This window comes from Crocuta crocuta, unplaced genomic scaffold (assembly GCF_008692635.1).
Source record: "Crocuta crocuta isolate KB4526 unplaced genomic scaffold, BGI_CrCroc_1.0 scaffold28, whole genome shotgun sequence".
Lineage (NCBI taxonomy): Eukaryota > Metazoa > Chordata > Mammalia > Carnivora > Hyaenidae > Crocuta > Crocuta crocuta.
In genome coordinates, this window is record NW_027533256.1 from 8470411 (window position 1) to 8540977 (window position 70567).

The 70567-nt window shown below is 51.4% G+C and overlaps 2 protein-coding genes across 2 annotated transcripts; both read right to left on the reverse strand.

Moving 5' to 3' along the window:
- Nucleotides 1-6203: 6203 nt before the first annotated feature.
- Nucleotides 6204-10282, reverse strand: GDF2 (growth differentiation factor 2). The gene is made up of 2 exons (XM_077746489.1): nt 9937-10282; nt 6204-7144 (listed from the first exon to the last, which is right to left on the reverse strand). The coding sequence occupies exons 1-2, from the start codon at nt 10280-10282 to the stop codon at nt 6204-6206; spliced, it is 1287 nt and encodes a 428-aa protein (XP_077602615.1).
- Nucleotides 10283-18419: 8137 nt separating this feature from the next.
- Nucleotides 18420-31614, reverse strand: GDF10 (growth differentiation factor 10). The gene is made up of 3 exons (XM_077746481.1): nt 31299-31614; nt 21510-22435; nt 18420-19367 (listed from the first exon to the last, which is right to left on the reverse strand). The coding sequence occupies exons 1-3, from the start codon at nt 31612-31614 to the stop codon at nt 19176-19178; spliced, it is 1434 nt and encodes a 477-aa protein (XP_077602607.1). The 3' UTR covers nt 18420-19175.
- Between the last annotated feature and the right edge of the window lie 38953 nt (nt 31615-70567).

Here is a 70567-nt window from a genome sequence, read left to right on the forward strand (position 1 = left end):
CCTCATAGGCTCTTCCTCCCTAAAAAAGTGGAGAAAGGAGAAAGATGGTGGACATTTATGTGATTTGGGGTCCATTTTGGAGCTGCCGTTGTCTAAGACAGGCCTGAATGAGGAGGCCCAGAGACCCCACATTGGGGACTCGGGAGCACCGCCATTTCTTGGGTTCCCTCTGGAGGTGACACTCCAGTGCTTCTCAGGCTGCATTTCTTCCCGGGTGGGTATGTGTGTGTACCTGGTATTTGCTCGGCTGGCCCTGGCTTCTGCACCTCATTGATGGGAGGCGCTTTGCTGGCAGGGAGTTAGCTGGTACCGGTCCCACAGAGCAGGCAGAAGGCGGACTTAGAACTTGCCCCAAATCATATCTGATAGTGAGGACCAATGTCAAAATCAGAGAGAAATGAGAAAATGGGCATCATGCATGGGTCTGTGTTGGGCAGGTGCTAGGAGCTGGTGTACAAAACCAAGAATTTGCAAAGCAGAGAAGAGAAGGACCAGGAGAGGCATGATGGGAGGGCATGGTGCTCTGGCCAGATTCTGGTCACCGGGGCCACAGTTGAGCCCAAAGCTGACAGGTCCCAGGTGGAGGTTGGCAAGGTTGGCTCCCTTCACAGATGTCATGGCACCAATAGGGCAGGCCTGGCTGAGGGGCTTCTGTCAAGAACTGCCAGGTCCGTAAGTGGGGACCAAACTGAGGAGAAGCTGAGGACTTGGGATTTCATAAAACTGTAATGGTTCAAAGTCATTTTGAATAGCACAGAGTTGTCAGCATTTTATTTTGCCAACTATGGACATTACAAAAAAGGAAATCCTGTTATCTACGATCTCCATCATTTCATAAAAAAGGGGGAGGTATTTGAACTGCATTTGGCTATTGTGAACAATACTCATTTGACCTTAGTCTGCTCCCTCGATCCAGATTGGAGAAGGCTGCTGACCCCTCTTAGGCCCATGCTGGCCATACGTGCTGTGGCAGAGGCCCGCAGCCCCCATGCGGGTGGCTTGTATGTCAGGACTCTCCTGAACTGCATGGACCCGTGAGAAGGAACAAACACTCACGGTAGAGAGCTACAGAGAGCAGACTTGGGCCCCTGCTCACGCATATCTTTCTGCTAAACAGCTGCCTATTCTCGAAACAGGCTGCTTAGAAGAGGAGCAGTCATCTGCAAGGGAAGTGTTCTGGGAAGCTGAGGCCCATGGTGTTAGATTTCTGCTTGATTCAAAACATAAAATATTTCTGGCAGTTTTATTCAGTCAGATCCAACGTAAACCACGTTGGTGCAGGACTGCCTGCTTTGCGTACCGTCTCCTGCCTCCACGTTAAGGCAAGTGTGGGAAAAGCCGGACCCCTTCATGTAAGGCTGCTCCAAACTTTCTCAGCAACCTTGATTCCCAAGGAGCTGCCATATGGATATAATAGGCTTGCCTTTGAGGGCCTTTGGTCACAAACTGGAGACGCCTCTGGGCCTCCTTGGCGGGCACCGGGGAGAAGGGGGCAGGGCGGGTCCCTTCACCAGACCCTGGGGCAAGCTTTCAGCAGCAAAGCTCAGACTCCCAGGCACATCAGGATCACATCAATGCTAAGGTCTGAAGCAGCCTTCAGGGTGTCCTTGGGACTTGGGAAACCAAGACGCTGACTGCATACACGCATTCAGGATGGGCTACACCAGTGTGAGAGGCCAAAGGCAGAATCGAAATGCAGGCCCCTTGTTCAAAAATTATGGTGGATTTCAAGATGGCGACAGCAGAACATTAAATCAAGCAGGCCCCATGCTACTGCCCGGGCCACCAGGGATGCCTGTGTGTATTCTAGAGCGGGGGGAGTGCAGGCTCCCTGTGGGGAAGAGGCCGGCAGGGGCCTTTCCTCAGGTTGCTTAGTGCCATCAGAGCCAACGCCTGGAGTCTGCTGCAGACTGCACCCACAGCAGTGGGCTTGCCCTGGATTCCTCTCCATGCCCTGCAAAGGAACGGAAGTCCAGGGCAGAGGGAGCTGGTCAGATGAGCGGTACATGGAATCACAGCCTTGTACACGGGGGAAAAGAGTTTCTGAGTTCCGATGACCTCCCACACCTGCTTGTGTTGGCCCCATTCTTATGGGAATTCAGTTGGGCTTGGAAAGAGAAAGTTGCAAGGAAGCGTTGACCCAGGGATGCCTGCCCTCTCCTAATTTTGATAGAATTCTGAAAGAGGTGCAAGTCACAGTGTTTCTGTTACAGGTAGGAGAGTCTGCATTGTGTGAATGGAGATATTGATTCTTGGATTCCCCATGAGTCGTGGAGATTCGCCCTGGAATAAAGAAACAGAAGGGAAGTAGCACAAAGCAGTTTATGAAAGTGAAAGTACCCTCTTCTGGTGGGAAACAGGCAGGCGGAGAGGGGGTCACTGCCCTGAGGCTTTGATGAGCTGGGTCTCAGGTCAAGGACAGGGTGGTCTTTGATGGAGGCTGCTTCCAATCTTTTGGAAACTCTTCCCACAGATTGGGAAGGGGAATTTTTACCCCTCTAAGGTTTGTACCTGAACCAGCATGGCAGCCTTCCCCCACGGGGGCTAAAACTGTAATGTAAATGCGCTATCATGAGTCTAGGGGTTACCTCGGGGCAGAAGTGGAAAAGGAGAAGGCATGTGCTGCCCCTGAGGCTCTTGGTCTTTTAGTCCCAGGGTGCCAGAGCCAGGAGGTCAGGATGTTGAGGGGTCTTGGAGGCCACAAAGTCAGGATCCTGCGCTCCCAAACTTCTAATGTGTGATTCACTTATCACTGCCCTTGCCTCCGGCTCCTGTCTAATTAACTGCCTGTTCTACCATTTCGTGACCTCACTGACAGAACGTTAATCACAGGGGAGAAGTGTGTCTTTCTCCTCTTTGTCCAGTGCATCGGTACCTGGCTGACCAGAGGACCCCACACAAGTGGCAAAGGAGGGCACAGATGGTGGCACTTGCCCAGGAGAGAACAGGCTTTGCCTTTGATTCTTCCTGCTAATGTGACCATGACCTTCACTGTGGAGACGGTCATCAGGACAGAGGTCAGTGCAGCAGAGAGAATTTGGGCTTTGTGCCGCAACCGGGGTTCAAATCTTGGCTTTAGCAGTTCCTGGCTAGTGGCTCTGAGCAAAGTTTGAGGCCTCCATCTCCTCTGCATTTGCAAAAGACAGGATAAAAAATGCCTTTAATTCTGTGGATATTGCTTGAGCCATTGAGTACAAGTCTCCAGCCCTGCCTGGTCCTCCAGGAGCCCCCCAACCTTCATCCCTTGCTCTTCTCATGGTGTCTCATGCCACCCCGTCTCTCTGTCTCTCTGTGTCTGCCTGTGGCTTTCTGCTAAGCATCCCTGAACCTCTCTCTCTCCTCTCGCTCCTGCCTGGAGGGTGGGTCACAGGAGGAACAGGGGACAGCCTGTCAGCTCTGTGAACTGGTCATTTCACCAGGTTCAGATTCTTCATATGTGTGGTAATGATAACATCACCACCCTGATACGGTTAGGACGCGTTACAAACGCAGTATTAAGGGTGCTGGTCGTTAGGCATAGGGCTAACTGTCTGCATAACGGAGTGTCCAGAGGATGGCGCTGTTGCATTTTGTTCTCTGGCTGGGGGGTGAAAAGAGCTTCGGGGGATCTGGTAGGAAGATTAACCTAGAGAGATGGAAGCCAGGGGGCATTTCTTGGGGACGCTCCTTGCAAGTTCTTTTCCTAGCACATCCGTCCAAGTCAGTTTGTCCTGAGCCGCAGCCCGTGACAGCCCTCCGAGAGTGACCGAGCTCAGAGGCTCTCAGGCCTTGCCTTCTGAGGACTTCGTGGCATAGGGGGCTTCAGACAAGAGGTCCCCACGCCAAGCCCATAACAGCCACGAGACAGAAGCACGTAGTGCTCCCCAGGGCAGGAAGGTCAGAGCTGGAGCATCAGCAGAGGGGACAAAGGGGTGCCACTGGAGTCAGGGCTTCAGGGATGGTGACTTGTGCTATGCAGCTGGGAGTGAGGTGGCCGGACAGCCGTCAGGGCATCACCTGAGGCCGAAGGAGTGGCCCTGAGGGCATGTGGCTGGAGCTTGGCATCTGAGCGCGCACATACTGGGACCCGGTGCTGGAATAGTGCAGGGCCCAGGTGGCTGGACAGGGGTGACTCATGGCCCAGACCTCCCTCCCCTGACATGGGGGAGTTCGGGGACGGCATGGGGCTAACTGCTGCCCACTTACAAACGCCTGCTCTCTCACATACCCACACACATGCCCTTATAAGGACATGCCCACTCTCCCTGCGTACAGAGACACTGCCCACATGTGTCTGCCCGCTGCTATTGCAACTCTGTCTCCATGCCCCTCTCCTCCTCCCCCTGCCATCCAAGGAAATAAGGACCTGTGGGGAGGGGTGGGCAGTGTACGGCATTGAGGGGGGTCATCAGACCCGGGTCTCACATTCAGGAAAGTCCACAGGTTCAACATTTGACTTTATTTCCAAGTGAAACTTTGATGCAGGCACAGAATACACCACCAGGACTAAAAGATGTTCCTCATTCATCTTTATGATTGAGCAACATTGTCGTACCAGGAATTAGTACTTTCTAGAGCTCCAGTAATTAATTGTACTTAAATTAATTAATTTGTATTAGTTATGTTAAAGCTCTTCATTGGTTCCATGTAAACATTTAGCACAAACCATTTTTAAAAAAAATAATACACTGAGAGCTTCAACCAGTGGGAATGGCCCCGGGTCTCTCTAGGCCTCTTATAGGCTCTGCTCTAGCCACGGAGTGGAATCTTCACCACTTCTAGACTCTTCCTCACTCCACCCCATTCCATGTGTGGCCTCTCGAGTGAGAGAAGAGAATGAAATTCAGAGGCAATGGAAACTCTGTCCTCTCTTGGGCTCAGTGGGGACCGAGTCCAGTCCTAGGCGTGAGGCCCACGCCCAGGACAGAGCTGCACACACACTGTTCAAGAAAGCTGACAGGTGCAGGCAGAGCCGACTGTGGCTATAAGGACCTGAGTTCCTCAGTGGATGGGAACCCTCCCCCCGGATGACTGGACATCACCACTTGGGAACATGTCACCGAGGAGTAAAAATAGGGACATTGCAAATACCAAAGCAAGAGCGCATTTATTCCAACAAATGCAAATTCAGGTCTTGTCTCCCACGGAGTCCTTGAGGGAGGGCAGCCCACAGATGTGCTCTGCTGGTGAGCCGGTTATGCTGAGTAAATTAACTGCAGACAGGCCCTTGGGGTGAACTGTGCCTGCTCCTCCCAAACCATCTCAGAGTCTGTGTCCACGGGCAGCTGTGGCTCCGTGTGAACCGCTGGCTGTACGAGCACCATGCCGGTGGTCCACACACCTGCAGCCACAGATATGCTACTACCTGAGGGCTTCTGTCACGCATTCTGTCTGTCCTGCAGATGGTTTTGGGGTTGGTGTTTAGTGGCTCGAGGGTCATCTTAAAAAGCACTGGGCCATTGACGCAACACAGGCACCAAGCAGTCAGAATGTGCTCTGGACACTCTAAGCCACCCAGTCATTCCATTGGGTACTGGCCGGGGCCGAGCGCAGCTCGCGCCACAATGCCTGCCTCCCAGCGTCTAATTGTTCTTCAGCTGCAAGATGACCTGATAAACTTTGATGGGGTGTTTGAGAAGCCCCTGGGCTTTCGTGGCCAACAGACCCATGGAGACCTGTGGGTTGGAATCATGCCTTTGACCGGTGTTACTTGAACTGTCTGCATTTTGGTTTCTGCAAGTGTAAGTTGGGAATCGTGACACCCATCTCACTGGTTATGGGAATCTATGAAATGATAGGTGTGGAGCACACAGCTGTCCCTGTCCCCTTCACTCCCTGAAGTTACTGGAATGCGCCCTTTCCTTCTCATCTCCATAAATCTCTGCCTCATCTGTCTGTACTCCTCTGCCTCCCTTCTGCTCTTTTCTGCCGGTTCTGGATTATTTTTCTTTTGTCCCCTTTTTATTGTCTCCCCTTACACCCCAATAACCCTTCTAGGCTTTTCTCTTCTCCTAAGCCCTCATCCCCAGTCCCTTGCCTTTGTCTTCCCTGAAGCTGGACCCAGTGGTGTATGCATGGGCAGGCTTGTATCGCTAGGACATGGCAGTTCCCTTTCCTTCTTCAGGCTGGCATGCAGACAGACGTAGTCCCTGTCATGCCCAGAGGGACACAGGACCGCTCAGCAGGACCCCTCCACCCTGTCTCCCCCTGCCCGCAGGCCAACACTACCTGCACCCACACTCTGCCACACTCATCCCTTCATAGTGGTACTTGAGGGTGGGGACCCCCATATCATCTTTGTAGAGGATGGAGATGGGGCTCAGTTTGGTGGGCACACAGCAGGCCTTGCCCACTTTCATGGGGAACTTGAGATGTACCAGGGTCTGCACAATGGCATGTTTTGTGGGGGTTACATCATCAGCCAGGGGGAAGAAGCAGCCGCCTTTACACTCGTACGCATCATATTCCTTGGGTGCAATGATCCAGCTGTCCCAGCCAATATCCTCGAAGTTCACCCTCAGGGAGGTCTTCTGACAGTGGTTGTTGACCCCGGCACTCCTCTTCCGTCTGGCTAACGATGACCCTGTGGCCATGTGACCTTCCCCATCCTCATCCTTGTTGTCACCTGCTTCTGCTGGACCATTCTTGGACAACTTCTTGAGCACACTCTCCTGCTCATGGCTGATCATCTCCCTGAGCTCCAGCCTGGTCTCTTTGGTCCCATTGCTGCGGTCATTGGAGAAGACGACGAAGAAGGGCAGGTTTTTGGAGCCTGGGGGAACGCTGATATCCAGCTGGTCACAGCCCTTCCTGTGACTCTCCACAGTCACTTCCAGTTTATTTTTGCTCTTGGTGGAGTCGGCTCTGACCCACCGCTTCACAGCACTGGAGACCTCAAAGGTCTCCCAGCCCTCGTCCTGAATGTCCTGGGACACCAGGAATGTCTTCGTTCCTGTAGAAGCATCCCAGGCATCTGCTCCATCCAGAACGTCATATATGGCCATGTTGCCTCGGAGCTCACGAGGAGAGGCTCCGTGATTTTGACAGGAGATATAGAGTCGGAGCTCGGCCCTGGTGATCTGCTCATGCCTGGGAATGGAGATGTTGAAGAGCAAGATGTGCTTCTGGAAGGGAAAGTCTTCCGTGGCCATGATGGAGACAGCATCTGAAATGCAAGTACGCAGTCAGTGATGGTCCTCTTTCATTACACCAAAACAGACTCATGGCTTGTGTCAAAGGGCACCCAGGATGACATGGGCTGATTCTATCAAATCTTTATTGGGTTTCACTTAAGCCCTTAATGTAGAAAAGAATTTTCAAAGGTACATTTAGGATCTTCCAAAGAGAAACAGAGGAAGGAGAGCCTTGCATTGGAGTTCACGGGTCCAGCTCTTTAGTGAGCATCTACTCAGTGCCCAGCCTTGCACTACGAGCTTTGCATTCTGTATTTCACTTTGCTCTTCACACTAACCCTGCAAGGGTAGAATTATTATTCCAGTTTTACAGATGTGGAGACTTGTATTTAGAGTGTTTAACTGCCAAGCACACACATCCTGCAAGCTCTTCACTTAAAAAAAAAAAAAAAAAGAAGAACTAATTAAACAACACAGCAAAGCATACTGTCAGCCTCAGACTGCAGACCCCGAGTGTATGATGTTAAAGGAGACACTCTGGGAGGGGATGGTGAATTTCCAACATCAAAACAATGTTAAAAATCTCAGCATTTAAAAAATATAGAAATCATTCAGCATTGTAATTTCTGAGCAAAGTGAAAGTGGATTTTTTTTAATGTTTGAGGAAAAAATAGAACATATTAGCCTCGACTGCATTGTCATGTTAGGCAAAAACAGGGCTTGCCTTTTAGCTAAACAATGGTCTCCATTTCCAACCTCTCTTGTCTGACACACAGCCATCAGGACATCTCTGTGATGCCATGGCTCGGTCACAAACATGAGGTCACAACACGAGGGAAGTCTGTATGCTGCTGTGATATCCAGCAGTGTCTGACAGACCGAGGTGTTAGTCCAGACTCTGCCCTTTCCTAGGCTCGTGACCTTGGAGAAGTCCTGCGTCTCTTTGTGCCTCTGCTTCCTCATCTGTAGAATGGGGTTCATTCTACCTTCCTTCCAAGGTTGGTGCGAGGCTCCCACAAGATGGGACACGGAGCTTACTAACATGATCCCCGCCTCACAGCTGATGCTCAATCAGTCTTTCTGTGTCCTTCCCAGACCCTCCTCCCCAACATGCATGCCCCCCTCAAAGCATGTGGCTCCGCACCCAATGTGGGTGTGCCATTCCAGCTCCTGCAGAATGTATGTGAATAGTGAATGGGGTCTATAAGCATCAATGCCCTACTGTGCCCTTACCATGGCACGCTTTGAAAATGGCTGTGGTGGGGGGCACCTGGGGGGCTCAGTCAGTTAAGTGTCCAACTTGGGCTCAGGTCATGATCTCACGGTATGTGAGTTTGAGCCCCATGTTGGGCTCTGTGCTGACAGCTCAGAGCCTGGAGCTTCCTTCAGATTCTGTGTCTCCCCCAATCTCTGCCCCTCCCATGCTCATTCTCTGTCTCTCTCTCTGTCTCTTAATAATAAAAACCTTTAAAAAATTAAGAAAAAAAAAGGAAATGGCAGTGGGAACACATCACGCATCTAGAAAACAAACACCCTCTCTACCTGAGCTGTACGTGGACCATCTCTAAAGGGAAGCATAACTGACCTCCACAGGAGTTCTGGCCACAGGCAGAGCTGGGATCCAGTCCGAAAACTTGATTTGCAGACATGGACAATGCTGGGCAGAGGAGGGGATGGTAATTGAGATGGCTCCAAAGGCTGGGGGCTCCCAGATTATGGGATTTGGTGATTAGCTCCAGCCAAAGAAGCTCAGCCTTCTCCTAAAGCACAGGTTACAGACATGTCCCTGGGGCACGGGGAGATGCTGGCAACATCTGGGTGAACTGCAGATTGTATTTTTTAAAAATTAACCCAATATTTTAAAAATCAGACAAGTTCACACAAAATCTGCACTTGTTGTCTTCTTTTGGGCAATCAGAAAATTCAGCCCTGCTGGGCATGCATCGTGACTACCATGTCCCTTAGATGGGGCATGAGCTCTGCAGGCTGGGCAGGTCTGGCCATCGTACTGGGCAAGGCCTGTTAGGGGTCTGCAGGAGTCAAGTCCTGGAGGCGAGAGGCCCCGTGTGCCCGGCTGTTCAGAGAGACAGCAGAGGCAGGAAAAGCCTGAGCTTGGTAGGTGGGTGGGGCCCGTGTCAGAGTCCAGCTGCCAAAGCACTGTGTGACCTGAGCAAGTTCCCTCAGCATCTGCAAGCCTTGACGTCCATGCTCACAAGATCACGTGAATTAGTGGACATAAGCCCTAAGTCGATGTTTGTTATCTTCCAGGCCTATTAAAGCAGGCAAATCATTTTATATTCAGAAAATAAGAAGGTTGTCCTCTGATGTTTCTTTCTCAGAAAAATTGATCAGACTTGTGGATACTTTTTGGCAGGAAAGAAATAGACACTCTTTCCAAGTTAAAAAAGACACCGCTTGGTTGGAAGCTAAATACATTGTCTGTTTCAAAGTAGGAAGGGGGCCATAATGGAAGGAGAAAAAGGGAAGGGGTGGAAGAAAGGCAGCTGGCATTCAGGGGCACCTAATGTGTTAAATGTGGCATCGCACCCAGGGAGGGAGAACTTTCTACGGCAGAGCTGCCCAGTAGGACTTTCTGCAATGATGGACAGGACATGTTTTACAGTCTGCACTGTCCTATAAGGTAGCCGTTAGTCACACATGACCGTTGACCATTGAAGCCAGTGAACTAAGTTATTAATTTTATTTCATTTTGATTTCTTTAAATAGAAACGTAAAGAGCCTCGTATGTCCAGTGGCCACGTACGGGGCAGTGCAGCCCTGACCCCTGAGTCCCCCCGGGGTGCCCTAGCAGAGCCGACTCTACCTTCCACGCTGAAGCTGCGCACGATGTTGGACGCAGGGGTGGTCGACTTGTCGGTGGTGTATCTGTTGTACAGGTCGATCATGTACTGTGGTGGCTCCGCTCGGGTTTTGTCCTGGGAAGGGACCCCGCTCAGGTTGAGGCTGCGCAGGAAATCCACCTTCATGTTCTCCAGAAACATCCTCAGGTCGAAGGTGCCCCCCTCCGGCTCACCTCCCTGCCCCCCTAGCCAGCGATGGGCGTCTCCCCCCGTGGGCGTGTGCCCCTGGCTCTCCAGTGGCTTCCCCTGTGCGGGGCAGGCCAGCAGGGAGAGCACAGGCAGGGCCACCCAGAGCATCCCGCAGCACATCTTGGGACGGCGCTGTCGCCCTGGACAGGAGACTGCAGGCGGCCGTGGGTGTGTTAGCGGGCGCAGGGAGGAGCCCGGAAGGAGCGGGCCCGCATTTTCCTGCTGTCGGACCGCTCTGCACGGAACCCCGGGGCCAGTTCACAGGCTGTCACCCACAGTCCCCGGAGTGGCCTCTGCGTGCTCTTATCTGGCCCTCGCTTCTGCACTCCCACCTCTTATCTAAGGGAGCTCTCCGTTTAATGAAGGCTCTGTAAACATCTGCCAAACACACACAGACTTATGGGAAGACCATGGCCTGCTGCAGAGAATCTGAACTTCTCTGTGGGGTTATCTCCCCCTAATTAGGATCCTCTCTCATTTCCTCTCTCAGCTCTGTGCAGAGGAATCTCAAGACAGGGTGACCCATGCTCTATCAAAGGGGCCACAGAAACAAAGAATCCAGGAAACAGACAAGACCGAAAAGTCCTCCCTCCAAATATAGAAACAATACAAAACTCTCAGAAGGCTTCCACAAGCAAAGTGGTGGGTGGGGTGGGTGGCGATGCAGGGTTACCCAGGGTTAGCGGGAGGCCTGCTCCCTACAAAGCACCTGTGTGCCTGTGTGTGTGTCTGGAGAGCCCGGTGCCCCCAGTCTTATCTATCAAGTGAGTCCTGAACATTAGGGATCAGGGAGGAATGCAGCACCTGTGATTTAGTGAGGTGATGGAGGCTTTGGACCTCCGAGAGGAAGGTTCAAATCCTGGCTCCCTTGTATACCCTCACTAGAGTCACGTCACCTCTATGAGCCTGGGGTTCAGGAAAGAGTTGTGAGCAATATAAGATGATCATGTGCTAGACATGGCAGTCACCGCAAACCCTGTCAGTTGGGTGGCCCCCATTCTGGCTGCTACTTCCCTGCGCATTCCCAGCCTGCTCTCCAGGGACACCACACCCACCCTGAGACCTGCAGCCCAAGCCCTGGAAGAGCTCTGTCCCTGGACTTGTGTGTGTGTGTGGGGGGGCTTGCTCATGTCAGCCGGGCCACACTCATCAGCCAAGAGAAGTGTGCGGTCTGAGGAGGGAGGGGAGGCAGGGAAGCCTTGAGACTAGCACATGCTCCAAGGTGTCCCCCTGGTCCCAGGAGGCCAAGGTCCCAGGGTCTGTATGCAAGAGCCCACGTGTAGACTCTTCATTTCCATTATGTGTGCGATTGACCGAGGTGAGAAATGGGGATAGTGAACATTCTCTGTGTTGGGGGGTCTATCCTGAGGGGGATTTGAATGAACATGAAGTTTCTCCATGCTGGCAGGACTCCTGGGGAGAGGTAGCACTGAGCTCAGTAGCTTCAGGAAGATGTAGGAGGGGCCCAGGCAGGCCCGCAGGGGTAGGTCAGAGATCCCAGTGCTCACCCAGCGTTCTTCCCACCACTAGTGGGGGCAGGGTGAAACCGGGAGCCTCAGAGTTGCTGGGCCTGGACAGAACTTGCTGTCCCCATCTTCTGGGGACACTGTCAAGGGAGGGTGGACGGGAAGGGGTGCAGCTTCAGAAGTGCTGCTTGGAGAGGGGGCAGGAAGCACGCTGGGCGTTGAGCCAGCTCAGAGCAAGAACTCCCTGGGGCGGGGAAAGGATGACGGGGTGCGGAGTCTGGAAATGGAGCAGCAGCGGGCAGCAAAGAGGGCCTGGGAGGAGCTGGGGAGCCAGGCTAGCGTCCCCCATGGTGCTCCAGTTCTTGGAAGTAGCCCAGAATCAGGTTGCATTCAGGAGGCGGAGGCAAGGGACACATGGGTATGGCCCGAATATGGGTCAGGGGAGAGTAAGCGGCTGCTACCTGATGTTTTCTTAAAAGCGTGGTAGATTTTGTTTTCTGATTATCACAGTAGCACATAATGCAGATAATTGGGGGAATGCAAAACACGAAGAAGGAAATAAAAATAACCAACCGTCTCACTGACCAGCGATGCCCACAGTTACTATTTTGCAATAGAGCATATGCAGCTCCACAATCCTCTACCTACAACCCTTTTGGCCAGGAGTGTTTTGAGATCCTGAAATTTTCAGATTTTGGAAGTTCTGCATAGCACACATACTGTAATATCCCAATGCGGTTGGGGATAATACCTTATAACCAAATACCTTAACATTTCTGCAGTGACACAAATAGAAACACAAATATCCATTCAGATCAAGTTTTGCCATGAAAGGAGTTAAAAGGAACTGCAGGTTTTCTGATAGTTTTGGATTTGGGATCTCAAATAAAGGACTCTGGACCTGTTTACACATGGGGTCACCATCCCTGTCCATGGAGGCTGCACATGAGGCCTGCCCAGAGGTGCTGGTCGCACAGACCGTAATGTGGATGGTGCCCCGAGAGCGGTGCAAAGCAACATGGCTGTGTATTTCTGGAATTCTCTGCCCAACAGACTCAGGGTATCAATATATCCACATGCCCTTTGTTGTTTTTAACTTATTCTATCAGGTCTCCCGATCCATATTATCAGGAAGTCTGATCTATTGCCTACATTGTCCAAGTACCTATAGGTTTATTTAGTTCAAAGGAGATGGAAGTGGATGGTATCAGTCCAGCCTCTTAATGCCAGAAGTGACGAGGGAGAAAGGGGTCTTAGCAGGTCCCACCTGTTGTGGCTTTTCAACGACACCTGGTTTTGCAGTTGGGGATGGGTCACACGCATCTAAGAGCTGCCTGAGCACAGCTGCTGGGATGCCCTGACTGGCTCAAGTTTCTTCCCAGATCTCTGTGGTGTTCTCCTTTAGGCACCAAGAAAACAGATTTCTCAGGCACACTCCCAGGCTTACCATTCTGCAGAGGGCAGTGGCTGGGGCGAGAGAAGAAGCCAACCATGGCCACCTTCTGATCCCATTCTGCTGTCACACAAATCTCAAGGTTCTTGTACGGAGCCTGGGTCATGAGCTATGACTCCCAGGTTCCTCAAGGTGGTGTGATTTCAGAGACATTATTACTTTTTTGTACAAATAAGCTTTGGTCCAGCTTGACTGATCCCCTTATCTCTGTGTCTTAGGGAACAAGGTTTAGATCTCATTCTGTCTTTCCCAACAGTTGCAGGGATCCTCATGCAAAAGGACCCCCTCTCTCCCTCTCCTACCACCAGTTCTCCATTGCCAGGCCTCAGGCTGTCTTAACTGAGCCACAAAAGGTCTTATTCACCCTCCTTCCCCCAGCTCTCCCCTCCCGCAAATAGAGTACCATATGGCCCAGCAATCCAACTTCTGTGTGTATACCCAGAAGAATTGAAAGCAAGGTCTCGAAGAGATATTTGTACACCGATGTTCATTCATAGCAGCACAATAGCCAAAAGGGTTGAAGCAGTCCTAGAGTCCACCGGTGGACGAATGGATCAACAAAATGTGGTACACGCATACGATGGGATATTCTTCAGCCTTAAAAAGGAAGGAAATTCTGGCACATGCCACAATGCGGATGAAACTTTAAGACATGCCAAATGAAGAAAGCCAGTCACAAAAGGGCAAATATTGCATGATCGCACTTATAACCAAATGTATACAGACACAGAAAGGAGCATGGTTTAAATCCAAACAGGTTTAAACCAAATGGATTATGGGTAACTGATGAAAGCTGCAAAGTCCAGGGAAGGTTTGGCTTTAGCACAGCCTGGTCTAGAGTCTAGGCAAAGCTGTAATAATTTTTATCTCCACTCTCAGAGCTGCCTTCCACTGTGTAGTCATCACCCTCCGCCTCTCTGTTTTGGCAAGAAGACAGCAGCAGGTCTGCATCCTGGGAAGGAGGAAGAAAAGAGGGGAGGGGAGAAAAAGCCTTTTCTTCAGGAAGTCCCGGTTAGTCTCATGGTGTCTTCTTGGTCCTGATTGGGTCATCTGCCCATGCCCTAGCCAATCACTGTAAACCAGGGGAATGTGATGCCCTGATTGGCTTAGGTGAGGGTGAGGCCACTGGCAGAAAGGAATGAAAAACAGATTGAGATGATTCCCCCAGAGGGGTCTAGATCTGGTCACCAGAAGCCACTACTAAAGGATGGCACAAGTATCTTCCCATGCCATGAACATTTTTCAAGAATTCATTATTTAAAAATGTCTATTTATTTATTTTGAGCGGTGGGGGAGGGGCAGAGAGAGAATCCCAGGTAGACTCCTCGCTGTCAGTCCCAACCATGAAATCATGACCTGAGCTGAAATCAACAGTCGGACCCTTACCTCACTGAGCCACCCAGGCACCCCCATATGCTTCATATTTAATGACTGAACAATATTCAATGGTATGGATATATCCTAATGTATCCAACATTCTCCAACTGTAGGACAACTGGGCTATTTAGAATGATAACGTTGCAAGGCACATTGTTATAGTCTATATCTTACATGATTTTCTTCAAACGGTTCATCAGAGGACGGATGTCTAAATCAAAGTGTATGCAAATATCTTCAAAGCTCTTGGTAAACATTGCAAGTTGCTTTCCAGAAATGTTCTTTTAATATTCACTGGCATTAGCAGAGCCTAAGAGTACCTGTCTTACCATCTCTAGTCATTCGATGAACAAAAAAAACACATTAATTTGCTTTGCCAGCTGAGCTGGATTATATTTTCCCCATGTTCTGATGAACCACCCGGCAGGGTCTGGACTTTAGCCTTCTGGAAGGTATAGGGTTAGCTGCCTCTTACCCACACGTGGTCCGGGGCCATGCTCAGGAATCCTACTTGGTACCATCTTGTGGGTCCAGGGAGAGGGCTGGGGGGATGCGCTGATGCCTGGGTGCTCCCCAGGAACACTGAGCACCTTTAGCACAGAGCCAGGAACACGGCAAGTGCTCTACAAATACTCATTATTGCTCTTGTCTGTACAAGGTCTGATCTTTCTATTGCTGCTTCTATTACCCCTGGAGCAGCTCTGCCCCAGCCTTTTGCAGAGCCTCTGCTTTAGATGTGCTTCCGGTTCAGAATGCCTCATACTCTCCCCCACTGCCCTCCACCGGGGACCAGTCCCTGCTGCCTTTCAGTGCCTGCCCAGGACCCCTCCCCCACACAGCCTCTGTATCCTGAGTGACACCATTCAGACATCTGGATTTGTCCCACTATGAAGTGCCCGAGGACCTCTGTCTGCCGTTGGCTTCGGCTGACACATCCTTCCTGCAATGCGACGTGCCCAGAGAGCTGGCCCTGAGTTTGTAGTGGATCTGAGGCCCTCCCCGCCCAGGCCTCTATGCTCATTCTGCACATGTCCGTGAACATCCCAGGGTCCTCCAGCCAGTGTGTTGGTCAGGCTGGCTCTGCCGTGGTGGCTGCTGACCCAGCCTTGTCCCCCTATCTGGACTTGATGCCCATAGCATTACTATGCTATGGTGATTTTTAAAAATTTTTAAAAATTTATTTTGTGAATTTTTTAATTTTATTTTTAAAAGAGACAGAGTGTGAGTGGGGGAGGGGCAGAGAGAGAGGGAGACACAGAATCTGAAGCAGGCTCCAGGCTCTGAGCTATCAGCACAGAGCCCCATGTGGGGCTCCAACCCACGAGCCGTGAGATCATGACCTGAGCCCAACCGACTGAGCCACCCAGACGCCCTCCAATCTGGCTCTTCCATCCAGGCAGAGCCAACTGCATTCCTTTCCCCCTGGAGTCCCCTCCTCCCCCCATCCACCTCTCCCCCTGCCTCCTGCTTGCCCCTCTCCCCCTCAGCACCGCCCTGCATCCATCCTGCCCACAGAAGGCGCACTTGTAGGTTACAGCTCATGGCATTTTATGAGTGACTTAGGCATACAGAGGCACCTATTGGAAGGCTTCGGGCAAGACCCTTGTTAGCACCTGGACTCAGTTTCCCCACTTGTTAGTGAAACAAAAAAAGATAACATCAGAAGTTCCTCCTCCCCCTGCCTTAAAGTCTCCAGCTCTGTTTTACTGTCTGTATTTGTCACACGAATTAATCTGTGAGGCCCTCCCCTTTCAGAGGGTGATAACATTCAGTAATAGGGCTCCGTGGGCCACCTGCAGTCCCCTCCAAGCTGCTACAGACTCGGTCGGGGGAGCTTAGGTGTGGGTGACCACATCTAGGCTGGGTGCTGGAGCCTCGTGCTTTTGTGACAGTGTGATGTTGATATTTGGCTTTTGAGAGGAAAAAAAAAGTGGTTTCATTCATACATTTCGTTCGATGCCTCATTTTACTCTAAGGTCACTCGGTGCCATTGGGAAAACCCTATGTGGCTTTTAGTGGGGGTCACTGTCCCGGAAGCTGGGGATCAGCACCAGCCACAGAGGCCTTGAATTGGGCGTCATGAGTGTCAAAGCTGACATGGCCTGTGGTCTTGGTAAGACATTGAGGGGCATATTATTACCCCATCCTGAGTCTGCTTTTCTGTGGCACCAACTGGGTAATCAAGTTGTAAGTCTGCTGTGAGGCTAAACAAGATGCCGTATCTAAATGTCATGGTGCTTTATAAACGTGAGCCGCCACAGATGACACCAGATCCTTCCAACCCACTCCGAAGTCACCACCGCTGGGTGGCGTCCAGCCTGGCACAAGCACAGAGCCCCTGCATGGCTGGACACAGAGGTGGTCCTCCCAGCCCGCCCTCCCCCCACTCCCACCCNTGAAGGCCTGGAGACTCCGCTCTCCCAGATGCCGCAAGTGTCAGAAAGAATAAGACAGAACGCTTATAAGGCACTCCAGCAGGAAATGGAAAGGGAGCAGGGAATGAGAAAAGATCGAGGAGGAGGAAAAATGAGGACTCTACTATTGAGCCTTATCAAGCCCCAGTGTTTTTACTCATGTTGTTATTAATTTATATCCTGTAATGTTCCGAAAAGGATTAGATGTGGCCAACCAGGCGCTACGTTTGCAGATCAGTTTGAGATGCCCCAGCACCCAGTGGTTGGATGGTTTGGGCGCGGGACGGTCCCTATGGGAACAGGCCTCGTGTGTGCTAAGGACCACCCTCACCTCACCTGATCTCTGCGGAGGCAGGCCACAGGCCCAGGGCTGCTGTTCCTACGCATGTCGTGAAGCCACTTGGAGGAGAGGCAGGGCTGACTGTGCTGGGTTCCCTGGGTGCCCTGCAACACCGCCTCACCTACCTGCTCTGGGCACTGCTCTGCCTCCAGCTGCAGACAGTGCAGCCTTCTGCAGGAGGCCTGTGCGGAGGGCCAGAGAACGGCGAGTTTCCATCTCCCCCTGAGAGCAGCCTGGAGAGGAGATCTGAATGTCCAGCTCCTTCGTCTCAAGGCCGGGCTAACCCTGAGGTGTAATTAAGCTCCAGAGCTCCCCACCAGATCCAGGATCTGGGGTGCTTGGCTTCCTGGCCTCCTGACCAGCTGCACCCCTTCCTTACCTGTTTCTTCCGGGAGCACTTCCTCATCCGTCGCCTGCCCAGGCACACTGGGCTCAGGAGCCTGCCTAAGACAGACGCCTCGGGTTTCTTTTCTCCTCCCAAGTCCCCTCTCAGAGGTTAGCTGGTGGCATCTCAGTCTCCTCCAAATAATACTAGGGCCATGCCATCCTCTCAGGTCCCAGCCAATGGACGGGATATACACCTGCCCCAGCCTGGACCTAGATTCTTCTTCAGCAATGCTGATCAATCAGCTTCAGTTGCTATAGCTGTAAGGTGGTGTCAGCTTGGGGGTGTCAGCAGAGTGGGACTGCTGACAGTAAGCAGGGCGGCTGTTCTGCAAACACGCACAGGGAGAAGCAGACCTTCTAGTTCCCCGGGAGCCCCTGGACCTCAGGAGACACCCCTGACTGCCTCCCATTGACTCTCTTGCTTGAACCACCCCAAGTAAGAGGTCTCTACCCAGGCAACCACAGACGTTCCTTTAAATGTCTCAGACGCCTTTCAATCACTCAGTGTCCCTTCTGAAGCTAAGGACTGAGGAAGCCCTGGGGGCCACTGTGCCTGCCTGGGGCCCTGTCCTGCCTGGACGAGCCCAGGGTGCCGCCTGTGGGGCAAAGTGGGTGGGCAGGGGGCTGGTTTCTGGAGCTCAGGATAGAGGTGTGAAGAGGCCTGGGGGTGGGGGTGGGGGGGGCTCTGCTCCCAAAGGATGCTGTGTCCCTAGCAGCCCCCAAGATGTCCTATTTATAGATAAGGATCCTTCCACATGTTGGAATGGGTGACATTCAGTTTTTCAAGATACCACTGTACCTTTAATTTATTAGCGTCCCATAAAACCACATAACATACACAATCTACAGTATAGAAAGTATAATTTACAAAAATATAAAAATCTTGGTTATTTCTTAGTATTCCAACATATTATTGTATGTGTTATTCAATAAACATGTTTAAACAATGCACACTTCACCGGCACGATTACCTCCGTGGGGAATGGTGTCCACTCCCTCCTCTTTGTTTTAAAATAAAATATATATTAAGAAAAAGAGACCAACATTGGGTTATATGTGCATACGGCTTGTGTGAAAGCATTTGCAGTGGAGATCGAAAGTTTATACCATTATTTAGGCCCCAGTTTCCAGTATCAGAATGTGGCCCAGAGTGTTGTAAACGGACTGTTTTAACAGAGGCTCTTTCTTGTGAAAAGAGCAGATGCCTTCAGGTTTGCAGTCTTCTCCCAAGGGTTTGAGATGATGGTCACAAAAGCCAATACTGAAAGTGGACACTTTCGGCTTTCAGGTCTTCAGAACAGAGGGGGTGGGTGATGGGCAGCCTTCAGGCCAATTCCCAGATTCCTCCAGGGGATTCAGATTGGCATGTAGGGGGGCTAAGTCATCCGCAATGAGAGACTCCAGAATGTGCCCCAGGGGACCAATCTTTCTGGGACCCAGCCAGGGTGCCTCTGAGCTCTGCCCCGCATATACAGCTGCATCCCTCATCAAGCCCTCACCCCAGAAGGCCCTGAGGATGCTACCCTGCTGGGTGCGGGGTGGGGCGGAGATTTCCTTCCACCCAGAGTGGCTCGTCTTACCGGCAGGCACAGGTCTCCACAGACATGTTGGGGTACACCTTCAGAACCATGTTCCGGTTCTCGTCCAGGAAGAGGACCCCAAGAGAGTTCATCTTGTCGGGAACGCAGCAAGGCTCTGGGATGCCCGGCACGATGCCCACGGCCCTGACGATGCTCTGGATGGTGGCGTGGTTGGATGGGCGGACCATCTGCAAGGCAGGAAAGGGCACGGTTACCTAGGCGCTCTGCCCTCACCCACCCACTGTGCCATCTGAGTGTCCTCGGTGGAGGCCACAGAAAAGGTGTCGAACCAGGAGAGATGACTTTCCGGGGCTGGGCACACATTTCCTCTGAAGGCAGCCACAGACTGAGTCCCAGGAAGACGCGCAAGAGCCTCGGGCCTTCCTGCCGCTTGGGTCTCCCGGAGGGAAGACACATCCCTTCACGGCACTGGCCACTTGGGGGCACCTGCGGATTGCTCATCCCCAAGAGCTCCTAGAACTGGGCAGGAGTTCTCCGGAGGGTGATGCCCAGCTGTCCTGCTTGGGCCACAGCTGCCCAGATTTCACAGTCCGAGGAGTTCAGACATGCTTCTGGTGAGAGCGCTTTCTCAGCACTGGAGGGGAAGGCCCGCGGGCGTGTGCGCGGCAGCACAATGGGGCTGGAAACGGATATTTCCCAGAAGGGTGTGACTGTGGGGGAACGGGAGGGGGGTCAGGGGCTGCTTCACCTCACCACCCCATCTTGCCACAGTATCAGTCGTATGGGTTGGGACTACCCTAATTCTACTGGTGAGGAAGTGGAAGCTTAAAGTGTCTGCGTAACCTGATCAAGACCCCTCAGTTAGGAAGCAGCCAAAAGTCAGAGAAAGTTGGAGGAGGCTCACAGGGTTTCTTTCCTGCCCCAGGCAGCATCACACACCCAGAAGAGCCTGGGTCTCAGCCACAAACAGAGAATGCTCTCAAACACCTCCAACAACAGAAACAGGACCGAGCCACAGGAGTTTCAGCTCACTGCAGGCCAAAGGAATGTGTTGATGAGAAAGGCCCCTTGCAGNGGGTTCAGGCTGCTGCTGTAGGGAAGGTGGCAGGCAGTCAGCTAGACTGATAAGCAAGTGGGTCAGCCAGCTGGAGCCTGCTGACTGCTCATCCTGTCTCTGGTCAGGCCTGTGCTGGGCTCTTCCGGCCAATGCCTGGCTCTCTGCTGGGCACCTCCCCTCCTCTTCCTCTCTCCTGCACATGCATGGATTTAAGGAAAAGCCTCTTAATTCCCCCAACAGGTTAATGCTGCCCTGGGTCTGTGGCTGGGATTTCCCAGCTGACTGATTTATTTACATTCAAATTGGATTTATGCACTGACTTCCTTTCTGGAAGGGGAAGGAATGACCTGGAACTCAGCAGAGGAGCTAAGCTGGGGGAAAGTGTGCACTCTGTGGGGAGGGGCGACATCAGCTGGCAGCCAGCCCACCACAGCTCTGTCTGTGAGGAGCTGGATGGACAGAGCCACAACCCAGACTGTGGGAAAGGTGAGATTCTGGAACCCCAGGGCAGCTATAATGGCTAGAACAGCCTCATGTGGTGTTTCCTGCGGACTTGTGCCCAGTGAGAGCTAGTTGCCTCGTGGGTCCCTACCCTGAGTGGGAGGCAGGGAGCGGGCAATCCACACAGGAAGCCACGGAGGCCAACGCTGCTGATCACAGATGCCAACACCCTGAGTTCCAGGCCAGGAACAGAAATGAGAGCCTTGGTGAGGAAGGGGCTTCCACGGCCTGGCCTGTCTACAGGGGGGCAGCATGTACTTGACCCTTGTAAGGCAGTTGCTATGTGGGAACACACACCTAAGGAGATGGATTCTCCTTTTCGAAAGGAGAAATGTTCTGATGTGAAATTCAAACTCAAGGGTGCCTGGGTGGCTCAGTCGGTTAAGCTTCCGACTTCAGCTCAGGCCACGATCTCACCGTTCCTGAGTTCCAGCCCCCTGGAGCCTGTTTCGGATTCTGTGTCTCCCTCTCTCTCTGCTCTTCTTCCTCTAGTACTTTCTCTCTCTCTCTCTCTCTCTCTCAAAAATAAATAAACATTAAAAAATAAAATAAAATTCAAATTCAACTAAGTCAGCACTTTCAAAAGCACAACTAAACCACGTCCATCTGTGTCCTGTATTCACCTGCCAGGCTTTGCTCTGGGACCTCTGCCTACCTGTTCCCTACCCTGAATAGATGGGAGGTATTTTAATCCCCATTTTACAGACAGAAAGCGGGTCACAGGGCAGAGGGGCTTGCCGGCAAGGGCAATGCTTAGAATCACAGCCAGATAAGGGGCTGGACGCAGCAGTGTTACTGAGACACAGCCTACCTTGGGCATGGGGAACTCGCACACGCCGGCGCAGTAGTAGGCGTCAAAGGATTTCGGCAAGATGATCCATTCGTTCCACCCGATGTCTGCGAAGTCCACCTTCAGATACCTGCGGGAACACACCCTCGGCTCGGCCCACTGCTTCCTGCGGGCTTTCTGCATCGTCTTCTCGTCGAAGACCAGCACCCTCGAGGAGGCCATGAACACATCTGGGCCCTTCTTCCTGCGGTCCTTGCGCCCTGGCCGTGGCTTCAGCGCCTGGAAGGGGCCGGGCCACAGTTCGTGCTGGTGATAGTGCTGGGGGTGGGAGGCGTGCCCCGGTCTCTCGTCCAGCCCTGGCAGCTCGTTGTCCTGGAGGGGTCCGGTGGCCTGAGTGGCCCGGCGCACGCGGGGGTCTGCCGAGCTGTTGGGGGCTGTGCCGGGCTCCGGGTCCCCAGCCTGGAAGGGGTCATATCTTTGCAGTGTCACTGCCACACTGTTAGGCTCCGAGATGGCCAGGTCGTCAGCGTAGATGAGGATGTAGGGCGCGTGGGGGCTAGGCCTGGACACCCCTGGGGCCTTCTCCCCTGGATCCAGCTGGGCAGAGAGGATCAACTCGCCATCTTGGCGGGCTGCCTTGACGATGGGGGAGATGTCCTTGGCCTGCCACAGGCCCCGTGGTGGGGGTGCCAGGGCCACAGCCCCGCGGAGCAGCCCCTGCGTGGCCGCGTTCTGCGAGAGGCTGCGGAAGAGCAGGTGCTGGCGAGCCAGCAGGCCCAGGGGCAGCAGGCGGCAGGACACATTCTTGGCCCGCTGCTTGCATGGAGCCTCTCGTGCCTGGGGCCACCGAGGTTCTGAGTAGAAGTGGAATGTGGCCGTGAGGATCATTTCTGAATCCTGAATAGAAGTCAGGTTGAAGAAATACACAGCCTTCTGGTCGACCACTTCTGTGAGGGAAGGACAGACCATAGTGGGTGAGGATCTTAGATAGGTCCCGGTGCTCACTGGGTCTCCCTCCCAGGGCCGGGATGTAGCAAGAATGCCCATTGAGGGAGCACCTCCAGGCCAGCCAGGCTTTCCTCACCTCCTGTAATCCTCACAGTAAACTGAGGAGGGGGCCCTTACTTATTCTCAATGAATGGATGAAGAATTGAGGTCAGAGTGATTGGGGACTATCAATACCCCATTACCCAAAGGAAAAAGTGGCAGACAGGATAGGGGCTCAGGCCTGCGGGGCCCTAAAGCACATGCCTCCTCTCCGTGCACTCCAGTGCCTCTCAATGAACAAATGACAAACGTCACTGACATCTCGTGGAGGACATACAGTGGAATCAGGTTTCTGGGATGGGTTGGGTTGGGTCCAAGCCCTGCTGACAGCTGCCCTCCTGTATCTGCCCAGGCTGCCTGCCTCTATTTCACATATATCAAGTGCAGCCGTTCTTCCTAACGAGGTGAAAGAAATAGAACACCTCTTACTTTCTTTTCCTTGCGTTCCAAGTGCTTTCTGAGGAAAACTAGGCTCAAGGGCACAGCTGTTTGGGCGTCTTCTATTAGTTTTGCCCAAGGGTTTTTAAAGCTGTTTTACAAAGAAAGGGCAATATCTGGGTTGCACAAAATCACCCAACAGAATCCCCAAAGACCAAGTTGCTCTCCAGAGGCCCAGATCATGATAAGGAATGGGGTTCCTCAAACGTTGCATTTGCAGCTCGAGAATGTTCTGGTCCCTGCACTCCTCAGGCTGCCAGGTACCTCTTCCTTCTCTCTTGGTTCTAATAGGTGTACCCTAGGGCCACAGGGCAGAACGGCCTCATCAGTGGCCCCAGGAAGCTGCCCCAAGATCAGGCAGCATGAGTCCTCTGAATGGCCGTGTCCTCTGGAAGGTTCCATAGGAGGGAGGGGTCGTTCCCAAGGCCTCACTGTGATAGTGCAGGCTGGTGGGACACCAGAACTGCCAGGTTGGCTGCCTCCCTCCCACTGCTCTACTTCCTGATGCTGGGTGCCTGTCTGTTTGTAAATACTTCTGGGTAAAGCTGCCGGACGGACAGAGCTCCCAAGCTTGGGAGTGTGTGTGTGTGTGTGTGTGTGTGTGTGTGTGCAGGGACACTGGGCCCAAAGGGCATGTGTCAGGTCCTTAGCTTCTCTAACAACTGCATCCACAGAATCAGCTTGGATTTTTTTTTAACTAAAATCTTCAGTTTAAGATTATTTCCTTCTATTAAGAAGAAGGTACAATTCGATTGGGAATTGTCACATACTCTTAAGGAATGATGAGAGAAAGAGGAAGGAAGGGGAAAGCTTAGCCATAGAGGGCCTGATAGACGTCAATCAAGATTTAGATGACATTCTAAAGACACCCCCCCCCCATTGGACCTTCAGAGCAAACCCACAGGAGAAAAGTGGCAGCCTTTCAACATGCTCCACACATAAGGAGCCATGCAGGGGACCTTGATGGCCATTTAAACTTGGCTTCTCTGGACACTGCAGCCGTGAGTGTTATGGGCTCCAGTTCTGCATTTCCCCGACTTCCTGATCTCTGCTTTCCTCCCCTGGAGATGCTGATGCAGAGGGTCAGGGATAGTGGGCCAAGGAATTTGTGCTATAATCCACACCCTAGGTAGGGGACTCTAACCGTCGGGCAGGTTTGTGACTCTAGGGTTGATGTGTGGGTAGGGGGCAAGCTCACCAACAATGCAGCCCCCTCATCCACCAGCCTAGAAAAGGCCACAGGAACCAGGCCCCCAGGCTGTGTCAGGACCACCCCAAGCTCATCCGCCTAGGACAGACAGCGGGGTCTCTATCTCACATAATTCCCTGCAGGATTAAATAAAGAGCATATGTAGTGTGCCAGGCACCAAGGAGGAGCCCCGAAATGTGGTTCCCTCCCACTTCCATCTGAACAGCAAGGCTGGCAGAGCAAGCCAGCAACTCCTACACCAACTCAGCATCCCCTCAATGATCCAAATTATCTGACTTGTAACCCAGCTCACAAGGCAGAGAAAGTATTTTTTTTTTTTTTTTATCCAATTTGAGTCTACTGTTCTGGTGCAGAATCTTCACCGGGAAACGCTTAAGCGGCTCGAGGACAGACATTTTGGACTCTTTCCAAGGAGCTTGCCCATTGCAGTAGGAAGCGAGCATCTCTGGCCTAGGAACTTATGGCCTTTGGGGAGGAAGAGCACAGCAGGCCGGGAGGACAGAGATGGGCCTCCCCAGAGAACAGCACCTCAGCCTCCCTCCCAGTGGTGCGCTAAGGGACTACAAGGTCTATGAAGAAGGTGGACTGTGACCACCGCGGCGGGGCCAGCAGCTTTGGCCTGCGACAGGTGTGGCTCAAGGAAGGTGCTGGAAGGCCCGCCCCCGAGGAGCAACAAGTGCCTCAGAGGAGAGCTGGTATTTGTTTTTTTTTTAATTAATTAATTAATTTTTTTTATTTCTAGGAGAGAGAGAGAGACAGCGTGAGCAGGGGAGCGTCAGAGAGAGAGAGGGAGTCACAGACTGAAACAGGCTCCAGGCTCTTGAGCAGGGGAGGGTCAGAGAGAGAGGGAGTCACAGACTGAAACAGGCTCCAGGCTCTGAGCTGGCTGTCAGCACAGAACCCGACGTGGGGCTCGAACCCACGAACCGCGAGATCATGACCTAAGCGAAAGCCGGACGTTCAACCGACTAAGCCACCCAGGCGCCCCGGAGGGCTGGTATTTCTGCCCAGCATGCAGGAGAGGGACGGCAAATGCAGGCCCTCTCTTAGGACCCAGAACCACAGAAAGTGGGAGGGACCTTTGAGGTCACACAGCCTGATCGATCCCACTCAGGACAGGAGTCCTTCCTCCGTTTGGAGTAAGCACCCTTGGCCACTGGGAGCTTTTCCCTCATGGGGCAGCCTGCTGCCTGAAGACTCGCCCTGCTGGGAACTGTGGGGTGGGGACGGGGTGGCCCGTCCCGTGAAGGCTGGCTCTGCTCTCTGCTCATGCACTGTGCCTGCATGCATGTAGTGCAGGCGGCTCTGGGCTGTGGCTGAGAGAAGGGGAACCCAGGTGAAGTCTCCCGGCTTGGATGAGCCCGGGCCTCAAAGGCGAGCCCCCCAAGAGAACTTCCTGTTTCCTGTGACCCCCGCTGGTGCCATATCTCCTGGTCAGCAAGGAAAGTTCCTTCCTCCCCCTCTTCCTTTCTCCTTCCTTTCTCCCTCATTTATGTCCTTCTTTTCCTTTCTCTTGCTTCTGTCCCTCCGTGCTTCCCTCCCTTTCTCAGTAAACATTTGGGAAACACCTACTCTGGGCTAAGTGTTGGGCTGACAGGGGTCCTGGAAAAGGTGGTCAGAAGGGCTCAGCCTAGGGATGAGATAGACAGGCCACCATGATGACGCCATCTGCTTCTCTGTCACAGCTTGCAGAGCGCTGCCCAGGGGAGGCCCCGGGCTTTTATTCACAGGTCACTGCCCTGCTCAGAGTCCTCCACTGTCCCTAAAGCAACACTGAACCCCTTGTAGAGGCCCTGCTTGACCTGGCCTGCCTCCCTCCGCACCCCCGTCTCTGCCCCAGTCACTCTGGCTTCTGGCCCTTCCAACACGAAGCTTCCCCTCTCTAGGCTTTGCCTAGGCTGTGTCTTTGGCCACGACGGCTCCTGCATCAGGCACCGCCTCCTCTTCCCTTCTGGTCTCTGCTCAAACTTCTGCTCAGAAGTACGTGCTGAATGACCGGGGGAGAGTAGGGTCTTTGCTAGATGTGTCTGCTTCAGCTGACAAAGGGTGATTCCTGGCCTGCTGCCCTGGGTTCAGCAAACACATCCTGAAAGAAGTCCAGAAAACCTCATGCTCTGGGAAGACAGAGCTGATGATACAAATCCCCCCACCCCCACCCCAGAGACACTGGGCAGCAGGATCTTTGTCCTACTTCCGCTTGAGCCTCAGGTTTCTCGTCTTTGAAAGAGGAATAATCACATTTACCAGTTATGGAGGTCCCGGCTCCAGGCATGTATGCATGTTTGATGCCACATTTTCACAAAGAGGAAGGCAGATGGGTCATTCACTCTCTGGAAGAAGATGGAGCTTCAGAAAGGGTATCTCACTTGCCTACAGTCACACAGCTGGTAAGGGCCAGGCCAGGGGCACGCACCCAGGGCTGTCTGACCCCAAGGCCATGCCCACCTGTGTACTCTAGATAGAATGGTGATCTGTCCAACAGCAAACGTAACAAACACCATGTGCTACGGACCTGCAAAATGTTTTGCAAACACAAGTCACTATTGGGATGTTTTGGAGTTCTGCTTCTCTGAGAAAGAAGGGACTGACTTTGTTTAGACAAGCCAGCCTCTCCTTGGAGTTTCTGAAATCTCAGAACTCTAACTGGGTCCACTTTGTGGGCACTCAGCCTCCTTCCTGAGAGTAGTAGGGATGGGACTGGGGTGGGGGGAAGAGGTGGCTCTAGCCGGAGGGTTCCCCCAGGCATCCTGCTGTCCAACCTTCAGGACAAGAGGAACTTCAGACAGCTCTGCCATATAGGAAGAGAACCCAAGCCACATGGAGATCTGTCCCTTCATCCACTGCCCTGGAAACAGCCATCGGGGAGACCAGAGTGAGACTGTGGGGCCGAAGCACCAATGGAAGCTAGAGGCAGGAAGCCATGGGCCAGCCAGCGGCGCCACACAGAGGGAAGAGAACGGACATGCATTAAGCATCTCTTTTCAGGCAGGCCCCAGAGGAAATCCGGCTTGCCTCACTTACCAGCTGTGGAGCCCTAGGCAAATCATAGAGCCTCTCTGTGCCTCAGTTTCTGCACCTGTAAGCTGGGCAGAATATTTATAGGCACTTCCCAAAGTTGTAAGATCATCTCTGCAGAGCTCACGGCATGGTGCCTGGCACCCCACACGCTCGGAACATACTGGCTGTGCCGTGTCACCAACTATTGCTACACCCAGAGCACCATGTCCTTGTTCCACACCCCCCCACCCCACCACGTCGTCCTGTCCACACCTCTAGAAAGAGCCAGAGAGGCTCACAGCCTCTCTCCTCCTGCGTCTAACTAACCGCAATTCCTACTGGCTTTGTGTCCTGTTTCTCCACAGCCTTCCACCACTGTCCTTACCCGTGGCCCCTCCGCGACTGCTACTGTTGCCCCAGATCACTGTCATCCTTCACATCACACTCACACTTTGCAAAGAAATCATCTATTATAGATGAAAAGTCAATATCCTTACTACACAAAATAGCTTCTACAAATCAGTAAGAAAAAGTCAAGAACCCCACCAAGGAGGAAGCCATTTCCGTAGGAAACATTGTAAATGGCCAACAGGCATTAAAAACAATTCGGGATGACCAGTAACGGGAAAACGGTAACTTAAAATCAGTATATAGCATCTCTTACCTGCATGTTACAGATAGGATCTTATTAGAGTAAAAACTATACAAATTACCACATATATATTATGGTAATATACCTATGATATTACCATTTTATATATATACCATATATATATTACCATATTACCATAATATATATATCATTTATACATATATATATATATTCCCACAATATATATATAATATATATATTCCACTAAAATATTAACTCAGGTTTGTGATTAGGAACAAATTCTTTCCTTTACTGTGATTTTCTATGATTTCCAGGCAAGTACAAATTTATTTCATGCCCTGTCTCTCTTCTCCCCCGACTTGCATCTCTCCGCTCTTCTTCCCCCCTCTTCCCTTGCCTTCCCTGGCCCCTCCCCACCGGGCCTCTCCCTGCTGAGTCTGTGTCATCAGGTCCCTTGGCCCCCGAAACACACCCACAGCCCCTTCTCACTGCACTGCACTTCTACCTGACCCACCAGCTCCTGCATTTTTCTGGACGAGTGTCTGCATCTTTGTATCCTCTGAACTTACAGCACCTGCCACCTAATGAAGTGCTTAGGAGAACTGAGATGAACGTGACATTTGGCATTGTTGGAGGATAGGTATGTTTTATTCGTCTCATTTAAAGATGAAGAATCAAGCTCAGAGAGGTTAGGTAACTTGCCCAATTTCACACAGGTCAGTGGAAAAGCTTAGATTTAAACACAAGTTGTTTGGGGGGCTGGAGGTGGAGAACAGCTAACCTTGACCCTTAGCGTCAGGCTCAGAAACTCTTTCCACTGCTGTAGACTTAATAGGGAACAAGACACACTTCAGGGAGCAATGGGAGGGAGAGAGGAAGGGGTGGCTGAAGTAATAATAGTAGCATCTAATAAATTACTGACACATGTGCCAGGCACTGTCTTAAGCACTTGACATACCTCAGTTCATTTTTAAAAACCCTATATGGAAGGGAGCCTTACTAGTCCCATTTTAGACGTGAAAAACAAAACCCGAGTTGAGGGCAAGTTTAGTCCCTTACCCTCGTCACAGACTCAGGACTTAGACCTTACCAGTCCGGCTCACAGCCCACACTCCGAACTTGAGCTGTGTTGCCTGGGGGCTGACGAGGAACACGGTTCCATTGCAAGGAGGGATGTGTTTGCAGGGACTAGAGCACTGGGGTTGCAGAGGCCACAGTCAGGCCACAAGATGGTACCGGTATGTTCCGGGGCTGGAGATAAAGCCCCCATATTTGTGCCACCTCACCCAAAGATGAGGGGCCCTGCCCAGGCTCACAGCTGGATGGCTGAGTCACAAAGCAGGCATCTCTGAGGGCTGGCAAGGGGCTGGGTGTGAAATCGAGGAAGGGGGATGAGAAACCAAACTGCCTGGGGCTACGCTAGGTCAGGCACAAACTCACCTCGTCCCACCGAATCTTCACTTCCCCACCGTGTGCACAGGAAACCCATGCCTAGAGAGGTAAGGCTGGTGGAGCTAGCTGGGGCTGGTATTCATGGCTGTCAAATGGTTCTGAATAAGCGTGCTGGATTTGTTAGACAGTCGCACACTGGTCCAGAATAATTCTGATCTCCCAGAGAACTGTCTGTTCTGCCCTCTGTCTCCGAAGTCCTGGGTTTAGTTCTGCTGAAGGTGGGAAGAGGGTGCTAGCAGTGGGGACAGCAGATGGGAGGTGCCACTGTGAACGGCCCCCTACCTCAGCCTCAGTTTCTTTATCTATAAAATGGGAGGGCTGGATTTGAAGTAAGTCTCCAAGTCCTGCTCTGTGCTAACTTCCAATGCTTCACTGTTACTTCTACTGCCCCCTTTCTGTGGAAGTGGAAAGACAAGACCATGCGGGGCTGCAGCCGTGGCCGTGGGTGTGCTCAGTGGACACGCTCACCCCTGATGCAGCAGTGGCCTTGCTGGCCTTGCTTTCCTCAACTACAAGGCTTTGAGGACTGAGTCAGTGGATGCAAGGTCAAGTCTTCACCTACGTGAACACAAATGCTTTATATTCCCATGGAAACAACACACACCAATAAATACCTCATCTGGCCAGTGCTGGGCTCTGGGCCACCTCACAGGAAAGATACCGGCATGACCTGCCCATTTTGTAGATGAGTACACTAAAGCCCACAGAGCTTTAGTGATCCGCCCGAGGTCAAGTTTATGCTAGCTAATTCTTGGGTGGCTCAATTTAATAATGATGCTCCAGAAATGGACTCCATGTGGTGAATAAGAAGTACGGGGGAGGATGGAGTTAGATCTGGTTGGCGTGAGCCCAGAATCACTGACGAAGCGATCTGCTCAGCGGACGATGCGGGGACAGGCCTCTCTGTGGCAGGTACTCCCCAGTACACAGTTACACAAGGCCCAGCTTCCCAGGTCTGGCTTTGAACCCACGGATGTTACTTTGAGTCACACAACCGGCAATCAACAGGTGGCTGACCTGATCCAGACTGTCTGGCCCCAGTGCTGGGCTTCCTCCCCTCCCCCTCAGGAGGGGGCCCCAGAGACCAACAGCCTTTCTCCTGATAAATGGTTTTCTCCCCGACAAGGGCTGCAGGGACCCCTACCCACATTTTCTGGAACGGCATTCTGTGGCCATGAGTGGTCTCCATGACAACCAGGGTTTTCCCGCCACCCCTGCCCCCAGGCTGCACCTCCTGTCCCCTCGCCAAGGGCCTGGAGTGGTAGCGCAGCCGGGGCTGGCAGACAGCTGAGGCTAGAGCCCGGAAGTGCTCTCAGTGCAGAGCAGGGAGGGCTCTGTAAGTGGCCTCTGTCCAGCTCCATCCAAGGCATGAGGAGAGGGGAAAGGATCTGTCCAGGTGGGGCAAAGGTGGGAGGGGAGTAGGATGCCCCCACTGCCCAAGCTTCTGGACCTTCCTCAAAGCCCTGGGGTCTGAACATTTTATGCTAGTGCTGCAACTCGTGCAGGCTTCAGTTGTGTGTACGCAAGACAAGGCACCCAAGGCCCTTCTCAGTGCACTCTGCCCAGCCACCCAAGCCACCATGTGCCCCAGCCAGAGCTTCATGTCCTCTGCCTGGGCCCAGTGTCTGGCAGTATCAGGACTGCCTTGTGCCCACCTGACCGGACCCACTCAGTGCCAAGAGCCTTCTCATCTGTCAAGAGCCAACACAGCTCACCCTTACGACATAGATCCGAACTTCCATGAGCTTCCCGAGCCCAGTACTATCTCCACTCTATGCTTAAACCTCTGTGTATGGGGAGGCCTATGTCTACACAAATGTGGCACCCTCCCTGCCTTGGTAGCACCCTAGGGGCAGGAACTCTGTGTCACTGCCACTCCAGTGTCTCCATTGGAGACTCCGTGCCTGGCATAGAGTGCCTGCTGAATAGTGAATGAATGAACGAGTCTATGACTAGAAGGAAAAGGCAAAGCGGGTGTAGTGGCAGGGGAGGATGAATAAGTGAGGAAGGGGGAGTATGAGAAGAGGCGGTGCTCGGGGCCCCCTCTACTTACCCAGCCGGGCCCGGAAGCTGCGAACCGTGTTGCCCCCTCCTGGCCTCGCGCCCCTCCGACTGTATTTCTCATAAAGCCGGAGCATGTGGACAGCGACCATGTCTTGGGCGCCGGGACCCAGAGTGGTGGCCGCATCCCCCAGGGACCGCCAGGGGTCCTTGATCCCAGGCAGGCCATCAGAGGCTGCAGGAGAGGAGGACCGGGCGGGGGCCGGGTGGCTGCCGCCCGCGTCTTGGAGCAGCAGCAGCAGCAGCAGCAGCAGAGGCAGCAGTTGGGGCCGCCGTCCCGGGCTCATCCCAGCAGCGCCACGGGCCATGGTGGGTGGCGGCGGCGAAGGAGGGTCGAAGCCGGGGATCAGGCGAGAACTCGCGGGCGCACAGGCGACTGCGGACCGACCCTGCGGCGGGAGAGCGCGCGGGGGGCGGGGTGCGGAGANAGGTCCGTCCGCGCCGCCCGAGCCGCAGGCCAGCGGTCACGGCCGTCCGGAGCCCCGTGGAGCCGAGCCAAATCTGAGCCGACGCGACGCCCCAGTGGATTCGCGCGGCGAAACTTTGCAGCCCACTGGGCGCCCTGCTCCGCGGGTTCGGGGGGGCGGGGCGGGGCGGGGCAGGACGGCCGGCGGCGCCCTCGGGGGGGACCCGCTGTGCGCCCGGGACCACGCGGGGCTGCCGCCGACACGGCTATCCCTGGCCCGACTGTGGTGTGCGTGCGCCCTTGTGTGGCGGCGTGCGCGCGCAGGGGTGTTCGCCCGAGTGTGCGCCCGGGAGTGCGGGGGGCGTGGGCGTGGGCGTGGGCGAGCTCGCTTCCCGCTCCCCTGCAGATAGACTGAGACCCGGACTGGGCTGGCTCCTGTGTGTCGGCGCCACAGCCTGGCCAGGGTTGCGCGGGGGGCTGGGCGGCCTTGGGAGAGGGGCCCGCCTGCCGGGTTGCCCCTGTAATGGCATGTGATGACTATGTGGTTGCAAGATGACAGCTCCCCCGTGAGGACCCGAGAGGGGATGTGTGTGTGTGCCAGGTCGCCTCGGAGCCGGTGTGTATCCAAAATGCAAGAGTGAGGGGAACACGGACCCTCCCTGGGCAGCCGCTGCAAAGAGAGATCTAACTCCAACCAGAGCTCGAACCAACCCAGGGCAACTGGAACAAGATCCTCATTAAAATTCAGAATTAGTCCATTAACTGACTCTGTGTTTGGCAACAATGATTCCAGTTGTTGAAGAAGTACATCAAAGGTCTTTATTAATCTTTGGACATGTAGCCATCAGGATTGTCGTGGAAAAGGATGTGGTTTCAAATTGCTTTACAAAACGTTTCCAAGGCGTCGGGATAGGAGGAGAGAAAACACTAGCTTTTCCAAGGTTTCACAATAAAGTGAGGGTGTAGTGAATCCCTGGCCCACTGCCCCTCAACTTAGCCCTGGGTCAGAAGGTCCTGAACTTCATCCTGCCTTTAGTGTGGTTTCGGGCAGTGCATAGAATTTCAGGGGGTCTGTGAATTTGGGTGGGGAAAATGTACATCTTTATTTTCAATAACGTGTAACTGAAATTTAGCATTTCCTGGTACTAGAAATGTAGGCAAACACAGTGGCATTAAACAAACCTGTGACTTCCGGTAATTAAGAAAAAGGGAATTATATTACCATGTTGCAAAGTTGTTTTTAAAAATATTTGGATAACTATATTTTAATGTCATTCGCTTCCTTGTATATTGTATATTAAAAAAAAGAAACTCTTTTGAAAAAGGGTCCACAGGTTTCATCAGACGGAGAAAGTGGTCCAAGGCCCATACAGAAAGTTTACAAATCTTTGTGAAGGAAGGAAAGGACCTCTTCAAACCCGTGTTCTTCCAGAACTATCTAGGATACTGCCTATGGTACATTTCAAAGGACTGCTTGCAAACTTGTGAACACCCTGTTCCCTTTACTTGGTAACTTTGGGCTCCGTGAGCCAGAATCGTTACTTTTCTTGGAGGGCTCACAATGCAATAATTGAAATATTGCTGGAAAAAGCTTCTGTTGGTGTGTAAAATGCAACCTATTTGTAATTCTTTTAAATCTTGCAGTGTCCGATTAGAGGCTATCCCACTGAAAGCCTCTGACCCTCAGGCCTATAGCTTTTGGAAGACTAGAGAGAAGCATTTTATTTATTTTGATAATTATCTCACATCACATCCAACTTCCCGTTAATGTAGCTCCCATTTGTTCTGTGAAACAGCTTTCAGAACTGCTTGCCTGGAGGTAAGATGATCAAGTCGCTGCCTTAGACTTGATGAATCTGTCCTTACAAATGATCCACACAGACTTTTATAGCTCCTTTCCCCCCACCCCCACCCGGTCTTTCCTCCTTCTCCATGTGTCCCTCACTTCCCCTCTCCTCTCCTCTCCCCTTCTCCCCCAGAATGCCTCTGACCTGTACCGGCTGGGGGTAACCTCTGCTCATGGGTAGTTTTGTCTCTGCTGGAACCATACACAATCGAGGCCTGTGAAAAGGAGGGTTAGTCCGCAGGAGGCCGGGACAAGCTGGGCTATTCGGGATCTGTGTCCATTAAAGCCTTCTTGCTCTCCTTAACTCATTCCCCCTCCATTCAAGCCAGCCTGGGGGTCAGGCTTTAGCCAGCACTAAAACCTGTAGGGTACAGATTCTCTGAATTGTTGGGAAAGAATTAAGGCATCAGCCAGGGACGGCTAATATTTCTTGCCTCATTTTATTGCTGAACAGCGGGACTGTAAAGTCTTGAACACTGGAGCACTATGGCCCCCTTTCATGTAGCCGAGATGATGGGATAAAAATGTGTTTGGTGAAGCAATTCAGATTACCACCGGGTCACATCCTCGCTGGCTCTCAGCGTGGCCTGCAAACAGCATCGCTGAGACAAGAAACAATTGCTGTGCAATTTCAGCTCATGCAGAACAGTGTTTCTAGCGTGGAAATGAGGCTAATTGTGGAGCTCGCCAATGAGAAGGTTTTGTTTTTTAATAGCTCAGGCTGTAGCTCAAAATAAGAGTTGAGATGGCGGACTTGTGGATTCGAGTCCGAGAGCTGTGATTTCTGACAGCTTCCTCCCAAAAGGATCAGGGTCCCGGGAGTGTTATCGTACACTAGTCTTCCCGGGAGCCCCGGGGTCTTGGACTTGACGACTGCCGGAGGAGGACTCTCTTCAGAGAGGTGAGAAGTTGTTTGGGGGCCCTCAGTCTTCCAGGTCTCTCTGCCACACACTCTGGTTTCCTTAAGCTCAGAAAACACTGAGGAAGAAGTGAAGAAGCTCAAATAGTTAAGAAGCTCCCCGTGTGAGTAAAGGAGAAGCCGAACTGGACAGTTCTGAGAGGCGGGCTCACTTGGTTTCCTCCAGAACCTTTCTCCAAATAAGCACCACGTGAAAGTTCCTGAGCAACTGTGTCATGATCTTGTCCAGTTAGCTTGTGGGAGGGTCCGTTTTCGGCTCGCACTAGCTCTGCCACCAGCCCCATCACCTCTTCGGAACCCCAGTAGCCTTCCCATTTACATGAGAAGGCTGCCCCCGGGCTCTGTTTCAGCTCCAGCACTGTATGTCTGAGGCTGTGGCCTCATATCAACCTGTCCTTGGAAGTGAGAGAGTCGATGTGACCCTTAGAGTCAACTGGGACTAGGTTTGTGTGCCTGATTTCCCCACTACCCAGCTGTATGGCCTTCAGCAAGTTGTTTGAGCTTTCTGGGCCTCAGTTTCTTCACCTCTAAAATGGGGACAGAAGCAAGGTATTCTGAGGATCACTAGTAAGGCTTTTAGCATGAGATAGTACTAAATAGCCTTAATCCTTGTTATGACTCTTTCTTGTGTGCTCAAAAGAGATTGTAGCCTCTTTAAAGTGGAGGGAGCCTGGGAGAGATTTGGTGAGAAGTTCCGCTAGCCTTGCTCTGCAGAGGAAATGCATTTCTTAGTGCTCAGTGCCAAGAGCTAAAAAGAAGGGGAAAGGAAGGAGAATGTTTCCGTGATTAGGAAGTCATAGACCTCTACCGGCGATATCTGTGGGTCCCTGTCCAGAGATCGAGGGGGGAGGGTGACTGATAGCCCCTCATCTAGACTTCCAAAGCTCTAGGCCCTCGCGGACAAAAGAGATGTGAGCGAGTCCCTTTTCCCATTTGGGGCAGGAGCTGTGAAAAAGCAGCCGACGGGTTTGCAGGGCGCTGGAGACAAGAACCCCAGGGCCTCCCCAGGCCGCCGGGCCCGAGTGCAGTAAATCTGTGAAGTAACAGGCACAAAGGACTTTATAATCAATGACAGATTTTATTTTTGCTCCGGCAAAATCCATCCGTGGAGTTAACATTTTATAGGGAAATAGCTACCCACTTTGTGACTCCTCCTCAGCCCATATTCTCTTTCTTAAAGTCGGGAAAAGCTCAGAGAATCAAAGTCAGCTCCTCGGAGAACTGTGGCAGGAGAAAGCATGACTTCCCCTGGGCGGGAACCCAACCCTCCCGTTACTTCCTAGGGTGGCTCGGGCCATTCATTTCTGTTTTGCTAAAATACCCGTGACATGTGAATAAACCAGGATTACAGAACATTGTCTCGGTCAGTAATCTGAGCCGGCATGGGCTCTGGTTTGATGAAATATGGTGCTCTCTGAGCAAACATGGGAATTGGTATTACTTCTCGTTAAAGCTGAACAGTGGGACTATTTAGAACTGACGCATGAATGCGGCACTGTGGGGAGTGACAATCTGAAGGGGGCCGATTTGGGGGAGGGGACAGGGGTGTGTGTGTGTGAGTTGGCCAGAGCAAGGCAGTTAGGAGACTTCCGTGGGGGAGGCAGCCAAAGAGACACTTGGGAATTAGGAACCCCCTTCGGGGCTGCGTGGGCTCCTTACAACCCTCAAATAATCCTTCTTAGAACCTTTGCAGGAGGGACAGAGCCTTACATCCTTGTCCTGGCATTTGAACCCTTAATGTTTGGCCTGACTGTCCCCTGTCTGTCTCAGTGAGCCTCTCTGCAGTCCTGCCGGTTTTCTCGAGCCTCGGATTCAGAAGGCCCCGCATTCTCTCAGTACAGCTGCCAGCCTCCTCTGGCAGTGCCTTTCTAGAGTGACGCTGTGCTATAGCACCCAGCACCCCTTTCAGAACCCAGGTGCGTGCCCCCCAGCTGCCAGGATGGCTGTCTTCTGATGGCTATCAGCTGAGAACCTCCCCAGGAATGGCTTCACCCAAAGCCATCCGCTTCCCCAGGACAGCCCAGATGCAGCCACGAGGCTGAAGGGTGCAAAGGCCTGACCCCCTTGTCCCAAGGCAGGACAGCTTTGAAGGGCTGTTGACTCCAGGACTCTCCGTGGGCTCTGCTGAGGCTCCTGTCGCAGCCATATCACATTCACCTTCTCGGTCTGATGAATCCCGTTTTCCACGAGCATGTTCCCATAAACCTCTGCATGCACATTTCCATTGCAGAGTCTGTTTCCTGCGACACCCTGGCCTGTGATAGTTGGTGCCAGGAGAGATGTGGAGAAGTGGGCTCTAAGATGGGACCTAGGGGCTACATCTACTGCCCCAAAGCAAAGAGGACTCTGACTGGTGTAGCTAGGCATATGTATGGAGAACCGGGAGGGTTCAATGTCTCACATATTAAAGGTTCAGGGAAAGTGATCATTATAAAGACAATGGAAGTGGTTGGGTCCTGCTGAGTGAGATGGATTCATGGGAGATAGATAATGAAAGGTTGAGGGTGATTAGTCACTAATTTAAGTCAAAGTGTGCAAATCAGTGAGGCTTCCCAGCAGCATATGAAGAACTCCTTGCAGCTGGTGCAGCTGGTGCAGCCCCAGGACTTACATATGAAAGTAGCAGCACTCAAGTGCTGGTTGAATTTTTCAGCCCCAGCAAGTCCATTATGCCAAAATCGAGGTCCTAGTTGGGGAAGGAGTGGGACCCTGAGACTTGGAATGAGGGCATCTTGGTTGATGCACTCGAGAACGTGAAAACTCTCCACCTGTTTGCATGTTTTGGGCCCGAGGAAGTAGCTTATGCTCCCCTTGCTTGACGATGATGCAGATATAACATGTGTCCCTCTCGTAATCTACCCATCTCCCCCTTCCTGGCTGCCAGATGAATACCAGGGTCATGTCACCACATAACTTAGCCAGGAGAGGGCGGGGCCCACCAACAGGGAAAGGTACTATAGACTGCGGTGCTTTATACAGAGTCAACATGCAGAACATAATTGGGACTGGATCCTGGTGGTGCTGGAGCAACAGGGCAAGGATTTAGAGTTGGATAATGGAGTGTTTCTCAATACAGAAGCCCTGTCTCATGCTGCAGGACCTGCCCCATGGCAAGGGCCCCAGTAGATGAGGCTAATATGCTTATCGGTTGGCTCTTGGTTGCTTGGGAAGAGCAATGGCACTCACTAAGTGAAGTACCAGTGACAAATTGCCATGGTAAGCACTGGAGGAACAGATTAAAGGCTCAGAGAAGTGGACATGTGGCAGTGGAGAGAGTATCTAAGAGCAGAAAACCACAAGTCTCTGTGTTCCATGGAAGGCCTCAGAGGACTCTCCATTTACCAAAGTGACAAGGAATTCAGCAGCGAGAGGCGCACCAAATCATGAAAAGCTCCTTGATGGCTGTTCTCTGTGGGCTAGGGCTCAGGTTAGCAGTTGCTATTGATGAATTGGGACATCAGCAGAAGGGGGACAAAGGGATCCCCAAATAATGGAGCACTGAACTGTTCAAATCAAAGTGAACACAGCTTTCAAAACAGAAGGCAGGTTGGAGTGTAGCCAGAGTACCTAACTCACACAGAGCTAGGGAGGAGCTTACTAGAACACGGAGGCCCTGGGGGGAGGGGGTCGATAGATGGGCAGCCAACAACAGTATTGCTTACTTCATTCCATCACTTTGTAGAATCAACACTAAATCAAGGATGAATAAATGAGGCTGAGGGAAGCTACCCTAATAAAATCACACTTCCTTGCCCAATTTCTGGATCTGGACCAGGGCTTAGGCCTGGGTCACCTTGACTAGAGAGGCTAGATCTCTGGGAGGAAGGAACTTGCAGCAGCCCAGCAAGGATGATTGGTGATGAGTCCTCGTCCTTCCCCGACGGGACCTATGGCCATTGTTCACAAAGCAACTATATACGGGGGGTGGGCAGCATCTAGACACTTCAAGGATGGAGGGACACAGGGTCCAACTTGACATTGATATTGGGTGCCCAAAGTGAAATTAGCCCTCTGTAGAGGAGAGTTTTGGGGGGGAGTTAGTTAGTAAATGGATTCTGGTCCATCCCAGCTCACTGGACCCACAGTCTCATGCAGTAGCCACTTTTCCTAAACCTCAATGCAGAGTTGGAGTGAACTTTTTTGGTAGCCACCAGAATTTCCACAATAGTTTCTTTGTGTGTAGGGCAAAAGCCATGGCAGTGGGTAAAGTAAGTGGAAGCTTAGAGTAGGAAAGTCTCTGAAGTGACTTTCAGAGGTGGAAGCCCCTGAAATTGTTCCCTCATTCCTGTCCTGGACATATTAAGAAATCAAAGTCAGTATTGTGTCCCAAGGGGAATGGCAAAGAGTAATACCATCCTTAAAACCATAGAGGGTACTTCACCAGACTGGTCCCTGCAGAAACCAGACAGATGCTGGAGAATGATAGTGGATGAACACAAACTCAGTCAAGTGTAGTGTCAATCACCCCAACTGCAGCATTGGTGCCTCAGCAGTATCTCAGTAGAACAGATTGACATGGCCTTGGGCAGACGGTGTGCAGCCTTTGATCTGGTGAGTTTGCTCTTTTCCATCTCTTTCAAGAAGGACTTAGAAACAGTTTGCATTTATGTGGGGAAGGTACTGTACACATTTACTAGTATGTGTATTTCTTTCCCTAGGGCCATGTTAACTCTACTGCCTCTGTCACAATAGAGCAAATGGGCACTGGTAAGCATAGAAAGCCTAACCATGGGACATCAGGTGATTGCTAGAAGTGTCCATCATGAGCTACGTTCTCTTACACCCACCAGGTCATGTCTTTGGGCAGATGCTATGTTAAATCTTCATAGATGGAAGCAGTCCGTCTGAGATTGGGCCAAGGGTGTAATGAAGCTGCATGAGCAGGTGGCTCAGACCTCTATGCCACCCGCAGATGACCACAAGGAGAGAGAGAGGCCATTGCACCTGTCTGTCTCTTTCTGCTTACACCTATGATCACTTGGAGTGTCCCTTGTGATCAACTGATGGAGAAGGAAAATGTACGGGCTTCCTTCGTGGACGAATAGGCTCAGTATGCAGGCACTAACTGGAAATGGATTTCTACTGCATTGCAACCTCCCTCAGGGATGGCCCTGAAAGCCAGTCAGGAGAAGAGATCTTCCTTACGGGAGGAGCTTCATGGGGCACACCTGGTCACCCCCTTGTGCAGACAGAAAAGTGTCTGCACATAAGGTAAGGATATAGGTCGATTTGTGGGCGATGGCGAATGGCTTGCTTGGGCCGTTGGGGACCTGAAGAAAACAGGCTGAAATATCAGGGATAAAGAAGCCCATGGAACAGACACGTGGATAACATACAGGAGTTAGCAGAGGATGAGAAGATCTTTGTGTTGTGTGCCAGTGTCCACCAGAGAAAACTCACTGTTTTCTCTTCTGTTAGTGGCAGAAGAGCCACTAAACAGCCAAAGAGATAGAATGGTCAGGTGACGTCAGCTAGCCCCTGTCATCAGCCACCCCAGGACCGGCAGGTGGGTGCGTGAATGGAGTAGCAGTGAAAGCCACGCATACCACAACGGCATTAGCGGCCACTGCTCACAGCTAATCTACCTGCTGCCACTCTCAGTGTCCAGCCTACCAGCAAGGGACACCAATGCTGAGCCCGTGCTATGCCACCATCCCTGGGTGTACTTAAGTTATTTGGTGGATGGGTAATTTAACCGAATTCACTCCACTCTTCCTTCAGAGCCTCAGCCCACACCACCAGACTTTCAGAGGGTTTGCTGCACCGACAGCATCCCACGTAACATAGTCTTGCACTGATGGACTAATTTTACAGCAAAAGGGGCACACCAGCGGACACAGGCCCATGGGTCTTTTGGCTCTGTCATCAGCTGCCAGCCTGGTCGAGCATTGGAAAACATGTCTGAGGCACTACCATTTGAGATGATACTCAGAAGATGGGGTGCTGTCTTTCAGAGCATGATACATGCCCTGAATCAATGACAAATATGTGATCCCATGCCCTCAGCTGGTAGAACTCATGGTCCAGGAACCGGGCTGTAGAAGCAGGGGTGGCACTGTCACCATCACTGTCAATGGCCCACTAGGGCAAACTGGGCTCCTGAATCCTGAACTCTTGGCACCCAGGGGAGAAATGCTGCTATTTGGCCACATAGTATGATTTCCTTTCCATGTTCAGTGGCAGGTACTGGCCAATCCCTCCCAGTTCCCATGCTTAGAGGCCAGTGCGGAAGGACAGGAGTCACCATCCCACACAGGTAATTGGTCCCGTGCTGTCATACAATGAGGTAGAGAGAGGCTATGTTTAGCACTCAGGTGGCCCAGTGGGACATCTCTTGGTACCCCTTGCCCAATTCCAGCTGCAAATAGCCAGAGAGGAGCTACAACTTGAGGACATGGTGGCCTCCAGGGTGACAGTCTGGGTCATCCCACCAGGCAAGCCCCCTAGCCCAGCAGAGGTGCTAGCCCAGGTGGAGAAGAATCTAGAACGTGTCATAGGGGAGAAAGATTGATGAGTATTGGTGGTCCTAAGCCCAGCTAACCTTCCTTATCCCCCTAACCTTCCCCTTATAGGTTTTCCCAGGACAGGAGACCAAGCAAAATCTTTGGAGCATGGTTCCCAGATAGGGTGGGATTATGATAGGAAGCAAATGAACCCATGCTGCAGAGAAGGCAGCCTGTGTTGATGCTGTAGCGCCACTCAGCTGCCCCTTCAGGACCCAGCCCCCTGTTCCTCCCACGTCTGGAGTGTTGTCTGCAGATGACTTACTGCTGAGACCCTCCCTGGGAATTACCCCAGTGGCCTGATGAGCTGTCCCGCCCATCGTCATCATGCTCTTTTCCTCCAGGGCCATCCGCATCCTTTGGCTGATCCATGTGTTGATACAAAGGCCTGGGTTCCCTTGTCTTCATTTGGAACCCTTTGGAGGGGCCGTCTCACTCCAGAGGCCCCCGTGGGAGCAGCCACAGCCCCCACTGTAACCACTGCTCCCTCCCCCTCCCGCTCTTCCCAGCCTGCCTCTTCACCCCTCACGGGTGATGTTCCACGTGACTTCCCCATGCACCTGTGCCCTAGAATCCATCTCTGAGCCTGGCACCTGGGTGGCTGGATGAGAGACTGCTGTCCTCAGTCACCCGTAGCCACACGGTGGGTCCCTGTACCTAACAATCCCTCACTTTGAATTCTTTTTCAGCCACCAGAGGAAAACACATTCCTTCTCTGACTTTCTTCACACCTCTCTCCTACTTACTGATTCCTCTTTTTAACAAAGAAGAGCAGGCCACAGGTTCAGATCTGAGAACTCAGAAGCCCCGGTATCTTTTATTTATTTTTATTGTTAACTTCTATTTATAACAAGGAATGCTGATTTTCTAGTGATACCTGAGATATAAAGTTCTGTTTAAAATATATTTGAGTCAAAGAGATTGTGTTGGTTTAAAGGAAAAAAAAAACCTAAGTAAATGATAGTTGCACGAAGAGCTGGGAACGTTAGTTTACCGAAGGGTAGGAACATGGGAAGCACCCGGCCCTGTGATGGCTCGTGCGTGGAGGGCCACTCCTCTGCATCAGGTGAGTAAGCACCCTACAAAACCAGCCCCGTGACTCCATTCTTTGTGAAGTCCTCGGGTCTTGCATTCAGCAGAGATGTCCATTCCCTCCCATAGCATGTGTCTCACCATGTGTAAAGATCCGCCTCCATTTCTGATTCTGCAGCTGGCCAACAAGGGCCTTGAGCACTGGGTCTTTCTCTTACTCCCTGGTGTAACTCCAGCACCCAGCCAAGACACAGGGTAGGTGTGGTGGTCCAAATTCTAAGATCATCCCAGAATGTCACCTCCAGTGTGCATGTCTTTTATAATCTCACCTTTGCGTGGGGTTAGGGCCTTTGGAGGATGCATGTAACTCCTATAATTAGCTTTCACTGTATGACAAAGGTAAAAGGATGTTGCGTATGTAGTGAAGGCCCAAAATCACTTGGTTTTGAGATCATTGAGAGGGAGATTATCCTGAGTGGGCCTGCCTTAATCAGGTGAAAGCCCTTTGAAAAAAGGCCTGGGTCCTCCCTGGAGAGAAATTACCTTCTGCTGGCCTTCAAGAAGCAAGATGCTGTGTTCTGAGAGGCGCTGTGAAGGAACCAAGGGGAGCCTCAAGGAGCTAGGCGCGGCCTTGCTGACAGCCTGCAAGAGCGCACGAATTCAGTCTCCAACATCAAGAGGATACGAAGGGGACCTTAAGCTCCGGAAAGGACCACAGCATGGCCAGCACCTATGTGGCCGCCTGGGAGAGCCTGACTGGAGGACCCAGCTAAGCCATGTGGACTCTGGCCCCGTGGAAGCTGTGATAATAAATGTGTGTTGCTTCAAGCCACTGCATTTGTGGAAATGCAGCAATAGCAAACCAGCATTGCGAGGCGCCTTGGCAAACAGTGGCTGAATGTGCAGAGTTTCTGGGCAAGTCTCTGCTCGCCAGCCTCTAGCCTGTCTTCAGATTGGTGGGCTTTTCCCCTCAGGGGAACCGGGTCAGTGAGAAGCAAAGGTTAGTGTCTGCACTATCTTGTGAATCGCCTCCTTTCCTCACTTGGTGCAGATGATGAACAGGACTGAACGTTGCCCTCCGTCATTTAGGAAGGGGCATAACCACACCCTTGGGTGCTGGCCTGTGTGCCCACTCCATGGGTATTTCCTGGAAGACATCCCAACCTCATCTCTTCTTTCTGCTGGCGGCTGCCACTCAGTCCTCTTGGCCTGCCCCTCTCTCCACAAGGTCCGGGCTGGGAGAGGAATGTGCCCACCGCTGCTCCTGTGGGCCCTCTGAGGACAGAGCACCTTTCCCTCACTCTTCCAGCCGATCGCTCATCCTTGACCTTCAGTTTGAGCACCCAGGATGGCCTGGCCTCTCTGGGATGGTCCCACCCTCCACCATCTACCCTGCCTCCAGCCAGCAGCACTTAGATCTCCTCCAGGCCACCTGCCAGTCCCCACCCTGGGTTTTTCAGAGCCCCACGCTGGGCCCGGGCCACTAGCTCCTCGCCCTGCCAGCCTCACCCCAGCCTCTCCCTGCTCCTCCCAGCAGGTCTCTCCCCTCTGCGTGTCCTCCAGCCCCACATCTGCCCAGCCCCCCTTTCCCGAGTGGATGGCCCAGCATCCACTCCCCCGAGAAGACCGAGGTCCCTGCAGTGTTCAGTGTCCCCCAGCTGTTGTTCTGACTGCCCACATGGCTTCTCCTTTTCTTTTTGACACTCTGCTTCTCATACAGGACAGCGACCCCCCGCCCCCCAACCACACATGGGCTCAGGGGGGCTGCCCTCCGAACGTATCAGTGGGTCCAGTTCATGCTGAGCCAGGCCAACAGCTGTCCTGGTCACAGTGGATCCCAGGAGGACTCCCTAGCCGGCTCAGTCATTACTGATAGGATGTTTGCAAGCGGATTGGATGGGGTAAACAAGCCCTATTTGTCAGGTTGCTCAGATGGAATGACATAAGGCCACTCCTGCCATGTCCTCTGTAACACAGAGACGCCCGTCTCTAACAGCAGACACCTGCGCCAGCCGAGGGAGGAGGAGAGAGGGGCAGAGATGAACACCGGAGGGATGGGGAGGGTAGTTATCTATTGCTGTGTGACAAATCACCCCCAAACTTACAGTGGCTTGAAATAATACACACTTATCTCATAGTTTCTACAGATTGGTCATCTGAATGTTACTTAGGTCAGAGTCTTTCTCAGGGGTGAAGTCAAGGTGTCGGCCGGGACCACAGTCATCTCGAGGTTCAAGGGCAGGATCTGCTTCAACAGTCCGTCATGAGGCTCTTGGCAGGACTGCATTCCTCACGGGCTGCTGGGCCCAGCGCCTCCGTTTCTTGCTAGATTCTGAGCTCACCCTTCTCCGCTGTTCCTCTACTCCTCTTTCTGGATGCCTCCAGCCATCCCCAGTCCTGAATGCTTACCCAGACCTAGGTCTGGATCACAGCCAGTGTGTCCCATCGGCTCTTGGATATCAAACCTCATTCTTGGATCTCAGGCTTTTCCCTCCATGCCTGCTTCTCCTGTGTTAGACGAATGCAGACCTGAGGCTCCAGGCTCACTGCTGGCTCCTCCTCTCTTGAACTACACACCTAAACCGTGCACATGGCCATCCCCTCTTCCAGGTCTTTGTCATCTCTTGCTTCCTGTCCCTATCCTGGCCTTCCCCCTCCTCCCCTCCTCCCCGACAACACAGTAATCCTTCTCATGTCAGCGTTGACTCCATCGCTCTCCTGTTTATAAAGCATTACTCGGTCCCCTCACCCCTGCTGCAAAAGACCCCCTTGGGCTAGTTCTGCCCCCACCACCCCTTTCCTCCACACCCTCTCCTCTTGGCACCATGGTCTTGCTTGTCCCTCCTGCCTATGCCCATCATTCTCCCAAGTAAGACTTCCTTTAGCCTAAAATGCCCCTCTATCCTAGACCCACCCCTGCAATCTTATCCCACCTTCAAGGTCCAAGATCAAGCTCTGTCTTGTCCCAGAAGCCCCCCTACAGCCTCCCAAGTCCCCTATGCTCTTTCTTCACCTACAGAAGGGGACTTGCTCCAGACAGACCTGTATAGAGGGGTTCCTGCGTGTGGCCTGTCCCCGTACACTGGGGGCTCCTGGGAAGGCTGTGGCTGCTGAGAGTCCATCCTGTGGAGGTGTTCAGGGAGCAAAGACAGGTCTGCCCCAGGGGCTCAGGAGGGGAGAGGGAGACCCAGAGGCCTGGCGGTGATGTGTCTTCAGTCACTCACAGCTCCCTGCTTCCCGCTTGCCTCCCCTTTGAACCCTCGAACACAAGGCAAGAGGAAAGAAGAGTAATGATCAGCTCTGAACATGTTGGTAGTTTCCTCTGGTTCTAGAAGGTTGCTGGTCCTCTGTGATTTACTGAGGATTGATAGAAACCAAAGTTAAGCTAGCACAACTGAGAAGGAGGGACTGACTGGCTCAGAGAACCAGACCATCTAGAGCAAGCGGTGCAGTCAGCCTTTGGGAAAACTCAAACCCCAGACCTCCACATTGCTAACACCCTCCCCCCGCTTCCTTCCTTCCTTCCGCTCTAAAATGAAAACAGCTTTAATGTTAACTGGTTATACAATTACTACTTGGCTATTGTAAAAAACAAAATGAGAATGATGTATAAGGTACCCCTATTAACCTTCTGGCTACCATCTAGACCAAGGGTAGGCAAATTTTTTTCTATAAAGGGTCAGTTAATACATAGTTAAGGATTTGTGGGCCATATGATCTCAACTCTGCCTATGAAAGCAATCGTAGACCATATATAAATGAAAGGGCATGGCTGTGTGCCAATAAAACTTTGTTTACACAAATTAGTGATGGGCCGAACTGGGCCAATAAGCTGTGGTTTGCCACCGTCTAGTGTAGATGTTTTCGTTCTGCCTCAGTTCTCAGCTTCGTTCTCTCCCATGCCAGAATAATGAGGGGTAGGAGTGGGGGGATCATAGGTCCAGCAGCATTCTGTTCTCTCCTCCATTGCTTATGGCCAACGAGGAAAGGCATGGCTCCCAGCAGCCCAGTTTGAAAATCTCAGTAGAAGACTTTGGCCTGGCTTAAGTCAGATGCCCAACTCTGGAGCTTTCTGGAGAGAGACCTGTAGGAGGGGTTATCTGATTGCTTCCTGGCAGTGGAGTGATGTCCCATGTCTTAGAAGGCGGTGTATAAAACGCTGTTTGAGATACATAAAACAATCAATGTTCAGTACATTCCATATCCCCCGAACATAGCTCGGCTTTTGTGAAAGCAGTCTTGATTATTACTATGACATGATTTTAAAGACCCAGATATTTTTTCACATATCGTATTCCATCATCTGTGTTTTCTTGCTAAGGGTTTAGTGGGTCCCCTGACCAGTTTTCACCTTTGTAAATGCACTTCAGGCTGTAGTATGTTTCTCCCAGTTGGTATTCTCCCATCCAGATGGACTCGTAGTTTTGGTCTCCTGAGACTTACTTGGTTTCTTATTGACATTTCCTCCTTTCCCCACAGCCCTTCTCCAAGTCCCACTTCCTGCCCTTAATAGGTAAGATTCTAGGAGGCATGAGCAGGCTCATGTCCAATCAGACCCTACAATGGTCAAAGCTGTCCTCTGTGACCTTCCTGCTTCTGCCCCTGGTGGTAGAGCACCCCACCCCCCATCCAGGGGACCCAGGGCAGCCCAACACAGATTTGGGCATCTTTCTGGGCCAAGGCAAGAACTGCTGTGGATTCAAGCTGTTTGTTGAGCCTTTTGGCACCTTAGAGACCCAGGGGGAGACCCTCTCCTCTGTCTCCTTCCCTGGCTGCCCAAGATCTTCATGCCGGGCTTACCTCCAGGGATGGCCCACCTGTGCGCAGTTTCTCTTAGGTCTGTCTGTCTGGTCTGGCTGACTGCTCTCCCCTCCCTGGCTCCCACTCACATCTGGTCCCAGCTTAGACCTCAGTGGATACTATTTAAATTCAGGGCCCCTGGAAAGCACCATGGCCCTTTGGAAAGAGACCGCATTGGGATCTCTGGCCCAGGGTCTGGCTGCTGGCTTCATCCTGGAGCAGGTGTGGCACCCTGGCAAGCTCTGTTTCCTCTTCTGTAAAATGCAGATAATAATGGATTTACCTCATAGGGTGGTTGTGAAGAGATAACAACTGAGATAATATGTACTGTTTTGGGCCCATCACAGGACTAGGGCCCCATGTTGATTGGCCAGAGACCTTCCCCGTTTTAGCGCTGAAAGTCCTGCCCCACCCAGGGAGCTCTCAGTCTGGGACAAATGAACACTGCAGTAAATGCTACAGGGCTATCAATTCTAGTTTCTTCCTCTCCCACCATGGCCTTTCCATGGGGACCAATGTCCTCACACACCTCCATTTCCAGCTTTGAGACATCCCCAGGCCATCCCATGGCTCCTTGGCTACAGTGTTAAGACCCCGGGCCCAATCCCACAGTCTGATATCTTCTGTGTGCTGGACTCAGCCTTAGCTCTCCCTCCAGCCTGGCCTATCCCAGGAGGCCCCAGGGCCTGCTGGAAGGGCTGAGGCCATGCCCTGCAGCCACTAAGCCTAAGTCTGGGCTCCCCCTGTGCTCATGCTGATGCTCACTCAGGCCTGCCTGCTGGAGACGGGGCGAATGTGCCGACGGAAACTGCCACCTCCCTGCCACCACCTGTGTCCTCCCTGGCATCCCGCTGCACTCCCAGGGCATCGTGTAACCCATCTGCATAGCCAAGCACTGTCCGCACTCCCTGCCTGGATGCCATGTGCTACCTCTTAGGACTCTCTCTGCTCATGATGATACATATTTGGGCTCTTTTATGACCCTTAGCTATTTTCAAGGAAGAGTAAATGGTTTGGTGCTCAACATGGGGAGCACCAAGGGAAGCAGAGTGTGAGGGCTGGACTGAGAAGGCAGGTAGGTGCCAGGCAGCAGCTTCTGTGGACGTGGGAGCCCTGGGGGCCTTGTCCGTGGGGAGGGGCTGACCAGGAGAGGCACGGAGGACTTCCTGGGGAGAGCCTGGGCTTAGGAGACCCCCAGGAGGGAGGTAATAAGGGACTCCCCCCACCACACCTGCTGCCTGGAAAGGACTCAGATGGTAAGCCTTCTCTCTTCCCATGTTCTCAGTGCCTGCGGAGAGCTGTGGACGCAGCACATCACAGCAGGATGCAAGGTCCTCAGTTTCTGCCATGTTCTTTATTGCCAGGGCTGAGTTTAACAGAGTTAGAGCCAGTTCCCTTCAAAGCAAACTAGACTCACAGGCCATTCTAATGCCAGTTTGCCCAGAGGTGCCCTTGCCTCAAATTCATATTAACCAAGTTAACATTCTGTAATGGAGAGGATCACCCCATATGAGATTGGCAGTAATCTCTTAGGATTTTCTACTGATTGCTGCTTTACGAACATACCAGAACTCTAGTATTTATTACATTTGCCTACTTCAGGTAAAACTCATCAGATGGAGTGCTTTTCAATATGTGTTTCTTTGTGTGGTATAATGCTTACTCTTGCTCACTTTTGTGCATGATGCAGATTGGGGTGTCAGTTCCTGGTCGTGGGGGCACCTTGGTGACCAGGGACCCCGAACCCACAGCTGTATTGGTTCCCTCAGCACATCATAGAACTGTAAAGTAGAAATGCTGACACAGGCAGAATCCTTTTAACTTCGCTGAAAGAAGATATTTGCTTATTTATTATACATATACTTAAAACTCATTGAAGAGCATATGGAGACTATAAACAGCAAAGATAAAAGGGTTTCCCTATTTTTGAACCACCCAAAGCCATTGCTGGCAGGTTGTTCAATTCTCTTCCATCCTTACTCTGTGAATCCCTTCCTGTTCACATGGCTGAGATCATTCTGTGCTCACATATTTGGATTTTCCTTTTGTTACCAGACATTGGAATGTACACATTTCTTTGTATCACCAAAAACTTTTCAAAAGCATGTAGTAATTGACTGCATATTTCACTGGTTAGTTTTACCGTGGTTCAGCTAACCAATCTTCCTGTATTGATTATTCCAGAGTTTCCAATTATAAACAATACCAAAAGGAACATCTTTGTGCAGTAAAATATTCTCCACATTTAGATTTGTTGTGGCTTTGGCAAAGGCTCTGCTAAATAATGCCAAGTAACAGATTTATGGTGGTGGAATTATATGATCAAAGGGTAAACTATTATACAGATACTGTACACATTTTAAACTGTTATCCCCAAAGGTGATATCACTAAGATTAGTTTTTTAAATGTACCAAGTTTTACATATTTTATAAAATCAGATCTAATTCTTCTGGTACTTCTTATGCTTCTAAGCCTGTCACAACCTCCCACCCCCACAGGGGTTAAATATTGCATTATATTTTCTTCCTGTGTTGTTGATTTTATTTCATTTTTATTATTCTAGATGGTTTCACCTGCTCTTTGGTGTGGGTGGGATTTCTTGGGCCCGTCATGTGTGGTGAGGCAGGTGGGCTACGATGGCTGACTTATCACTTACCCGGGGCATGGAGGTTGGGCATAAACAGACCTCCTGAGCCACATTCCCTCGTCTGAACCCATCCATGAGCCTTTGTGCATCCTTCCTGGTGACACAGAGGCTTCCCTTCAGGGTGGTGAGGAAGGATAAGATGCTGCGATGCTCCACGGAGCCCTCGGGCAGGGCTGCACTGTGGAAGGGGCAGCCTGCACCCCCATGTGGCTGCAGAGGCCTCCTCCCTGTGTGGTCAAGCTGTCTTCTCTGTATACCTTCACCCTGCCTCATTGTGGGGTGCCCAAAGGTCCCTGAACAGCCAGGCTGGGCCCTCACCCCCAATCCTGGGCAGCCACTCTGCCAGTGTGTGGTCTGGTAGGAAATACAAGCCCTGGCCTCACAAGCAGATGGATGACAGGAGACTGGAGCAGGTGCCCCAATGTCCCTCATGAGCTGCTTGGGCTGGCACCGGCCCCACCCTCACCCCAGCCTGGAGTCCTGTTTGAAGTTTGAAGTTTGAAGTTACTGGACTCTCACTGCACTCAGTGGGATTTGGAGATATTTCCTCTTTAACATCCATTTGACAGTGTTTCCCAAGGGCCTACAATGAGCTGACCACTGTTTGCAAGTCATTCTGGGGATGCAGAAACAAAGAGCAGGGAGCCCAAGGCTATAGACAGTGTGTCAGCTTCTAGGAACTGAAAGCATGGTCGGAGGGGGCACTTATGAGGCTAGAGAGCTGGGCATGGGGCAAGAAAGACGCATAGCTATTTCACTGGGCAACCCTACCTGAGCCAGAGTGAAGTCTAGTAGGGCTTCCTGGAGGAGGTGGTGGCTGGCTGAGAAGGAAACATAGGGGGAGAGAAAGAAAAAGCAATCCGTGTCTCAGGATACATGGAGGCAGAGAGAGAGGGAATAGGCATGGTCTTCCCAGGAAAGGCAAGTAACTGGGTAAGATGAGAAGCAAGTATGCCCCTGACTCTTGTAAACCTTTCAAACAATCACAGCCACCAGGACCACTGAGCTGGACTGTTGGGAGAGAAGGAGGGAGCGGGTTTGCAGTACATCTCAGAGGAACACACGACAATCCGTGGGCAGAGGCATAGAGCTGGGGTCCTCCTTCCGGCCAGTGAACCAAGGGATGTATGAGGCAGGACTCAGGTTCAGGCCTGCCATCCATCTGCCTTCCAGAGCCCATGGCCTTATTGAGAGCTGGGATTCTAGAAACAACAACTTTCTTCTCTCCCTGGGGAGGGAGGATGTCTGGCCTCTCACAGACCAGAAGGTTCTCTGAAGCCTGGTCCATGGAGGGGAGCAGGCAGGGAGAGTGGCCATCCCCACCAGACAGCCAAAGGTAGAGGACAATCCTCTGCCTGCTGTCTGTGTGACTCTGGACAACCTTGAACTTCCCAAGCACAGCATCTGTGTCTGGTATCCTATGCGGCCCGCCGGTGCATGCCAAGGTTGCAACATCATTCCCTAAATCACTTGTGGTGACGCCTGGTCTCTTTCACCTCAAAGAGAGAGGGCAGCCGGGTGGTGGTCTTGAAGCCTGACACCACAACCTTACCTCGGCAACTTTCTGTGCCCAACCCGCGTAGCCTGGTGCCACTGTGTCCCAGATGCTTGTCACCTGTCTCCTGGGTTGGTGAGGACTTCTCTGGAGCCAGCAGGGGCATCCGGCAGTAGGCTGGCAGGCAGGCAGCTTTTATGTGCCGAGTTAGGCATTTATGGTGGAGTCAGGAGGACCTGTATCAGACAAGGCATACGGATGGCTGTGGGCGTCTGTCTGTCTGTGCCTGCCCAGAGAGCAGAGGATGCTGGGCCATGCCAGCAGGCCCGCCCCAGGGAGGCCCAGCCGCAGAACAAGGGCGCCAGGCCTTCCTCATCTATGACTTTCCTCTCCTGAGATATGTTTCCATTTGTTCAGGAAAGGGCTGGACCGAGCCAGGCCCAGGGGTGGAAAACGTGGGGTGGGCAGGCCCCAAGTTTGGGACTTGCTGCGTCTTCTTGTGCAGACAGAGGGCAGGCTCCTAGCTCACTGCTGATGGGGGGAGCTTGGGGGCACAAGCATTTTAGAGCAGGAGGGTCTCACTGGCCCATTTAGCCCGGTTCCTCCGACCCCTGCCAGGGCCAGTTCTGGGCGCTGGGAACTTAGGGTCCTGCCCCGGGAGCTTGTCTTCTAGTGCAGGTAAGCAGACAAAGTACAAGACCTCTTCCAGCAGGGTGGACTCTAAGAAAGACCGGAAGCAGGGCCACCCGGGAGAGCGTGACAGAGGCAGGCTGGTCGGGGGGCTTCTGGGGAGGAGAGACCTGCTGGGATTGGATGAAACATAGAAATTGTGTTCAGTGTATCACCATGACTGCTTATGAGAGGATGTGAGGGGGGAAGGGACTGTGGATCCAGCTGCGGGGAAAATGGACGGACGGACACAGAGAGGGACTTGCATGGGCCAGTGCTGGGCTCTGAATGGAGGAGTTGGATGTACTCAAATCTGGCTCTCTAATATCGGAGCAAAATTATGAAATTGACACCCAGACTGAGCCACCAAAACTGATTGGAAACTCCGGGTTCAAGGTGCGCACGGGGCTGAGGGCTGGAGGTGGTCTGCTGAGGGTCTTCCAAGTGGCGTGATCACGTGGAGACATGGCCATTCCACCAGGGAACTGAAGACGTCAGTTCGCTCTCCCATGGACAGATGAGAAGTGGTCCCATTTCTGGGCACAGGCGTGCCTGGCTGCCAGGGCGGCTGAGCAAATGCAGGGGGAAGGAGCTGAGGAAGAGAAGGTTCAGTTCTAGAGGTGCAGTGATCCCCCCGTTCAGTCAGGGGCAGTAACTGCTGTCCCTGAATTCAGAGCTGCCTCTCTGCTTCCCCGGAGAGGACACTGCACTTGTTCCGAGGGAGCACCCCTGACTGTGCTGGGTGGGGACAGGATGGAACAATATAACCTTCCTTATCCCAGACTTTCACAGCACGTCTATCTTCAGCCCACTCCTCACCCTGTTCACCATTCCAGAACCTTCAGTTCCAGAACCTCCTCATGTTTTGTTGGGCTAGATTAGCAGATTTCTTATTGCCTGCTTTACCATAAGTGTAACTTCTGCTTTCCTAACTACCCCAAATTTCTTTTTTTTTAAGTTTTTTTTTTTTTAAATCTTCCTTTATTCTTGAGAGACAGAGATAGAGAGTGAGGGGAGGGGAGGGGCAGGGAGAGAGGGAGACACAGAATCCAGAGCAGGTTCCAGACTCTGAGCTGTCAGCACAGAGCCTGACGCAGGGCTTGAACCCACGAACTGTGAGATCATGACCTGAACCGAAGTCGACGCTTAACCGACTGAGCCATCCAGGTGCCCTGAACTACCCCAAATTTCTATTGACCTCTCTAATCTGCTGTCATCCCTCTGTTTCTTTTTTTCTTGATAGGCTTATGGCTTTAATGGTTTTGGGGGGGCATTTTATTGGAATTTGGGAGAGTAAGTGGACGGAATGCCATGTGTACCCATCATGTTTGGTTGAAGTTGATGCCTCACCCCTTCGCTGACCCTTGGTTTTCACCCTAACATGGGGGCGACAGCACCAGGGTCAAATGAGCTCCTGGAGGCAGCTGAGTGGGGGAGGCAGGGTGGGATCGAAGATAAACCTTCCTGGGTTTGGGTCTGGCCCTACCACATGCTGACTAGGTAGTTTGACCAAGTCCCCTACCCTCTCTGAGCCTCAGTTTCCCCAGGAGTAAAAAGGAGATGGTGGCTCTGCTCCTTCCTAAACCAGCAGGCATATAGTGCCTATTTTCCTCCCGTAAGGGACACAGCCCTGTCAAAGAGAGGTCTGTTATATGTCCCAGTCATGACATCGTGACCACTGCACTGAGTGTTCACAGCAGGGCAGAATCCAGCGGGGTTGCCTCTAGAGATGTCTCTCCCATCTGTCTGCCCTCAAGGGCAGAGGCAGATTCCAGACCCTCCATCTGAACTCTGGGGCCTTCAGGCAGAAGGTGGGCTAGTTTCCATGCAGGAATGCATGGGTCTGAGCTCGAAACAGGATGGAGGAATAAGGAACGTCTTTCCTTTATGTGTCTTTATGTAGAGGGTGCTAGGGGGTAAGTGGCCCACTAGCTGGCAACTGATGACAGAGCTTTCAGGTAGCAAGTAAGAGTTCTTTGAGCTCTGAAGAGCCCAGTGATTCTAGAATGACTCCACCATCTACAAGTGATACATGAAGTTCCAGATATCTGTTCCTTGGGTCATCTTCCTGCTTGACTACATTCATGGGAAGAGAAGCCCTTTGCTCACCAGGATGCCAATGGCAGGATATACCTTAGACCCTGTCCTAGTTCTATAAGGAATGTGATTCAGCCAATCCCCTTATCCCCAAGCCTCAGTTTACCCACCTGTAAGAGAAGAATGTGCACAGTATGAAGATGCCTCAAGGACGCAACGCTAACGATCTCTGACCCAAGGTCCCCCACCCTCTGCCATAGCCTCCAGCTGTCCTAGTTGGACATGAGTCTTCGTGTTGATCAGTAGATTTTCTAGCTAATCACTTTGCCAATGGCTCTTCATCCCTTAAGAGATAGATGCTCTCTGGGGGGCTATAATATTATTTTTGCTCAAGTTTGTGGGGTCCAGAGGCACATGCAACTGGTGGACAAAAACATCCTCCTTGGTGAGGAGAACAGGAAAATACCAGTGGTGATGGAGAAACCAAAGAGGTGTGCCAAGCCCTGCCACATAAGAGTCACCTCACTACTCCACTGGCACAATGGTCAGGGCCTTGGGGGCTGGTAAATGGGACACATGTGGCAATTGTGTCTCTCTGTCCTGGGTCCAGACCCATGGGAAGGGTGAGGAAATCTTTTATTGTGTGACCACCAATATGAGGGGACAGAGGTGAGATGTGATGGACTAAGAACACACGGTCAGGCCACTGTCTGGGTATGTCCATCCCTGGGCTGTGTCCAGAGGCACCCAAGAGGGTAGCTGTCACCTCCCCTGTAGCCACATGGGGCTGGAGAATCATCAGGTTTCTTTGGGGCCCTGTGGGGACTCCTGTCAGAAAGGCGGGGTGAAACTCTGACCAATGGAACTAGCTAGCACCTTTGTCCTCAGGCAACTTTCTATGGATTGTAAGTCTTCAGGTCCCATCAAGCCCCATCCACACGGAAGCCTCCTGCATCGAAAAGCTTCTCTGTTCCCACACTTGGGCCCACTTACAGAGGCATAGAAGGTCTGGTGACTTGCTTTAACCCCAAAGTTACTTTGTAAAACATCAAAATAATTATCAGACATATGCACTCATTGGAGGCAGTTTGGAATACACCCGAAAGAAAACTACATATAATCACCATTCCCATCACACAGAGTTGATTACCACTGTGAGACCGTTCCGTCCTTGACTTTTCCTGTTTGTGTTTTTGTCTTTTTGTGCAGCTACGATTATACAAGTGTACACCTTCATATCATGATGTTATGTTTTTTACAAATATTCCCTAAATGTCACAAGTTTAGTCAATCCTGGTTATTGGTTAATTAGTCCATTTCAAGCTTTGGTTGTTGTACGTAATAGTGCAGTGATCAATAATCTCTGGCTATTTTAATTTTTAAACCTGGGATCACTTCTTGAGGGTTGGTCTCGAGGGTGGAGCTGTTCAGCCAAAGGGTATGAACACTTTTTTAGGTTCTTCATCTCCTATGGGAAAGGCTGACCTTAGGATTCCACCTGCCATGTGTCCAGAGAGAGCAGGGAGGGTGCTCTTTTCACTAAACTCTTGTCCCTTTGTCCTGGACCAGCCAATTGGCCTGAGTCTGACCACAAAGAACTCCATGAGCCCCCCCCCCCACGACCTCTCCCCATTCCCTCCATTCTGCTCTGTTGTCCATAACTGTGGGTAACCATGGTCTTCAGAAGCCTTGAGGAGCATTCTGGGCTGGGGGTGCTTGGCTAGTGTTGGACAATTCCACCAGAAGCCACTGTTCCTGAGTGTGCTGGTACCTGCCCGTGGAAGAGCCTATAGTGCTCACACACATGATCAGGCCTTGGCCCCCAGCGTGGCCCCACAGAAACGGAGTCACCAACCAGCATGCTTTCCTGCCTTTGCAAAGTTCAGGCCAGGGCTCCCAGGTTTCAAGAACTGTGTATGATTCCGTTTTTCCCATTCCCCAAAGGCAAATGCAGTTTGAAAACACTGAAAGCACCTCCCACCCTACCCAAACAGAAGCCCATTCCCGGGGCTCACTCAGTCCAGGGTCCAGGCTGGGCTGGCAAAACCAGCATCCAGGCCAAGGCAGACACTCACTGTGGCCCCAGCTCACCGGAAGAAGGGCTGGTCTGGGAGTCTCTTATCAGCCTGATGGGGGGCCCAGGACTCTGAGGTCACTGGGATCTGGGGAAGGGACAAGAAAAGTGAACTTTACTAAAGGGAGATGTATTTTTCAGGAGAGAAGAAGGTTCCAAACAAACTCTCTAACTTCACAAATATGCACATACAGCTGACATAAGGGCCCTGATACTTAGGATACCGAGGAGAGGTAGCAGATGGGCCCTCTGAGAGGCACAGAGACACCCCGGCTGCTGTCAGGAGTTGTGTCCACACTTCTAAGCTGAGGGCTGGAGGTCCTCACTGAACACAGGCCTTCATTCTGGAGCACACAGAGCAACCACTCAGATACCTCCAGTGACACAGAGCCTACCTACAACCTCACAAAACAGCTTGCTGCATTGGGCAACCGCCCTGTTCCTTCCATGTAATTTCCATCTTTGTAGGAATGAGGGAGGGCACAAGTAAATAAGTACATTCCTCCTTACTGGAGGCTCCATCCTCTCTCAGAGTATGCTCCCAGAGAGCCCACCTACTGGCCGCTCTCCCATCTGAAGGAGCCAGCAGAGTGAGACTAGAACTCTCTTCACATGTTGCGACTCCAACATTTATTGACTCTTTCCAATGAAACACTCCATTCCTCCCATTGTTTCCCTGAGGCAGGGCTCCTACCTGTTTATCTTCCTTGGCACAAGCTCTGCATTTCAATTTCCCTCTTACAACATGGTATGGGGAACGAAACCGTCCTTCAGATGAGCCCACACGCACGGGAGCTGTTGGTGCCTATGTTCTGGGCACCCCATGCCTCCAGACTCCATCTGCCACATTGAGTAGTGTGGGCAGCCACTGTCCGGAGTGGTCCTAAACCCAGCTTCGAGTCACTGCCCTAAATATGAACGGCCAGGCAACGAAGCCAAGCCAAGACATGACAAGATGTTCAGTGTATCTCAACTGTATTTCATCCCGATTATATTTTGAGACTGGCTGGATGAGAGATTGTTTATTTCCAGGTCCTGAGGAGTGTCATCACATGTAGCTCCTGGAGCTGCTTTGAGGCCCCTGTGACCAGGAGGTGAGAGCCCTGCTGGTGAGAAGCCCCAGAGGCTTCTGAGGTCTGTGTGTGGGGCAGAGGATGGGGGAACATGCTCTGTGCAGCTGCAACTCCTTCAGAACACACAGCAACAGCATTGATCTATCACAACACTCTACTCATCGAGGACAAATTCCACATTTCAGAGCACACGTTAAGAAATACAAGCAGATTGAGTCAGATAGAAACTTCCCCTCAAAACTCTAAACTTTTCATACAGAATAACACCGAGGACTTTCTCTGTGTGGTTTAACATCTGCTCGCTCACTGTGCTTGCCCAGAAGCCCATCTTTGCGAAGCCACCAGCCCCTCAGTTGTGCCGATTAGGAGAGTGCAGACAGCCTGTTTTTCCTTTCCTGCTGACTAGGGGGTTGGAAACAGACATTTACGGGGTTTCTCCTAGGTAACAGCCTCCTGGTAGGCATTCTCTGTGCTGGATTCCTCCTGATCCCCACCACAACATGGGGAAATGCATTCTTATCTGCACTCCACATATGGGAACACGGAGGGTCATGGAGGTTAAATCATTTGCCCTTGTTGACAAAGCTGGTAATGACAGTTTGGATTGGAGCACAGAGCTGTTGACTCAAAGGCCTGTGCTTTGTCTATGGTCTCAGACTCTACACCCATCCCATCCAATAGAAATAGAATGTGAGCCACAAATAAGGGCCAAATATGTAATGTTATATTTTCTTGTAGCCACATTAAAAAAAGGAAAACCAGGTGACTGGTTCCAGTAACATTTCTTGTTGAAACTCTGTAGATCCAAAATATTGGTACTTGAACATGGTAATCGATCTACAATTATTAATTTCACATTCTATTTTTGGAGTATGTCTTTGAAGCCCATTGTGTAATTCCCACTCACCGCCCATCTCAAGTTGGGCCAGTGGTACTGCAAAGTGTGCCACCACCGCACGTGGCTAGTGGCTCTCATTCTACACAGCTCAGCTCTTACATACAAAAATACCGCTTCATTTTCTCCCTTTGCCATTCCTACAAGAGAATTACATTTTTTCTTAATGCTTTTGAATATATTTGCACTTTTTATAAGAAATAGACAATGAATGGGGCGCCTGGGTGGCTCAGTTGGTTAAGCATTGACTTCAGCTCAGGTCATGATCTCATGGTTCGTGGGTTCCAGCTCCACGCTGGGCTCTGTGCTGACAGCTTAGAGCCTGGAGCCTGTTTCAGATTCTGTGTCTCTCTCTCTCTGCCCCTCCCTGACTCACACTCACTCTCTCTCTCTCTCAAAAATAAACACTAAAAATTTTTTTTTAAAAAGTCTACAATGAATTCCTAATAAGAGTGAAACTGGAATGATTTCTTAATTGTCTCAGTCTGCTCAGGCTGCTGTAACAAAACACCACAGACTGGGTGGCCTCAGTAACAGACACTGTTTTCTCCCAGAGCTGGTGGGCAGAAGTCTGAGATCAAGGGGCCAGCATGGATGGGTTCCAGTGAGGACCCTCTTCCTGGATTGTATATGGGGACCTACTCTCTGCCCTCACTTGTTGGGGAGATGGAGAGACAGAGAGAATTAGCTCTGGTGTCGCTTCCTATAAGGGCACTAATTCCACCTTGATGCTCTCCTCTTGTGCCTTCATTTAATCCTAATTATGTCCCAAAGTCCCTGTCTCCAAATACCATCATATTGGGAGTTAGGGCTTTAGCTTATGAATCTAAGGGGACACAAACCTTGAGCCCATAGCATCACTGAATAAAAGGCAGGATGAGAACATTTCTCAGTGCTCAGTGTCCTTGCAGCTACCTCGGAGGACAACTCAGAAACTTGTGTCGGTGTGTATTGTGAGGCCTGCATGTTGCAGAAATGCCCCTGCAAAGTAAACACTTGAGTCCAAGCCCTGCTTTTCACAACTCTTGGCTCTCTCCACCCCACCCCACCCCCACCACTAGTCTTTATAGCAAGGGGCAGTATCCTTAACCTAATGTTTGCAAGTCAGACCTGGAGGCTCTGAGATTTGGTGATACGCTGGCAGTTGAATGGGTAAATAAGGCAGGAGCCAGGGCTTAACCTCTGGCCTTCTGAGTACAGGGTTCTCTCCTACTGTCTGCTCTGTGAAGACTTGCTGATGACCTATGGCTATTGCCCAGGGAAACTGGGGCTGTCGTGGACCCCATTCTGCACACTCCTGTCTCTGTGTCCTTTCTGAGCAGCGAAGAGCTTTAACAGATGTTGGATCACTATCTGTGCCAAGTGCTTGGTGGCTTGGGTAGTAGGCATCTGTGCTGCTGTCCAGAAAGACATGATTCCTTTGTACATGGCTAGGGGAGCTTCTGGGGAGGGATGCTGCGAAACAGGCATTTGAACTGGTTTTGCCTTGTTATGGAAGCTGCCAGTCCACTCTTGTACCTATCGAACCCTCACCCCAAACTGCCAGACCCTGGCTCAACTGGGGGTACATAGTGATGGTGTGGCAGATCTTGGTTTTCATCAGTCACAGCATGGGGACGTTATGAGGACCAAGGCAGACACACACCTAAACAGAACCTATGTCAGCAAGGGCATTGGTCTATCAGCAGATGACAGCAGACCCAAGCCCCTGGGGCTCATGGTAGATGGCCCTCGCCGCCCAGGAGGTAGAACACCAGGACAGCCTCACTTGGGGGGGTGGGGGGGGAGGTGCATAGGAACAGAAGCAAAGTAGGGTGGGTCTCACCCCACCTAGAGAAGCCACCTGAGACAGGGTGTCTCTTTCCCAGAACCATGACCTCTTTAAACCCAGATGATAGCAAGAGGAAATATGATATGCCAATCATTTCCCATAGGTCACTTGTTATGGGTTGAATTGTGTCCTCCCCAAATTCCCATGTTGAGGTCCTAACCTTTAGTGCCATACCTAGAAATAGTCACTGCAGACGTACTTAGTAAAGATGAGGTTCTTGGCCCCTAATCTGATAGACTGTCCTTATAAAAAAAGGGGAGATTTGGGGACATATATACACATACAGGGAGAACAGCACATGAAAATGAAGCAGGAATTGGGGTTATACTTCTACAAGCCAACAAACATGAAAGTCTGGAAGCAAACTGCCAAAAGCCGCAGGACTGGCGTGTCACACATTCTTTCAGACTTTGGAAGGAACCCAACCTGCTGACACCTTGCTCTTGAACTTCTGGCCTCCGGATATCAAGCCTTAGGCCTCTATCTGGCTCAGGCCTCCTCTGGTGTAAGTGTGAAACAATGAATTTCTGTTTGTCAAGCCCCCAGTTTGTGGCGCTCTCTCACGGCAGCCCTGGCAAACTATAACAAATCATGTCATTTCATAGGTATGGCGGTCCTGTGAAAAAGACAGTCCCATGCCACTTAACGCAAGAGGAAAGCAAAGTTCAGAGAGGTGACTTACCCAAAGTTACGAAAAGGTGCCACACCCCAGCCTGCTACATCCTACAATGTTAGTGGCTCTTTCCCCTCAGGCTTTGTATGAGTGTCCAACTCAGGGAAGGGCCAGACCATTCCCTCGTGAACACACTACCTTCTCTTAGGTGCCTTCTCCAGATTGTTCTGCAAGGCAAGAGGACCCGCTGGGAACAGGAGCTGTGGATCACTTTCCGGTCTCCTAGCTCCTGGACAAGCCGGCTCCACGGGTCCCCCCGAGCCAGGCAATAGACCCCAGCAGTGGGTTTATTTATCTAGTTCAGACCTCCCCCAGATGGAGCTGTGCTCCTGTCTCAGAACCCGCCCTGGATGGAAGTCTCCATCTGACACAGATGAATGGATACCCTGATTGTGTGTGGTTCATGAGTTTCATTTACTCGGTCCCCTAACAGGCATGCATGCCTTTTCATCTTCTCTACAAAATGGAAAGTGAGGCTAAATCTCTAAAGAATTTTTATTGGCCCCACCTGTCATTTACTTTGGCTTCATAAATCAAAGAGACATCAGGCTGCAAAATACAGGCAGCCCCCTAGTAATATTCCATCAGGCTGTGCTATGGGCACTGTATATTGTACTTACTGGGTCAAACAAACACATTTTTAGCTGTCCGTGGGTCCGGGTATTGCGTGGGGACTTTCCAATTAGTTTCACTCCTCTGGTGTCAACTTAGGGGACCTGGGCGGTTCTTAAGCAAGGTAACGATTACTCTTTTCAGAGTTTCCCCCATTAGCTTGACCTAGACTCAATTTTCCAGAGGCCATAGGATAAAACCAATTACCCCTTCAGCCTCCTCCACTGACCGCTGCAGGAAGGTATAGGATGCAGTGGAAGGTCCGTCTCATACTCAGCCTAATACTGAGCAGGTTCACAGTGACACATGATGACGTCGAAGTACTCCTGGTGATTTATCCCTAAATGGGTATTCCTGTCAACTTCAATTCCTTTCTACTTTGAGTTTTACTGAAAAATTGCAAAAATAAAACATGCTCATTTTGTAATATTACCTGTTTACAGAGGTGTATAAGTAAAACATGACCATTATTTTGATGAGAAAACAAATCATACCATATAGAACGTTTTGCAATTGCTTTTTTTTTTTCACTAAACTGTAAACTAAAGAATCCTCTAGAATGGGGCGCCTGAGTGGCTCAGTCGGTTAAGTGTCTGACTTCGGCTCAGGTTATGATCTCGTGGTTCATGAGTTTGAGCCCCACATCCAGGTCTCTGCTGTCAGCTCAGAGTCTGGAGCCTGCCTGGGATTCTGTGTCTCTGTCTCTCTGCCCCTCCCCTTCTCGCACTTGGTCTCTTTCTCTCTCTCAAAAATAAATAAAAACATTAAAAAAATAAAAAAGGAGTCCTCTAGATCAGTAGAGATGATCAATTCATTGGAATTCCTTCTGTGTTTTCCATATTTTGTTTAACCATTCCCCTGTTGGTGATACTTAGGTTGTCTACAATTTTTGACTCTCATAAAGAATCCAGCTATTAACATCTGTGTGTTTTGTTCAAGTATTTCTATAGGATACATACTTAGAATTAATTATTTTTAAATGTTTATTTATTTATTTATTTTGAGAGAGAGAGCAAGCGTGTGCAAGAGCATGAGCAGGGGAGGGGCAGAGAGAGAGGGAGGAGAGAGAGAGAGAGGAGAGTGAACTGAGAGGGCTCAAACTCATGAACCATGAGATCATGACCTGATCAAGAGTCAGATGCTTAACTGACTGACCTACCCAGGCACTCCCAGAATTAACATTTTTGAGTAGAAGAAATTCCCACTTCAAGTATTGGGAAATGCCACTCACTTTCCAATCAAAGCCATACTTCTTTGTTTTCCCCAATGCACTGTCAGAGAACCTATTTCCTCACCCTGTTAAACCTTGGATATTATGTATTGTTTGCATTGTTTTGTTAGCCTGAAGGGCAAAGCTGATATTATGTTGTTTAATCTGAAGTTATTTGATTATTAGGGAAATTGAGCATCTTATACATCGATAAGACCTTCCTCCCTCTATGATGTGCCACTTGATAGCATGGCCCGGCCTTTTGCTATTAGATTGTTCCACGTTTTAGTGGTTCACGCAGCCAGCCCTTTGTTTTCAAAACAATATGTCTGGTTCATGTCTTGCTTCTAAAACCTCGTCTTTTACTCAAGATTAGAAAATTCTTTGTGCCAGTCCATGTTAGTTGCGAGGAATAGCAACCGACTTTATTTAACTCAGAAAATAGATTTATTAGGAGGATGCTGGGTATCTTAGTGAAAGGATGGATGTTTGGAAACAATTTTTGGGGGGAAAAAGTCAGAGAACCAAGAACACAGCAAAATGATACCACGGGGACAGTGTTGTGACACGCGAGCCCTTGTTCCTGGATGCTTTCTGCCAAGAGGCAGTTCTCTTGATTCTGCTGCCATTGTCTACACTAGACCCTGGCCACTGGATGCTGCTATCCCACCAATACCACCCCCACCACATCACACCCTCCCCCCACCCTGCTACCAGCACCTACCTACCACCACCACCTCCATCACCACCACCGCTGGAGGGAATTCTGAACTGTCCGATTCTGTGCAGCACTGCTTTCAGACGCGGTGTTCTCAGTGGGGACCTTAAGTTGTCCACACACAAACTTTAGCTGTCAGAAGTCAGGGAGAGTAATCTAACATGTGGGTTGACTGGGGGAAGATTGGCATCCTAATTAAGTCTTCCCAGCTAGGAACATGGTATGTGTTAAAATCTGCCACATTTCCAACCATTTTTGTTCATCTGAAACGCCAGTCTGATTTTTATTCATTTATAGGTGTTTCTGTTTCCTCTTTATCCTCTGTGTTTTAAAATGTTATCTGATAGGTTTTTCCTTCATTCGAAAATGGGTCATTTTAAATGAAGCTCCTTTTCCTTGCCTTTCTGCTCTAGGTTCTGCCAGATTTCCTTGATTTTATCTTTTTGTTCACACAGTGATGATTATTTTGGGCATGTGGCATGGTGGAACCCATTTAAACTGTCTAAGGAGATGTTTTGTTCCAGAATATTCTTTTATGGGTATACTATCTTCCCAAATTCTTGAGAGGTACTCATTAGAGTTTCTGAAAGTCTGTTTTGTTCCCTGAATTATCTGTAAGCCCACGGAGTCTATTCTACTGTCGGACTCTTCGGTCTTCACGTTGCAGATGCTAACCTGCTTTATCTCCCTGGCGCATCCCTGTTTGAAAACTAGGTTGGTTCATCCAATGTGGGCATAGTGGTCCCTTGCCCAAGAGGATTCTTCTCTGATTGAACTGGCTGCTTCAGGGATCTGGGCACCTGGGCCAGGCCAGCAGCCTCCCCAGGTGAGCAAGGGAGAGTAGGGGTTCAGGCTGAAGGCATGGCTACGGAACGAGTTCAGCAGTGTTGAGGTCAGAAAGCAGGAAACTTCCTCTGGGTTCACCTGCCTCCCCTCCAGCCCCTCTGGCTGACCTGGGGTGTCGCTGGCTGCCGAGGGGACACCGCTTTCCCCGTATCCATTTGTCCAGAGGAGCTGACAAATGGCTTCCTCTGAGTTCCCACTTTTTGCTGGTGATTTTCCATCCCAGTCTCTGGCCTGTGCCAGTAATAACATTTCACACTTGTCTGACACCTTTTCTCTTCTGAGCTCCAAGCATTTTACAAGCAAACAGTTACTATTATTGCCCTCTGAATTCAGATGGAAAAGCTGAGAGTTACAGGATCAAAGCTGCCACAGTTGGGGGTGAAGGTGAGGCTCCCAGACAACCTGACTAGCCCCTAGCACAGGCAGGACCAAAGAGGGCACCCTGACCCCTGAGAGAGGGGGCTAGGCCTTTAAAGAGGTCCTCAAGACGAGGTGGCCCCGGGGGAAGGCTATCAGCCCTGGCTCCCCGGAGGCCCCTCAAGGTCCTCTCACTCCAGTGGGAAGCTGGAGCCTTTGTTTTTTGCAAGTGACTGCAGAAGAGAATAGGGCTTTTGAAGCCACTCCCTGAAAGGAAGTGTGGGTCGTCAATAGTTTGTGGGGTTTTCTGGGGATGAGAAGACCCACAGAAGCTGCAGAGGGTCATCAGCTTGTGTTGAGGAACGAGGAGCAGATACTTGCTGTGTGGCCCCAGAGAGTAAATAGGATTCAATTATTGAAGGCTACCTGAGGCAGGGTTTCACTCTACGGAGGCTCTTCTGACACAGTAAGCTGCCTAAGCCGGGTGAACACCTGCTCCCGGTGGGGCTCCAGTCGAAGCTTCTTCAGCTCTCAGTGCAGATGTGCATCACCACGCGGGGCTCGGGCAGGGTGAGACCTCGTCCCACCCAGACATTTGCATCATAAGAGGTGACTCTCATGCTGTCTCCTCCGGGTGCTGGAAGCTCTGGGGCTGAGACCCTGAAACCCTGGGGCAAGCTGCATCTTGCTGGTTCTGTGAAGCTTCTCGGTGCCACCTCCTCCTTTCATTCAGCAAGCCTTGATTTGGGGTCTGCATTTCCCCTCTTCTGTAGGCAGCTTTGCCCAGGGGCAGCTAAAGGTCTAGCTGGAAGGAACCACGTGATTTTCAGCAGCCAAGCAAGGTCCTGTTGACTCAAGTGTCTGCTGAGCTGGAGTTGAGAGTTAGCAGTGGGCGGAGGGCGTGGTGTGTGTGCTCTATTCAGCTGCGCCCAGTCAGATGGCTGGAAACTGGCCTTCAGCGACCTGGGGGTACATCTCTTGCAGACGAATTCATGGAGCCACAAGGATGGAGGGGACACCAGGCCAGGGAGCACCTGAGAACCAGCCATCGCCTACCCCACAGAGGTAGGAGGAGGTAGGCGGCTGAGGCAGATGGCGTGTGCGTGCGCGCGTGCACACACTCGCGTGCATGCGCAAATGTGCGGCTACATTTGCTAAGCAGATACAATGCTGAGCACATCTGTATATACTGTAACCCAGTTAGACCTTTCGCAACTGAGAGATAGGTCTTATAATTCCATTTTACCGATGGGAGATTAGGGGTTAAGTAACCAGACCAAAGTCTTAGTACCGGCTCAGAGCAGAGCTGGGATTTGAACCCAGTTGCCCTTGTCTCTGATACTCTTTCTCCTCAGTAACTGCCTTGAAGTTAAGTGCCACAGACGGGGTCCCACAGACCTCGCCTGACAGGCCTGGAGCCTTTCCTGGCGAGCAGAGCCCTCCCAGGCCCCAAGTACTCTTTCCCAAGGGCTGGCTGGCCCACAAGTCCCTGGGGCAGCTCCTCGTGGGTCCGCCCCCGAGCCTCCCAGACACTATAGAGAGCTCTGGGCCCCGGCCCAAGCACAGCAGGGCAGTCCTTGTCCAGCCCTGCGGTTTGTGATCTGGCCATTCAAAACTGGCTCTGAGCAGGCACTTATCATTCTTCCGCGACCACCCAGTCAGCCCCACGCCGCCTGGAAATGAAGGCCAAGCTGCCCAGGCCGGCGGCTGCTCAGCCCTGGGCTCTGCTGCTCCCGCCTCTGCCCGGCGCCCCCTCTGCAGCTGGCCCAGCCTGCCCAGCCCGGGAGGGGCCGGAGCCCAGAAACAGCGGGGCCTGAGCGTCCCCCACCAGCCACAAAGGGAGATTCACAAATCAAAGGGGTCCAAGAGGACAAAGCTGTCACATCAGCCCATCATGGAGCCGGATCTCAAAATAACGCTGGGCCAGAGGCCTGCCAGCTGTGAGTCACCACCCAGCCAGAACGGCCACGGAGGGCCCCCCGGCCATGGGGAAAAACACCTTGGTGGCCAGCTGGCTGCTCCCAGCCAGACCTGGGAGGTGCGGTGTTTGCCGGGTGGTGCCACGCTTCATGTCATGGTGGGGGTACTGGGGGCAGAATGGGGGGGGCAGGAAATGGCCACAGCGATGGCTCCTCTGCCTCTCCTTAAGGATAGTCCAGCTCCCTTCACCCGGTCAACGGCTCCCAGCCTCCGTGATGAGGAGGCAAGGCTGCCACAGCCTTCCAGGTCACTCTCTAACCCGGCCGTGGCCCTCGCTGCTGGCCCACTTCTTCTCCAGCACTGAGGGGAGTCCAGATGCTAGAATGTGTTGAGCAGCTTGTCTGATAGGAGGCCTGTGTCAACTTGCAGACCTTGGGCTCACACTCAACGGTTCTGGTTCCCTCCCTGTGCGTATGGGGTTCCTTCCTCCCCTGAATGCCAACGACCCGTGGCCTGGACGAGGTATGCGGGAAATACTTGCACGTGTCATCGTCTCCCTCTCCTAGTTCAAGAATTTCCCTGACATTGTTCTTCTCTATCATCACACCATCCTGGACCCTTGTCCCTTCCATCCAGCACCTTCTGCTGCCCTCAAGCAATGACTTCTGCTTCTGTAAATATGAACTGGCACCGGGTGACAAAACATGTAGTTCTGAATGTGTTTTTGTTACTAACTCCTTTCTCCTTTTTAGGCTTCGTTTCTTCATTGCTGGGAGGAGGAGGTGATCTCAGAGAGATGTTCTATTCTAAAGGTTCTGGGGACCAGAAGATGGTCTTTAGTACACTCAACACTACATGACTATGTTTAATCGTGGGGAAGGGGCAACAAAGGGTTAATCTAAAGAAGGATAGGGAATCCCTCCTTGCCCCTCTCCCTGTGAATCCTCTTGCTCTCATTTCTTCACTGGTTTTCCCTCCCCCATCCCCCCCCCCCAGGGGTACAAACTGGCAGAGTTGAGTTTGGGCACCGTGGTGATCAGGCAGAGGGGCCAGGACATTGATTTGAGTGAGGTTTCACTCACCACCACGCCCCAGACAAGCGACCAGGACCTTCTTCGCCTGCAGCCAGAGTCCACCTGTCCCCAGCCCAGAAGTGAGCAGGTGGGGGATGTGAATTACAATGTCCCTTTCAATCTTGGTTGGTCCCTTCCATCCCCGGGTAGCTCTTCTCCATATGGCTGACAGGTGATAGTCACATAATATACAATAAACAAAGTGTACAATTCAGTGGTGTTTCATGTTCACAATGCCGCCCAACCATCTGCTCTCTCTAGCTTCAAAAGTCTTTCATTACCCCATAAAACACCCCATATTCACTAGCAATCACTCTCTATTCCCCTGTCTCCCAGCCCCTGGTAACTACTAATTTGCTTTCTGTCTCTGAATTTGCCTACTCTTCATAGATCATATAAATGGAAACATACAATGTGTGACCTTTTGTGTCTGGTTTCTTTCACTTAGCAAAATGTTTATGAGGTTTATCCCATTGTACCATGGGTCAGGACATCATTTCTTTTTTATGGCTGAATACTATTCCAGGGTCTAGGTAAACCATAATTTGTTTATTCATTTATCCATTTATGGCGTTTAGGTCGTTTCCATCATTTGGCTATTATGAATAATGCTATTACAAACCTTCACATACAAGATTTTGTGTGGAAGGATGTTTTCATTTCTCTTGGGTATATGCCTAAGAGGAGTCATATGATAATTCTCTGAGGTCATATGGTAATTCTTTGTTTAACTTCTTGAGGAACTGCCAAAGTGTTCTCCAAACAGCTGCACCGTTTTATACTCCCACCAGCCGTGTATTAAAGTTTCAATTCCTCCATATCCTTGCCAACACTCATTATCATCTGACTTTGATTATAGTCATCCTAGTGGGTGTGAGGTGATATCTCATTGTGGCTTTGATTTGCACTTCCCTAATGACTAACGATGCCAAGTATCTTTCACTGGCCACTTGTACATCCATCTTGGAAAAATGTCTACTCAGATCCCTTACCCATTTTTAAACTTTTTAAAATTATTACACTCTAGGAGTTCTTTATATATACTGGATACTAGACCTTTATTAGAGATATGATTTGTGAATACAGTATTTTCTCTCATTTTATAGATTGTTCTTTCACATCCTTGATAACGTTCCTTGATACACAAAAGTTTTAAAGTTTTTAAAAAATATTTTCAATATTTATTTATTTTTGAGAGGGAGAGAGAGAGAAAGAGAGAGAGTAGGAGAGGGGCAGAGAGAAAGACACAGAATCCAAAGCAGGCTCCAGGCTCTGAGGTGTCAGCACAGAGCCCGACACGGGGCTTGAACTCACAAACTGCAAGATCATGACCTGAGCCAAAGTCAGACGCTTAATTGACTGAGCCCGCCAGGCACCCCATAAAAAGTTTTAAAGTTTTATGAAGTCCAATTAACACAGTATTTGTGTTTGTGCTTTTGATATTGTATCCAAGAATCCTTTGCCAAATCTAAGATCATGAATATTTTAACTTATGTTTTCTTTCAATAAAGTTATAGCTTTATTTCTTACATTCAACTCATTAGTTGATTTTGAATTAGTTTTTGTATATAGTGTATGGTTGAGTCTAAATTCATTCTTTTGCATGTGGATATCACAATGTCCTACTTTTAATAGGTGTTTGGATGAGAAAGAGAACTTGTAAAGAAATTTCTTTATTAGGGTTCTTACATATTTTTGTGTCTTTGTTTGGGTAAATGGAAGTGTCTGCATAGAAAGACAAGCCACTTCACGTTTTTTCAAGTTCATGGTTGTTATGTGTATTCGATTAGATAGTGTATGCAACACTTATATAGCACAGAGTTCAGTTTGGTCTAATAGTGGCAGTTACTGTCAGTTTAGGGGATATAAATGTCAGACTCTTAAGCAGAAAAAAAAGTATGAGAATCCATTCCTGCAGGAGAGCTTCACCTTCCTGGGCAGTTTTTCTCTGTTTCTCTCTGAAGCAATGGCCGCTCCAAAGCCCTGTCCCATATCTCATCTCTCGCCTACCCTGTGTGTGCTGGCAGCATCTTCCTTGTTGCTGGGTCATTTGGGTGGACGAGGCCAGCCCTCAGAGATAGCTCTTGCCCTGGGAAAGCAAGGCTGCCGCGCTGGAGCCTCCCCCAGAGACCACAGGGCTTTGCTTCTGACGGGGGCCTTGGCTTTGGGTATCTCTCCATCAGCGGAGGCCTGGTTCTCAGACATCACCACCACGCATGTAGCTGTTCATCAGCAGGGGGAGCGTGCTGTCCTGAGAATGTGATTTTCCATGGGTCCACATCCCAGGAACAGGATGCCAGATGAGTCTTCACGGAGCTGAGAGGCTCAGTAGCCATTATCCTAGGGGGCCACTGCTGGGGGTGATGGTCCCCTCTCTTGGATCAGTGATAATGACTGTGACTGCTCCCTGTACGTCCCACTTATGTTATCATCAGAACTAAATGTTCCCACTTTCCCCATAACGTCCTTCTTTATAGCTGTCTCTGCCCGTCACGCTAGAGTCACAGCACCGGATGTCCCAGAGCAGGGCTCCCTCTGCTTTCTGCCCTCTCTTGGGCTCCTGCCTGCCTTCACCCACTCCTCTCCTGCTCAAGTCCATGAAGCAACTACAGCCTTTGTCTTATAGGCATCTTCACATCTTCTGCTCTTCTCTCCCCAGGCTGAGTCCCCCTGGCCACACCCCAGAGCTGATATTGGATGGTTCAGTGCTGCTGGAGAAAATCAGTGTGCCCAGCAGAGCCATCAGGACCCCTTCACCACCCCGTTTACCTCCAGTCTTCCTTCTTGCTCTCGCCTTCTACCTTGCCGCCTGGAGGGAAGAGGGGCAAGCTCCCCTCCCACTGTCTCCTACACACGCCTGTGCCTTCTGGGGCTTTGCCTTTATGTGGCCCATTTTTTGCTCTTGTAATTTCCCTTCCTTGCTGATTTCCCCTTCACTCTTCCTTCTAAACAGAAAAGAGTTTCAATTTCCACCCCACCCCCACCCCACGCCCCAATTATTGCTTGGACTCTTTCTCTCCTTTCTGATCAAATTTCTTGTTTCCCAGCCTCACGCCCACGTCCCTCCTCTGCTCACTGGCTTCCACCCCACTCCCCAAGCAAGCCGGCTCTGCTGGGCTGCGGGCTGTAGCCCCTCAAGCTGAGTGAGCATCTTGTTGAACTCAACCCACAGGATCCCTTTCAACCTTCAGCCTTTGCGACTTCTCTGCAGCACTGGAACATGAGAGCCAGCTCGTCCTTCGTTTCACCATGACACTACTTGTTCATGTCTCCACCCTCCTGGGGCACTCTTTCTCCATTTCCTTCGCAGGCTCATTTCTCTGCTGGTGACTTAGATGTTGGGTCTCCTCCAGACCTGTCCTTGTCTCTTCTCTCCCCTGAATCTCTCCCCTCCCAGCACACCTGGCCTGCTCTGAGGTCTCCTGTGGTCTGGGAAGCATGGAGGTGGGTGTTCCCTTCCTGGCACGCTGTGGGTCACACACAGCCTATTGGCTCTCTCTGCATGGCGGCCAGGCCGGAGGGTCTGCTGCCTCTACGAAGAGTGCCGTGAAGACTTTGATCTCTGGGAGTCTGAGCAGAGGACCTGCTGGAGAAAAGGATTCTGGGAGATCGTCGACTCTCCCA

Bases quoted from the DNA above. Each gene is read 5' to 3' on its own strand.
- GDF2 (XM_077746489.1), bottom strand. From the start codon at position 10,282: ATGTGCTGCGGGATGCTCTGGGTGGCCCTGCCTGTGCTCTCCCTGCTG. The intron at 7,145-9,936 runs GTAGAGTCGGCT...CTTGCATTTCAG, and splicing joins GCGCAGCTTCAGCGTGGAAG to ATGCTGTCTCCATCATGGCC.
- GDF10 (XM_077746481.1), bottom strand. From the start codon at position 31,614: ATGGCCCGTGGCGCTGCTGGGATGAGCCCGGGACGGCGGCCCCAACTG. The intron at 22,436-31,298 runs GTAAGTAGAGGG...CTTCCCTCACAG, and splicing joins CAGCTTCCGGGCCCGGCTGG to AAGTGGTCGACCAGAAGGCT. The intron at 19,368-21,509 runs GTAGGCTGTGTC...CCTGCCTTGCAG, and splicing joins GCGAGTTCCCCATGCCCAAG to ATGGTCCGCCCATCCAACCA.